The sequence below is a fragment of the Diadema antillarum genome, unplaced genomic scaffold, assembly GCF_040938485.1.
Source record: "Diadema antillarum isolate AM-2024a unplaced genomic scaffold, OU_Dant_1.0 scf00000023, whole genome shotgun sequence".
Taxonomy (NCBI): Eukaryota; Metazoa; Echinodermata; class Echinoidea; order Diadematoida; family Diadematidae; genus Diadema; species Diadema antillarum.
This window is the reverse complement of record NW_027270912.1, coordinates 676,154-748,242: the sequence shown is the minus strand read 5'-3', so window position 1 is coordinate 748,242 and position 72,089 is coordinate 676,154. Positions and strand designations below refer to the sequence as shown.

General features: G+C 39.0%; 5 protein-coding genes and 1 pseudogene across 5 annotated transcripts; 1 reads left to right on the top strand and 5 right to left on the bottom strand.

Annotated features, from left to right (window-relative positions):
• Positions 1 to 29,791: 29,791 nt before the first annotated feature.
• On the bottom strand, positions 29,792 to 36,304 carry LOC139732156 (uncharacterized). The gene is made up of 4 exons (XM_071643030.1): positions 35,742 to 36,304; positions 34,456 to 34,690; positions 30,632 to 31,647; positions 29,792 to 29,948 (listed from the first exon to the last, which is right to left on the bottom strand). Exons 1-4 carry the CDS (start codon positions 36,302 to 36,304, stop codon positions 29,792 to 29,794), a joined length of 1,971 nt encoding a protein of 656 aa, XP_071499131.1.
• Positions 36,305 to 39,438: 3,134 nt separating this feature from the next.
• LOC139732146 (photoreceptor outer segment membrane glycoprotein 2-like) lies at positions 39,439 to 40,845 on the bottom strand. Its single transcript, XM_071643021.1, has 3 exons — positions 40,281 to 40,845; positions 40,144 to 40,156; positions 39,439 to 39,736 (listed from the first exon to the last, which is right to left on the bottom strand). Exons 1-3 carry the CDS (start codon positions 40,843 to 40,845, stop codon positions 39,439 to 39,441), a joined length of 876 nt encoding a protein of 291 aa, XP_071499122.1.
• Positions 40,846 to 49,368: 8,523 nt separating this feature from the next.
• Positions 49,369 to 50,427, bottom strand: LOC139732136 (tubulin-specific chaperone C-like). The gene has a single exon (XM_071643012.1). It carries the CDS (start codon positions 50,425 to 50,427, stop codon positions 49,369 to 49,371), a length of 1,059 nt encoding a protein of 352 aa, XP_071499113.1.
• A 2,254-nt stretch (positions 50,428 to 52,681) lies between these two features.
• On the top strand, positions 52,682 to 65,745 carry LOC139732127 (arylsulfatase-like). The gene is made up of 7 exons (XM_071643002.1): positions 52,682 to 52,812; positions 53,520 to 53,659; positions 54,147 to 54,296; positions 55,195 to 55,307; positions 56,212 to 56,434; positions 57,346 to 57,510; positions 65,045 to 65,745. Exons 1-7 carry the CDS (start codon positions 52,682 to 52,684, stop codon positions 65,692 to 65,694), a joined length of 1,572 nt encoding a protein of 523 aa, XP_071499103.1. The 3' UTR covers positions 65,695 to 65,745.
• LOC139731896 (integrase/recombinase xerD homolog) lies at positions 60,703 to 61,629 on the bottom strand. The gene has a single exon (XM_071642774.1). It carries the CDS (start codon positions 61,627 to 61,629, stop codon positions 60,703 to 60,705), a length of 927 nt encoding a protein of 308 aa, XP_071498875.1.
• Positions 61,707 to 64,485, bottom strand: LOC139732050 (uncharacterized; annotated as a pseudogene).
• Positions 65,746 to 72,089: the final 6,344 nt, after the last annotated feature.

The following is a 72,089-nucleotide window of genomic DNA, read 5'->3' as shown; positions in this document are numbered from 1 at the left end:
ATGTGGTTAACCATTGCATTTGCTTGTGTCGCAGTCGCCACTTGTACAGGTCAAATAGTGCGCTACCGCACCGTCGCATGGGGGGCAGAAAAGGGATAAGCTGGTAGTAAAGAGATTCTACCAAGAAGATGCACAATCTTCCCAGTTAAGCCTCTCGCTACCATCAGCAGTTGTGCTGCATTCAAAGTCAATTTGAAGTTCACTGATGGTGCTGAGAGGGGTCAACGAATGTCGCTTTGCTCAAAGAGTGATTAAGAAATTTGGTGTAGTAGGCAGAGTGGAGAACAGGAACGCGTTTTGAACACTTCACATCAGCACCTGATGTTCTCGACGAATGCTTTAAGAGAACAGAGGTAATCAATCACACACGAGGATACGATCCGCCTCCTGTAAAAAGAATTGCTCGTACGTATGAAGCTTGCCGCGTTGTCTGCAATTTTGTCGAATCCCTCGCCGTATCTTCTTTAACACGGTGACTGTTACCGCTGTTTTTTAGAGACCATCTTGCCTTAGCAGCTGCTTAAATCCAACTGTTTGCTCGACAAAGATTGCTTTGAGTTTTCTCCTCGCTCTGGAGGTACAATTCTGTCGTTCACACTAAACAATTTGTCAAATTATTCTGATAAACTATACCCATCTGACAAACTATATCTGTCAAAGTAAAGGTTGTTAGTTGTTTTTTACGTTCATCTTCCAGCGCAGAGGATTCCTTTATCACGCTTCCACCCGTCATATCACATTACGTGACTTTGTCTCCCCGCCTCCTCTCTCCCTATATTGATATGTCTACATTTACAAAGATAGATAGAAAGACAACAAGAACGATAGATAGATTAATATATATCTGCAAATGGATCTATCTCTATCTCTTCTCTCTCTCTATCTCTATCTCCATCTCCATCTCCATCTCTATCTCTATCTCTATCTCTATTTCTATCTCTATCTCTATCTCTATCTCTATCTCTATCTCTATCTCTATCTCTATCTCTATCTCTATGTCTATGTCTATCTCTATCTCTATGTCTATCTCTATCTCTATCTCTATCTCTATCTCTATCTCTATCTCTATCTCTATCTCTATCTCTATCTCTATCTCTATCTCTATCTCTATCTCTATCTCTATCTCCCTCTCTATCTCTATCTCTATCTCTATCTCTATCTCTATCTCTATCTCTATCTCTATCTCTATCTCTATCTCTATCTCTATCTCTATCTCTATCTCTATCTCTATCTCTATCTCTATCTCTATCTCTATCTCTATCTCTATCTCTATCTCTATCTCTATCTCTATCTCTATCTCTATCTCTATCTCTATCTCTATCTCTATCTCTATCTCTATCTCTATCTCTATCTCTATCTCTATCTCTATCTCTATCTCTATCTCTATCTCTATCTCTATCTCTATCTCTATCTCTATCTCTATCTCTATCTCTATCTCTATCTCTATCTCTATCTCTATCTCTATCTCGATCTCGATCTCTATCTCTATCTCTACCTCTCTATCTGGAATAAACAGGTATGACTGATTACCAGCATCTCTCTGCCCTCACCATAGAGAAGTATACTCTCTATTCACTTTAACTCCGTCTCTCCACCTAGTCCTACTCATCCGGGCCAGGGGGCAATAGCGAGTGAAAACTGTGCTTGTTCTCAGAGGCTGCTCTTAAAGGGAAACCCCTTATCGTCTATAAGTTCAACTATGTGGATTATGAGGTCACTCAACGTGAACATGAGAGGGTCTATTGCAATCGTAATGAAAAAAAAAATTCTAGTTGTTTCGGATCGAATGGACATATCTGCCTTTTGCAAAAATATTGATATCTGTCACAATAAAACGGCAAATCGGAGAAATTAGAATGTTTCGTCGACTCAAACGTCTCCCGTGTGCATGTAGAGACATAATCATAAGCCTTTTAGTCAACCTGCACAAGAACTGATCTACTGCAATAGTAATGAAAAGAAAAAAATTAGTTGTTTAAAATCGAATAGACACATTTGCATTTTCTAAAAATATTGGTATCTGTCACAATAACACGGCAAATCACAGAAATAAGTATAATAGTTTTCGTCGACTTAAACGTCTTCCGTATAGGCAAGCAGAGACCTATTCATAAACCTTTCACTCAACCTGAACATGAGATGGTCTACTGCAATAGTAATTAATAGAAAAAAAATAGTTGTTTAAGATCAAATAGACACATCTGCCTTTTGCAAATATATCAGTAACTGCCACCATAACACGGCATATCAGAGAAATTAGTGTGTTTCGCCGACTCAAACGTCTCCCGTAGGAATGTAGAGATCTATTCATAAGCCTTCACTGTCTTATTTCATTACAGAATAATTCATAGACTAAAATAGGTATATTTCGCGCATTCGAATGATTATGAGCATAGAATGGCTTTTCACTTTAGATTAATCAATAAGATAAATCAAATTAATCGTGGGGGAGAGAGATTGGTCGTAGAGGCGACAGGGAAAGCAGCCAGTGGGTAAACTGGAAGTGTCTGTGGCATTGACTTACGATAATCTACCGGCTGAAAAATTAATGGTGACGTACATGTATCAACATTATTCACGCTGGTTGGCTCGCTCGCCGTAGTTGGCCTAACGTGTCTCTCCTCCATCACCTCCTTCGTCTTCTCTTCCCTCGCTTCATCCTCCTCCTCCTCCTCCTCCTCTTCGTCCTCCTCTTTTTCTTCTTCCTTTTGTTCTTCCTCTTCCATCACCTCCTTCCTGTCAACAGTATCGTTCTCCTTCTTCTCCTCCTCCTCCTCTTCCTCCTCCTCTTCCTCTTCCATCTCCTTCCTCATCCTCCTCGTCGTTATTCTTCTTCATCCTGCTCCTTCTCTTATCCAATCAATCAATTCAATTCAATCATAGTTTATTTCCAATCATCGAAAATCAAAAAAAATAGTACAAAGTATACATGTGATGAAATAAGGTTCAAACGTTTGCAAAAGATTCATGTAATATATATACGAGACAAATTATAGAACAACATATAACATGTACAATATTTAGGAAAAACACTGTATAAATTCTTCGTGGGCGAGCGGAAAATAAATTCGATTATGGAAAATAGTGATCCACTAAAAAGCAAAGCTTGTCGGACGTGGATCGCTAGATAAATAATGAGTTAATTATATACTATTCTATAATAATATACATGTAATTATTTTGAGATACACCGGTTGGAAAAAAATATATAGAATACCAATGCTAGTGCCCGGACACTGCTCACTGAACCACGTGTACCGGGAAAATATGACAAGGACAACACGTTCGTACACACATTCGATTACCCACACGTATATACACTGTAAGACGCGAGACAGTACCGAGAGGAGAGAAGACGGTAACAATACAAGTCTACGAAGAACAAAAGACAGGAAAGGAAGAGGAGAGAAGAAAGAAGAGAAGTCTGCACACAGAACACGCCAAGTGCTGCGACATCAGGACAGGTGAAGGCTCAAGCATGAATCAAAACAATTTAAATTATCTAAGATTATAAGTAGAAAGTAAATATTTTCTGAGTTTGTATTTAAATGTAACAAATTTGGGGGAATCTTTTAAACTATTATCTAAATTATTCCAAAGTCTGGGTCCGGTATAAAGAAATGTATTTTGGGCATGTGCGGTTCTCATTAATGGAAGATGAAATTCGTCGGATCGTCGCGTAGGATAGTTATGAACATGACTGTTTCGATAGGATAGTTATGAACATGACTGTTTCGACCTCCTCTCTTTCTTCTTCTTCCTCTTGTTCGTCCTCTTCCACCGCTTTCTTCCTTTCATCAGTATCGTTCTCCTTCTCCTCCCCCTCATCCTTCTCCTCCTCCTGCTCCTCCTCCTCCTCTTTCAGCTCCTCTTCCCTCTCTTCTTCTGCCTACCCCTTTTCCTTTCCATACCTTTATGTCTATTCATCTCATTCTCCCTGCCTGCTCTCCCTCTCCGGGGCCATGAGAAACCTCTGACATTTCAATGATGATGGCAAGCAAAATATTATGAGATGATACCGTGTCAACACTACAGCCATATCTATTTGGAATAAGTCTACGATTCAATGAGGGTGTCTAAAACCTTGTGTGTGCTCTTGTTCTTGTTTTCATTTTGCTGACGTCACTGAAGGAATAGGCGCGATCTCTTCTAGGCACCCTCCTAGTTGAATCTCAGAAGGGAACAGATATTGAAATTATTATGTTCCCGATTAAATGTCACAGATTTTGATCGAATGATTGAATATATTACAGTGGTGTGCAATCATGTTGTAAGACTAGCGACCTTCAAGAAACGGATGGAGAAAGTGTGAGGTTTAAGACCTTTACAAGGACAACGAAATTATGCATTTTGAAACCAACTTTGGTATATTTTCATGCTCTTTCTTGGGGGGCATTTCATGAAGCATTTTTGTCCGACAACTTGTCGGACAAGTTTGCTCTCAGCCAATCAGATGCAAGGATTTCAGTAGTTTTTAACAGTTTGTCGGACGAAATGTCTGACAAAAAGCTTCATGAAATGCCCCCCAGATTTTCAGATGGTATGAGAGATTGTTTCATATGTTTTCAAATTAAAGTAATTAATTAGATGGTGTATCATTCCTATAACTTTGCCGTATTCTCATGGTCGGACATCCGGGTATTTTGCGTGTCACGGGGTCATGGATAGCGTTGGAATGAAAACAAACCACTCGCGTGAGCCTGGAGTGAACGCTGTACGTGTTTTCTGCCGGGGCGCCCCGCGAGCATAGCGCTAGCGCAAGCTGGTACTGTAGCTGTGCGGGCGGCAGGATTAGGCCCTAGGCCTACTCTAAATTAGGCCCTACCCTAAGTACTACAGTACTAACGTTAGACCTACCTGAAGTTTCTATGAGGTACTAAGTAAGCGTAGGTATCGGGGTAGGGCCTACTCAAAGAGGTTCTACTGCACATCTGGCCATTTTGTCGGGTCGTTGATCCAGAGTCCTGCCGCGATTTCATACGGGCACAGGTCCAGTCCGGCCGCCTTAAACTTGGCAAAATACCGGGACCGATCGATCGACAGGATCCAGATTTTTAGAATATTGCTGGCAAGACATGATGCATGTATCTCATGAATGATGGCACAAATGACAAAATGAATAATGAAAAACAGTCCCCATGTCTGAGCTGCTTAGAGTTGCACATAAATTATACGCGTCGCACATGCACAGCATGCAGTACGCGCATTATGCAGGCTTAGCGCTTGCAAGCTGTTTGTTTTCACTCCAGTCGACCGGAAGTGACGTGTAGCCGACCGCAAGAATTGGAAGGGTCTGAAAATGTAACAAAGTCCGTCACGAAAATTGAGAGGTGCTCCCATAATTCCCAAATTCTCAATTTGTGAAAAAAATTGAACATTACAACGGAAGAGTCATGCTTCTTCCTTAAGAAAGAAAGAACAAAAGCCAAAAACGTTTTACAAAAAGGGAAATATCAAACAAACAAAATGATGGAAATTTCACAAAAATTGGATAGGATAACGAATAGGACAAATTGTTCTGGAATTCTTCAGATCCCTATACGAAACTGTCATATGTTCACAACAGCATTGCATTGTATATTGCATGAGTTGGTGACTTTATAAACCATTAGTCTCCTAAAAATCAATTCACACTCTAGTTTTCAAATTTAACAAATTTCCTGATCTTTATGATGTTCTTCTTTTTTTCAGTACAAACAAGTTGGAGAGAATTGAGGAAATTTTGCCCAGTCCCAATCTTATTTGCATACCGGTATGTGCATTGTATCTCTGATCATGAGAAACTTCAGAATTTCATAATATACGTTATGAAGCTTATCCATGATAGATTACTATTATATGTGTTGCGGCCAACTTGAAAGAAAAGGAAGCATAAGTAACAGCATGAAAATAGGACGCAGTAGGGACCTAACTACTAAGAAAGCAAATTAACAAACATCGGGTTCATAAATTGTCATTTCAAATGAAAGATGGGCATGCTGAGCTGAGCTTGAATGCAAATCTCGTCGAGCTTGAGTCATGCATTACGCGTTGGCGGAATGAGAAAGAAATCCCTTCATCATCATCGACTCAAATTGGAATTTTCTCACATCCCCCCCCCCCCCCCACCCCCATCCCCTATTCTTCCACTCTTCCTGATGCGATGCGAGAGCTCGGTTGGCTTCGTGTATTATAGCCGTCTACTCGTTCCATCTTGGCCTGAGTTTCCCAGCCACGAACTAGACAGAGCCCCCCGATCTCTCCCGGACGTGCGAAGCTTTGCCCAACGGGTAAGTGCACTTCGAGAGCCCCTGATGGCCTACAGAAACAGACCGCCCAATTTCGGACATGACCAGCCAACAGATCGGGAAACATAATTATAACTCCCTAAAGTGCAAGTACTTTGCAAAAAGAAATTTGCTTGAACGAGGTCTATATAGGAATATCTACATGTTGAATATGAATTATTTGAGAGTGGAACACAAAACCTTAGACCGTGATTGTCAGGAATCATAATATATAATAAACCTTGTGTCAAACGTCCTGAATTTCTTTTCTTCTTTTTTTTTTTCATTGAGAGCAGGCGTAATAGTTGAAATGAAAAAAAAAAATACCACCATGATATTTCGTCTTTGTATTTTCATTCTAATCGACATAATGTACACGTGAAAAGTTCTAAAGTTATAGGTCTCATAATTGCTTCTTCAAACATTCAAACATGATAAGTCAGTTCGTAGTTCCATTTTGCGCTTGAGCGGAAAAATGTGATTTGTACCGACAGGCATGTTGGTTCTTAAATTCACTGAGATAAGCATCTGTGATGTAATATTCATTCATGTTGGTCCTAATCCTTATCTATGGTGCGTGCCATCACATCCACCCAACAGAAAGCCTTGTATTTGGTAATATCAATAGGAAAAAAAATATTCAATTCAAACCAATGAAATTGACCTGGTCACCTGGTCTACGCAAGTTTATTCTTTATTTGAACATGAATTCCATAAATTGTCACGTCAGGCAAGCTGATGCATTACGTCACTTTGAAAGTGAGTGAATTGCCCAAGTGACAAAAATAGAAATGTCATTAATCTTTGTACCAATGTGCTCATGAGGTAAGTAGGAACTGGTTTATTAATGTCTGTGGATTGTCGTCAATCGTCTCATGATAAAGTAAAAAAATTAAGTTATTCTTTGCCTCATGAATATGAACGGCATGCAGTGAGCGGGCAGTCTTGATGTGCCTGCAGGATCATGAGTACGCATTTTCAACCATTAGCAATCGATTCATATCAATGAGAAAAACGATTGACATAATAGGTTACCCATCAATTTTGATTCTTTCAGTTTCTTAGTTTGTAGGAACAAGCGCACACACACTTGAAGCGTTGTACTTCGACGAGATAAATGCTATACTTTATACGACTTATAATAAATTGGCTGAATTGTCTCTCAAATTCAGTTGTCAAATTGTGCCTCCCGTCTTTTCTAATAATTGACATTCATTCTGTTTTCTCAGAAAACTATGGGCAGAACAGTTTGAGTTGTTCCTCCGTGGTCAGATTATGCTGGGATGTTCTCACATGGACAGAACATTCAAGGGTGTTCTCCCGTGTGCAGAACATTTGAGATGTCTCCCATGGGCTTAATCTGTGATGTTGTTCTATGGCAAGAATGTTCTAGGATATTTTCCCGCTGGCATGAAATTCGGGAATGTTCTCCAATTACCAGAAGATTCTGGGATGTTCTCACATGGGCGGAACGTTCTGGAAGATTCTCCCCCTAAGGACAGAACGATTTCGAATGTTATCCCAAGAGAAATATGTTGGGGTTAACAAAACTATGGTCAAAGAAAATAACAAGACTGCTGAGTTTTAGTGGAACCGATAAAATAAATGTTTGAATTCTGTGTTACAATGATATACAAAGATGGGTATTTTTTTTTTCTTTGTGCAGAAATAACAGAATGTTCTAACCTCAGAGTTTATTGTAATGCCTCTTTGGGGAAGTTATAAGTTCGTAAACTTAGTCTAGAGATATAATCTTCCACAAGACAGCATTGTAAACCCTTTGCAGTGAAACATTAGGGACGTTTCTTCCTATGCCACTGATCATCTTCATAATGTATGCATGAACACATTGTTGTACGTGGGTTTTTTTAAAATCTATACGTACACAGGAATAACGATAAATAGATAGATATGCAAGGAAAAGAAAGGTGGCGAGATGAATAGATGTAGATCGGTCGATAGACGGAGAGTTATAGAGATATAGACAGATAGATAGATAGAGATATAGATAGATACAAACGCAGATTTATACATAGGTAGATAGATAGATAGATGAGATAGAGATAGAGATAGATAGATAGATAGAGAGAGAGAGAGAGAGATAGATAGATAGATAGATAGATAGATAGATATAGATAGATAGAAATGTAGAGAGGTAGATATATAGATAGATAGACAGATAGAGATAAATAGATAGATAGATAGATAGATAGATAGATAGATAGATAGAAAGATATAGACAGATAGATGGCTGGATAGAAAATTGATATAGATAGATATACGCATATTTTATAGATATAGATGCGCGCATATGCTAAATTTTGCTGGCATGTCGTGCTGTTCACGAAATGAATTTCAACCAAGACACGTAATTGACCTACTTAGTTTTTAATGAGGGTATTTTTGTTAAAACCTTCAAGTTCTGGTTGCCTTCGGTAATAGAGAGGGGGTTTTTTGTGTTTTGTTTTTTTTTTGTTTGGTTGGTTGGTTGTTTTTTTATTGATGTCGCATATAGAGTTGCAAAGTTATGGAAATTTGAATGTTTCAAGTGTTGATATCGAACAGTGAGTTTGGATGGCAATCATTGTCTCATCGTTACACAACGCTCCAATCTATCAACACAATTATCTTGACGAAATGTCCTTATTTGACCTGAAATCCAAATAGATAATATAACTTAGTCAGGATGACGTTAATGTGGTAGAGGTTGAAGTTGCTATATCCTATGAAAGAATAGACTTGATTACCATCAATATTTGCCGGAAGAGAAAAGTCATATCGAGAAGAGAGAGAGAGAGAGAAAGAAAGAGAAAGAGATGGTAACGAAAACATGGAGGGGAAATAAAAACGGCAACATTATTTTAGAAAAAAAAAACCTGAAAGAAGAGCAAAAAAAAAAAAGAGAAAGACAAGATAATAGATTGTCGCTCGTAACTTCGTGTTTGCGCTTTTCTTACATAGCTAAATTTGATTGTTAGAATAAGATGCAAATCGCCGCAATTTGGGCCCAGCGTCTACCAAGCATCCTCCAACTTATTGGGGCCACTCCCTTCCCCTCGCGCAGGTGCTATACAGGTGTACTACGAATGAGGGACGGTCTTCGTGTTCCTGCTGCTGTTCGCTGTCAGACAACTTAAAGGGGCATTCCAGACGATTTCCGTAATATCACATCATGTAGCACATAAATCGACAGCTCCATGTATAGATTTGTGGAATTTATTGTGGTCCTTGAGCAGAGAAACCAATAATCTTATACAAATTACACTGAACAGTTTTGATGACATAGACCCTCACATATTTCAGAAATGTAGCAGTGTAATTCCATTACAATACCGCTTGCTTAACAAATCCACCTGTGATGTAGAATCTGTGCATGCTGTCTTCTTTTATTCTGCTTCCTTGAGCCCCAACTCATTCATTCTTGTAGTGAGGCTGCCATGTCATCATCCCTGTTCATTGCATTTCATTTGTTATGAATTTTGAAAACACTCTAATTCCTCATCCCAATCACTATAAATTCTGAAACTCTGCACTCAGTATAACTAATTTATAGTTGTTCAAAATCAAAGGCCTGAAAATCATCCGGAGGTCTCCTTTTTAACTAGTCCTGAACTGAATGAATACGGGGTGATGGAGGATGACTCGGAGAGTGGGTGCGGAGAAGTCGGGCGGTCTCCATGACGTCATCGTAATGACAGGATCCGGAGGATGTTGTCAGCCTCCTTGACCTGTCACGTGGATACAACCTCGAGAAGAAAAAAAAACAAGAAGAAAAAGAAAGCATTGACTGCAATGACCTCACCCAAGCACGTGTTACCTATAATTATAGAGGCACGTAATTAGGATTGTGCAGTGGGACTGCATGTGAAATGATGAGGGTAGGCTTGATGGATAAAGATAAGATTGCAGGTCAACCTTTCGTAACCAAAGACGATTTGACAACTGCTTTCCCCTTCTAATACATCCCCTACATTTCTGTTCTTTGCCAGACCAAGGTGGTTTAAGAGTTGGAGTTCCAACTGGCTGTAATTATTCAAACAGTTGTCACATTTCTATTGATGTACAAAAGAATTTCACAGGTGCATTTGTGCCTTTGATGATCGATGTTCGACGCCGCCGTTTTGCTGAGCAATCTGAAGATTCATTTTGAACGTTAACATAATATTGGCCATATTTGCTTACTTATTTATTTTGCTTACTTATTTATTAAATGAAATGAAATTTCACTTAATGATGAAGCATGTAAAACCAAAGTCAATCCCGTGCAGAAATTTGTGCAAAAGTGTAAATCAGAGCTGTATCATGTGAAAATGTTTAAAACTGTACCATCCTGGAAAGCCGGTTTTATCACTTTTCCACTTAATTTCCACAAATAAAACTAACATGGAATAATCTTCAAGTATAATTCTTTATTGATAGATATATCAGATAAGTGCCCGGGTATGCCAAGTTGAGTAATTTACATCTTTATTTCAGCATTTTTTTTTTGCGCAATTTCTATTCGCACATCCTAGTGTCTGTACCACCCACCTTTTATAAGAAGGGATAGCGAAAAGTAATTACTATCACAAAGACATATCTTCCATAGAAAGTGGCTGGCGATTATGCAATGAGACACGAGTCAATTGTCTTCCTATTTGCGTGGCAGATCCTGTTTGGCACATGCTTCAAATATTTTGGAGCGGCGGCATCAAACATCTAGCAAAGGAAATAAGACGGTTGTGACTCCATTCTCTTGAACCCCCTTGGCCAGACCAAGAAAAGAAATGTTCTGTCACCCACCCACCTCCCACCCCTCTCCAATACCCAAGGCTCCAATATTGCGGGTGACACGTGAATTATTTTGTTTTCTATACATTGTCGTTGAATTTTCTCACTGCGCTTGTGATTACACGATGGAAAATGTTCAACAAAGTTCTACAAAGCAGCTGTGTTCACTAGTCAGTGAGTTACAAGTCTTGATAAGCATTTTGTTCGTGATGGCGTTCCGCAAAACATTGAGAAACATCTTGACGTACAGTTAGGCCTTAAATAATCACAGACATGAGGTCAAAAATTGTGCCCAAGTACGAACGCTAGCGCACGTCGAACACGAGAGCCCGTATATATGAAAAGCACTTGAATGAATAATCAAGTCTGGGATGTGTTGATTTTCTGCTTTGCTGAATAGTTATGGCCAGAGTATTGTATTTGCACAGCTTGCCTGCTTTACATGCATATTATTGTCAACAAGGGAGACACACTCAAACATGCTTAACATGCATGGATGTGTATGTTGAATTCGGATATACCCGGTGTGAAAAGACCCGCACGTGTCAGCTATCATCTATCGACATAGAATCTCATGACATTGTAACGCGATGTAAAAGAGAAGTATTATGCACTTTAAGGAAAATATGACGTCACACACTTTTTATGAATACTTTCAGGGACTCTACGAGGGATATGATATCGATCACAAATTTTTATTACAGGAGGATGCCGAGAGTCATGAACTGAACAGATCTCCACATAACCGTGTTGATTGTTGAATGTTGAGAGAGAGAGAGATTCCGTGTCGTGGTCATGTCGATCCGAGACACTGTAATTTGTTCTGTAAACGGACAGAAAGCAAAATCGAAATCGACGAAATTTGATTTCTTCTGAATGTCTCTATTTCTTATCCTCTTTTCCTATCTCTTCTTAGAAAGCGGAACTTCCTCTTTAGTTGCTTTTTTATTTAAGCCATTTGGGTATACACTTTGTTATGTGTTTAATTTTCGGCGGCCTAAGTAATATAAGATGTGTTTTGAATTTACATCTCCCCCCCCCCCCCCCACTTTGGTTCGTATTTTGTATTACCATTAATTGTTCCAAAAGTTATAGTCGTTTTCAGAGTATGCTTTTCGAATATCTTTGTATACGTCAAAAAAAGACAAGATCTTATTGTATAGTAATAATCAATGTTACTATGTTATGTTTGTTTATTTGCTTTTGTGAACACGAAGTGGAAACCAATTCAAATCTAATTAAAAAATAAAATCAAGTCAAATGAGGAGATATTCGTCGTTTGCTTTTTCCACGTAAATAACACATTTAAAAAAGCTGCACAGAAATATAAAAAGGAGATGTTTTGTTTTCAAATAGACCATTTTGATAGCACCTTAAAATTTCATGCATTTTCTTTTTGCACAAGGTAATAGTTCCTCATAACCAGAAAGCTCGCCTAAGGCTTGCCCGACATAGCAACAACTCATGTACGCAGGCTGGATTCCAAGTATTGAAGTTCACTCATCAGGAGCAGGTTAATGGAAAAGCTATTTAAGTAGGACCTCAGGAAAGGAACATTCATAAATTTGACAACATTCACGACATTGGTAAATCGGTCTATTGGCATACGTCATGAGCGAGAAGCCTTCAAGGTCCAGTTTACCTTTGGGAGCAGTGATTTAAAAAATTTTTCAAGATATCACATTTGATGTATATGTGTAGGTCTTTTGTATCCCAAAACATCTTACCATATAAAATCTTCGCAAGAAAGCCTAAAATATAAGGAGATATCAGTATTTTTCTTAATAAACCATAACTGTAGACGGTTTAGTCTGGAAACATTTTCATTATAACTATTGTTCACATTTTGTGTATTTAACAATGCTTAACATCAATAATACAGATTCAAATTTTTACAGTGGTAGTTTCTATCCCTAACTCAATTTTAGAACTATTTAAAAGAACTAATGCTGGGTTTTTGTTTCATCTGCAAATGGTAAATTATGCCTTTAATCATTATGCACACTCCTCATTAATGTATGTTACTGTGAATGTACAGCGGAAGGAATGATGATCAGTGAGTCAAATGATCAATTCCGACAGTCTAGCAAGGCCAAAATACATAGCACTTTTAATTGTTTATGGCACCACATGGAGGGCACGGATTATGCAGACTTTCAGCAGGTGCAGCGCGTGGTTATTCATGACCAGTACCAGGGCCAAGTTCTTCGTACTTTTGATCTGAAAACTCCCGGAAATGCTCCACTTGTATCCGTTTTCCATGAAAAACGCGATGAGACCTAGACTGGGTATTGCAATGAACTAAACGTGTGAATCATGATTGGCTGTTTTCTGCACTCGAGTGCTCATTTCCTTTCCTACAGATGACTTGTCGAAGTTTGCACGTGACGCAGCGTGAGGGCGACTTGTACAGCACGAGAAGGCGAGAAGGCGACTTGTTGGGGCACAGATATCAGGGCGAAAAGTCAAGATGTAAGACCCCGCCATTGCGGCCCTGCTGATGAGGACAACGTGGCAAGACAACTATTTAAAAACCGGCGAAAGTGCTTGGGTGCCTTCTCGTCCTAAATGAGGCACTCAACCGAGGTGAAACAAATTGGCTTTCACCACGCGCTGAAGCTTCTAAATACGAATAAAGATTATTTTTCCTTCCACATACACTGACATAATAGGCGTACCAACGCGCGAAGAAGGGAAGGAATTTCATATTTTTATGCAGTTGTTGTTGGGTTTTTTTTATATTCTAGAATTAGAACAAATTGCTACCATGTTCGTTTTTCTAGTCTTTGCGACAAAAAGTGTTTCTTCTTTGATTATGTATTCTGCCTGACTTTGACCACAGGCACAAAATTAACTGTGGATTCCATTCATTGAAATAATATGTTTGACAGCTGAACAGGTGAGCTGAATAAGTCGTTCTTCGGTCAGCATCTCAAAGATGATAAAATCTTTCACAAATTTGAATACATCAACAAGCAGCTCCCCAATATGTATGTCGTTTTAAAATGCTACAGATTTACCTGTGTCAATTTTATGAATATGCAGTTTTGGTGTTGTCAGGTTTCTTTGAGAAATGGTATAAAATGGCAGGGCTTACGTTAAAAAACCCTCCATCAACTCTTTTTGGTCTGAACTCCTATTTCAGACGAGCCACAAATGCACTTGGATTGCAAATATTGAAAACGTGTCATTTGATATTCGTCAAAGGCGTGATCTGAAATGGAGGGACTTGACACAATCCACGTCAAACAAGGTATGAATTATTCTTTGTAATCCATCACATCAGTCATTGAAACTCCTCCTCCTCCTCCTCTTCCGCTTCCTCTTCTTCTCATCATCCCCTCTTCTCCCTCCTTCCCTTCTTCCCCTCCTCCTCCTCCTCCCCCTCCTCCTCTTCCTAACCGCTTGTCCACCTCCCCTCCTCTTCTTCCTCCTCCTCCCCTAATCCCTTTCTCGATCCCTCCTCCTCCTATCGTAAGGAAATAGTTAAAAGAAAGAGACCCGACCTAATTTGCCTACGTGTTTCAATACGGGGTTGGCAGGAAATAACAGGTCTTACGGAGGTCGCTGAAATTGGACCAGTTCATCCACTTCCCCAACTCCTCGCCTGATGTTATAGTAGGAGTACATTGTACAAGGAATTCTAACATAAGTGTTTGATTTGGGTTTTTTCTGTCATGTTTGTCTGAAAGTTATGCAGTTGAAGGAAGGGAATAGATTATATTTGTTTTCAGCGTTTTCATTCGATGTTTGGGTTGTTTGATTGTTTGTTTGCTTTTGCATATAGCGTGCTTGTTTCTGTGTGTGCAGTTTGTCGATCGAGGATGGTTGATCAGATTTTCTTCACATTATATCAACCCTTTCCCCTTCGATAACAAAGAATAATTGAGCATGAGAACGAAGGAGTTTCGTTTGTTTGAGAGGAGGCAGCGGTTAAAACTCAAAGACAGGCGAAGGAATAGGAGTAGGCCTAATACGCATCCGACAGGTTGTCAATTTATGCGACTAACAAGGCAGACTGGACGCCAGGTGTTTCCGCTAGCATTGCGTTAAGACCGAAAACAATCAAACAAACGAACAAACAAAACATGAATTTGAGTGAAAAAAAAAACCCCAAAATTTGTAATTCATTTAGAGGCTGGCTGCGATGGCTACGTAATAACTTGCTACAATGCAGAGTGCTATGTTTCATCCCTAATTATAATAGATCCTATGGAAAATGGGATTTAAATGGGAGGGGCAGGGGAAAGGGGGGGGGGAGCGGGATACAAAATTCGAACGTGACGGACATCGTGCGTAAATGGATTTCGCTTTGCGATGACTTCGCTGCTCCGCTTTGTCACGCACGTACTTCAAACTTATCCAGGTTTACCCAGTCTCGCCCAAGTCGCCCTGTCACACGCGAATGATACCTGGATGAATTGTTTGTCAACGTGCATCTGTCGACATGCGGGTTGCTAGGTAACGATGGTCGTCGGACGAAGAAGTATCTTCCTGTCAGTCACACCTGACTCTTTGCCTTGAAATAATATATGTTATGTATACAATCAATATATACATGTATATATATATATATATATATATATATATATATATATATATTCTATATACATATAATATACACAGATGGATAATAATATGTGTGTGTACGTGCGTGTTAATTGAATGACCACTATATATCTAGATCTTCAAGTTTCATCAGGTTTCAAATTCATCACTCCATCTCATCATATTCAATTTTATTCCACATCATTACTTGAGGAACATTTTCATGCTCTGCAGCAAAACCAAATAAAGACTTCATTCACAGAAACAATACACAGGATTGGAAAATTGAGACACGTTCTCGATAAAGCAACTACAGAAAAACTGGTCCATGCGTTTATTTTTAGTCATTTGGATAAAATAATGGTTTGCTCATTGGAGTTTGTTTGATAGATACTTTATTTTCTGCAAATCAATATACATTGTACATAAACTGAATAATCGTGAACATGGGAAATATACAAAGTATATTTGAAACAGAGTTGTTTGACTTGCATAAACAATGATATAAAAGGAAATTAATGATATTACAGTATGCATGTCTATGCAGCTGGGATTACAATAACAATATTATATTTAGGAAATGATAATGCAGAGGGCCGCCATTGTAAGCATTGCTTGAAAAGATGGCCGGCCCGAGGAAAAGGTAGGTAGGTAAATTGGTAAACAATACAAATTCTGCTGCGAGGATAGCAGGGGAAAATAAACTCTGATGTGTGAAGGTGGTGAATGTGCGTGCGAGTGCTTGAGAGTGCACAGGGGCAGATAGGCTGGGATTTGGAATGATAAAATTGGTTTGCTGGAAGAGGGAATGACTTACGATGTTGCTACTATCGGGAGACCAACATAAGTCATATAAATTATTCGGGCTTAATTCGTATTTGAAGTATACTGTGATAATGTATGCTTCTTTAAGTTTGCTTTGAATGAAAACAAGGAGGCACACTGTTTCAACTCTTCAGGAAGAGTGTTCCATGTATCCGGACCGTGATGTCTAATCGACTTTTGAGCAAGTAAAAGCTTTGGATTACTTAAATGAAAATCATGGGAACGACGGGTAGGGTATGAGTGAATATGATCATTAGTAACTAGGGCATTATGGAAAAATGGTAATAAATTTCGAATGTGTTTGTACATAAATATAGCAGTTAAATATAAATGTATATCATGGGCCTTTAGGGTTTTTAGGCGATAAAATATGGGATCAGTGTGAGCCAAAAAAAATTGAATGTGTGCATATACGAAGAGCCTTTTTCTGAAGAAGAAAAATTGTGTTCAATTTGGTTTTGCTACAGTTGCCCCATACAATATTACAGTACATTACATATGGTAGAAATAAGGTGTTGTATAACATCATTAAAGTTTGATCATTAATTAAGTATTTTATTCTCCTTAACACACCAGTTGCCTTAGATATTGCTGTTATAATATTCTGGACATGAGTATTCCAAGTTAGATTGTTATCTAGGGTCACTCCTAGGAACTTGGTTGAATGTTTCTCAGCAATGTTTATATCATCAATAGAAATACTTTGAGGAAGGGTGGGTTGAGATTGAAGCGTATGAAAATGTATAAAACATGTTTTATCAATATTCAATGAAAGCTTATTACTTCTAAACCATTTCGAAATATTACTTAATTCCATGTTAAATGTATCCACCAATGTTACAATATCCTTGTGGGAATAAAAAACATTGGTGTCGTCTGCAAATAAAATGAAGTTTAAACGAGGAGAGGAATTAATGATATCATTAATATAAATCAAAAAAAGTAGGGGCCCGAGGATAGATCCCTGAGGGACACCACATGACACGTTCAAATGGAACGAATGACTGGATTTAAATGCAACATATTGTTTTCGATGACTTAGATAACTTCTAAACCATGACAAAGTAATCCCTCTCACGCCATAATTATGTAATTTTTCAAATAAAATGTCATGATCAATAGTGTCGAATGCTTTACTAAGATCCATAAAAACTCCAATTATGTGCTCCTTTTTAATAAGCGCATCAATAATATTATCAACAGATTTAATTATAGCATAATCGGTAGAAAATCCTTTCCTAAAGCCAAACTGATTCACATTTAATATTTCATTTTCAATCATAAACGAGGAGAGACGCTTATAAACTAATTTTTCTAAAATTTTCGATATTGCAGGTAACAATGAGATGGGTCTATAATTTTTCACCAGTGATGGATCTTCTCTTTTATAAATGGGGATAACTTTGGCGATTTTAAAAGAGTCTGGAAACTCACCGTTAAGTAAGGATAAATTAAATATATGGGTGAGAGGGGCTGCTAAGGGGTAGATTATTTTTTTCAAAAAATTCACCCTTAATTTGTCAGGCCCACAGGAATTACTACATTTCAGAGATCGAACAATATCAATAATTTCTGATTCATTTATTGGAGTAAAAAACAATGAGTTTTGATTACTTTCAGGTAAGTAATCTTTATAATTTTTGATATCATTTATGGGAATAGATGCAGCTAAAGAAGGACCAACATTAACAAAAAAATTGTTAAAAATATTTGCAACTTGATCAGAATTAGTAATAACTTTATCATTATGGGTAATGCTATCAGGATTCCAGACTCTCAGCTGAAAGGACTCCAACGGATACAAAATTCAGCCGCAAGGCTGTAACACGCAAAAGGAAATTTGATCATAAACTCCCATTCTTCGTAGTCTTCATTGGTTGTCCATAAGAGCTCGTATCAGGTTTAAGATTTTGACCCTTGTATTCAAATGTTTTCATGGAAATGCTCCTGCATATCTCAGTGAACTCATCAAGCCATATCATCCTGGTCGTAATCTGCGCTAAAAATCAAAAAATCTCCTTTCTGAAATAAGTGTCAAATCTAAGACATTTGGTGATAGGGCTTTTGGAAAAATGGCACCCTCATAATGGAATAACCTCCCTCTCAGTATTAGATCCATTACAGATTTTGATAAGTTCAATACGTTCAATCTGTGTTAAAAACTCACCTTTTTGATAATTGTTGATTACATGTTTGCATAGAGAAATATGTGATAAATTTTGTTTTCATTAATTATGATATTATGCGTTCTAAGAACTGACTATTATTATTATTATTATTACAATGAATCAACCAATAAGATCACAGTGTCCACAAAGTTTGCAGTTACAATGTACGTGAACTCACTTCGAACACGCATTTAAAATAATGTGAGAAGTTTGCGAACTTGACGCATTAATCAAAGCATAATGACGTTGACAGATCTCATGATCATCTCTATTCAACAGATGATAACTATGGAAACGTCAGCTCATCCTTGAAGCTTCGTAAAGTTACCAACAATTCCTTTCCGAAACAGCTTTCTCTCTATCATCCTGTATGTTTGCCATTGACACCGACAATTTCTTCAAAGCCTTGTTTAGCCTTTCTGTGCGAGGGACTTTGGACAGTATGTAGGACCTACAATGTTCTCTGTACCAATCGGTACTCACAGCACACAATTAATAGTTAAACATTGTGATGGCTCAATTTCAAAGATTGTCGAACTGACTTTGATAGCTACATGCGTGATGATGTTCCAGTGTATGAAGAGAAAAACATTCTAACGTTCTACAGTTTTGATAATAATCATATGCTGTCAGTATCAAGATATCTGAACAGATATCACTGTTGCTTATACTGTAGTATGGTTTATTTTAACCATACTGTCTATGGGTAATACTGAGTATGGTAAATTCTGTCAATCAGATTTTCATTTTTTAAAGTAAATAGCATAGATTTTCAACGATATAACTTTTTCATAGCATCATATTCAGACAATATCAAAGACTGTGGAAGCATGTACATAATGATTTTTTTTTTCAAATTGGAAACTAATAAAGATATCATTATGAAATTCTACAGCTTTGATTAATTGAGACCAATTTAGGCCATTTATTCGGCATAAGAAACACTGGCATTTGTAATGACAGCCAGGCAGCCTTGAAATCATCCCGTGCACGTATTAGGTTTGAGCTAACATAAATTGTTGTGACTGTTCAGCCTGGATGTTCAAATACAAAATAATCAATTGCCTAAACGGTAAAACAAAGTAGGTTCCAAATGCTATCGTCCTAAGATGTAAAAGAGTAATGTTTTATTCATTCCACACATGCATGCTCAAAATAACGGACCGGTATTTCTGATGGAGGAACAAAATGTGTTATCGTAGCTCTTCTCGTCAGAATTTGGTGTGGAACAAAATCTCGCAATCTTGCGTGTGTGCACGTCTCAAAATATGTTTGTATATAATATTCTTTGAGGGAAACGATATTCGCCCTGGGGTAAGAGCTCAGATGTTCAGCGTTTAACGATTTACAGCTCGCAAGCTAATAGACCAGGTGTCGATTTAATGAGGTTCATTGTCCAGCTGGCAGTAAGAAAGGCATGCTCATTCCACGTCCACCATTCTTTCTTCCACGAGGCCTCCCTGTAAAGTAGGGCAGTAACGACGCGCGTGTGTGATATACGACCTATTTCGATTTCAGGCAGTAGAATGAGTTTCTTTTCTGTATCCCCGTGCAAAGGGGAGGGTGTGTGTGTGGGGAGGGAGGGGGGTGAGTGAAGCTGGAAGAGAACGATAATAACAATGACATACATTATCGATGCAGATGTGTGCGTGCAGCATCAATGTTCATTAGATATAAATCTAATTTGTAAGTCATTGTACAGAATATGCCCTCAAATAGTTCGTACACATCGTGAATAGTTTAAGGTCATAGACATCTGTACCAGTTGGCGATTGATTGTCACTTTTCTAAACTGACCGTAAGAGTAACTGAAAATACTAGTCGAGCGGAGACTGGTCATTTTGAAAGCTGAAGTGGCTGCAGCCGTGGTAGTTGCCAACAATATTTCAGAAGTTGCAATTCCGACTTATCCAGCGGAAATCCCTTCGACCTTTCCTAAGATGAGAACAGTCCACGGTCCCGCGGTTGAAATAAATGTATTTCATTTCGCCAGACTCGATTTCAAATCTCCTTCGTATAATGCAAAAAGTGCTCGAGCTGGTTTATAACTATGAATTAAGATGTTGAGGGATGCCGAGATTTTCGTGGGGAATGATGGCATCATTGTTAATTCAATCTTCTTGCAGTCACTGTCATAGCGGTTGCTTAAAAAATAGTCCCGACGTGATCCGAGGTTTGGAGAGCCGCCTTGATAAAGACAGAAAGAAAGAGGGGGAGGGGGAGGGGGAGTAAGCAGATGGAGACGGAGGGATGGGGTGAGAGAGAGGGGACGGCAGATGAAACAGAGGAACGGAGTTAAATGGAGTGTGAGTGAAAATGGGCCAGCAGGGTTGTATACGCCCACACTCGGCATCTTCCGTAGATGTCGAAAACTCGCATAATGGCGCCAAGGCATAATGGCGCGTCTCATTGATGGTTAAAGCGCCCGCGTAGTTCTGCATGATGTGTCCTGACAGATTCGCTTTCCTGCTGTGAAACGGTAATGGTGCTTATAGTTATCCTTTTATCTATTTCTCCATCTGTGGATACTTCTTGATACCGTCGCTGTGTACGAATTTCCAAAGCAGAACGCAGAGGCCGCACCCCCAACTGTGATCCAAATTTCGTCGTACAATACACCCCCGCTGTGTAGGAATCTTTGCGCTTCGGTGATGAGTAGCTAAAACTTAAAGCGTACAAGTTAGTAAGGCCTCAACATATTACAGAGGGCCAATGCAACGTGATAACAACACACAGACTATGAGGCTGGTAGCAGTTTGTGTTTGGCTTGCATAATCATCAGACACACAACAGCACAAAAGGTAAATATATGCAAACACTATGCGTCTTTCTCTAAAGTGTCCTGTCATCTCAAAGTTTCAAATGAAAATAAACCACTCTCTCTTATTACGGCTCTGAGCAAAATCCGATACCTTGTTTTTCTGTAACTCACAGATTTGTCGGCACACATTTTCGTCCCCCTAGACGATAATAAACATACGTATATTTGGAACGTCTACTGCCCCTTCCCACTCCCTCCCCTCCCCCCCCCCCCTTCCTCCTGCCAAACCTCGACAGTCAAGCCGACTGAAGTGACAAACTACCCCAAATATTTGTCAACGTATGGCTTCGCTTCTCCTTTGCCGTCTTCCGTGTTTGCCGACCAGATCGAATCGTGCCTCGGAAAGCGTTTCTGAGGTGTATAATGGATGACGGCTGGCATCTAGGGAGGGCAATCCGCTCGAGAATCACATACGCCGGTCTTATAGCGTCAACCATGGCGGGAATTTCCGACACAGCACAGATTCGCCACAAAACGGTTCTCGCACCTACATAACTATGTCAACTCAAAACAGGCGTTAATCTCTGTTTCCTCCTAAAATCTCAGATCTGTTCAGATTCAATTTGTTACTTGTTTGTTATCCCATACTCTCCAAGTTGTTTCACCCTCATGCGGTTAGCGATTTGATTCCAATTTTTAGGCATGATTGCCAATCGATATCGATTTTTTTTTCATTTATTTCTGGTGACGCTAAAGGAAAATTCCGGATGATTGTCAGGCTTAAACATTGGACATCTATAGATAGTTATAATGGGTAAAGGGTTTCAGAGTTAATAGTAATTGCGATGAGGAATGAGGATGTTTTCAATTTCATTAAAAAATCACAATGAAAGAGGATGATGACATACCAGCTCCACAAAAGAATGCATGGTTAGATTCTCAAAGAAGTATGGATAAATTCTTCACAGGTGAATTTGTTAAGCGAGTGGTAAGGTAATGGAATTACATTGCTACATTACTAGAATATAGATTATATGAGCCCCCTATGTCATCATCCTTGTTCAGTGCAATTGTTTTGAGCTTTTCAGAGTACTGCATTATCTGCTCAAGGACCACAATAAATTCCACAAAACTATTCACGGAGCTGTCAATTTATGTACTACATAATGTGAAATTATGAAAATCCTGGGGCTTATTTTCATCTTCATCATCATCATAGATAGATCAAAATAGATATGAATTCGTAATGACGTAACAATACCAGTCACAGAATCAGGGCAGATAATGATTTTTTCTTCGTTTCGTCGAATATCCCTATAAGATATGCTGGCTAGAAGCACACGAGATGAACATTGGATGTTAATCAAAATGAGGTAAAGAATCTGGAAATTGCATCTTCTGATGGTTGGTTTCAAGAAGAAGAAAAAAAAAAGGTCATTACCAAATGCTCTCTTTTTTTACCATACTTTATATGCCCCTCTAACATTTTAGATGAATGACAATTTAAGATACGAATCAAGCAATGTAGATAAACACGTAATAATATACCTCAGGTCATGTGAGTCACTGTGTTTGTGATTTGATTCCCAGTGGGTAAAAAGATGATGGTTTTATCTATCAGAGGTAGCCTCATCAGCGCTTTCAAGGGGGTCCTACCATGATGATATCTTCAGCATTGTCATCACAGCACTCCAGGGTATGAGGAGAGGCTAGTGAATGAATCACCATCTCAAGAGGACGAACGCACAGAGGTTAATCAAACTCGGGGGGGGGGGGGGGATTCTTGTTTAACGTGTCTATAGTTTAGGGGGCCTACAGGTCATTCGAGACCCCATATGCATAAAGATGAGGTTAATATTGTTGAGACAATTCCTGCTTAACACCATGTCAACGAAATCAACTAGACTCATTTCATGACTTCGGCGTAGGATATGATCATAATCTACTTGATTTGTTAATCGCGAACAAGTAAACAAAATTAAATAGTACAACACTTTTGAAACTTAGCATTATTATGTATTTGATATCACTCATCATTGTAAGTGTTTATTACTCACAGTCTAGATAGATGTGACCTTTTGTGGAAGTATCGTAGCATGAGATATAGTAAACAGAATGATATAAACTGAAACTTCAAATCCAAGTTTTTACAATTAAGATCTGACCTCCATTTTAAGCAATATGGGCCCAGTTATTTTCGACGTAAATGCGTAAACGGGTTCCATGTCTGCTCTCCAGGGCAGAATTGACTTTGCATGGAACATGTTCCTTCAAAGAAAAAGGGAACAGAAAAACAAAACGATAGAAAGAAAACGTGTTGAGGGGAGCATGATATTGTTTCCGCTGAATGTTTTTTTCGGAGAGTGCCGAACGTGACATCGGGCCGTCACGGGAATTCCATCTCTAGCGCGTTAATTAACATAATGAGCGCAGCGCGGCCCCCAATCCGTAGTATAGAGAGGGAGTTGGTTAATGTTCTCAAGAGGCCCTGGCAGCCGCGCGGGAGACCTGGGCAATACATAGATGTAAAAACCGGGTATAGGAGACTCCAATTTCATCGTTAGCTCTTCGCCGCAGAGTCGTTCCAGAGGTAATAATAAAAAACGACCGTTTACTGGATGTGGCACATCCGAGACGGATTTATAGGCTCACTATGATAATAATGTGACGCACCATCATTTCGTTTGCCAACTCCGCGTTAAAGACAGGATTAAAAAATGCCCCCCCCCCCCCCATCTCGTTCTTACATTTCTTTCTTTCTTTTACCCCTCTCCGCTTCCCTAATTCTGAGTTGTTCACTCCTGTGTGATCATATAGTATCTTCACATCAATCAATAGAAATAAGTTCTAATTTCTTTCAGGCTATCATTTTGTTTTAGCTGTCATTTTGTCCAGCAACACAACCATAATATATATATTTTTTTCTATTCCCCTCCTTTTTAAATAGTTTTCTTTCTGTGAATCTCTCAGTTAGTTTTGCCCCGTATTGTGTTCTAGTGAATGCTAGTGACGCAGAACAAAAGAAAAACATGCATAAATTATACACAGGTGAAGTTGTTAAGTGCATTGTAACGGATTTACAATGCTTGCTTCATTATACTAGAATAGATGAACATCATACAGTATGTCATCATCCTTGTTCATGATGTAGTATGTGTTGGGTTTTCAGAGTATTGGTTTATCAGCTGAAGGACCACATCAATTAGATCCCATGGTGCTATCGATTTATGCACTACACGATGTTGAAATTATAAGAATCGCCTGGAATTTCCCTTTAAGTTAGTTTATTGCCTTGCTCAACGTAAAGTTAACTTGATGAAATTTCCGCACGCACAGTGAATTTTTCAGTCACAAATTAATCTACTTTTAGCGTTCTGAATTCTATTCTCGATTCATTCCCAATTAAAAGTCATTTGGTTTTGAAGCAATATGGAGTGTTCTCATAGCAGTTTTCATTTAATTCTCGTGGTGAACGCTCAAGGACAAAAACATTAGTTTATATTGATGTTAATTTGTATATATATATATATATATATATATATATATATGTGTGTGTGTATATATATATATGTATATATATATATATATATATATATATATATATATGCACATGTGTATGTTTTTACTCTTTTATTACTCTTTGCTATCTACACAAACTTTTGCGCCATGTTGCACTATTCTTCATGATTATGTTTCCCCATTCGGAATCTGCTTGATGAGTGGTGACTGGATTATCTTTGATTGTATGTGTATGAGGCCATTACCCTCGTCATGCATGTGCTTACGATTAAAGGCATTATTTACCATTTGCAGATGAAACAAAAACAGGTATAATGCTTCAAAATAGTTCTGAAATGTGAGTTAGGGATAGAAACAACCAATGTAAAAGTATTAATCTGTACAATCAATGTTAAACATTGTTAAATAATAATACATAATGTGAACAACAGTTATAATAAAATTGTTGACTAAACCGTCTACAGTTATGGTTTGATGAGAAAACTAGTGATACCTCCTTATATTTCAGGTTTTATTGCAAAACTTTTATTTGGTAGCATGTTTTGTGCTACAACTGACCTACATAATATATGCATCAAATGTTATAGCTCGAACATTTTTTAAAATCACTGCTCCCAATGGTAAACAGTACCTTTAAATGGTTTCCTACATTTCTATTAAACTTAGATTTGTTCATATTCATCTTTTGAAAAGCAGGTACGTAAAATGTTATTTTCATTTAATGCGTAAAAGACACCTGCTATTAATGATTTTGTATTATTAAGAAAAACAGTGTTTCTCATATGTTAACCATCAACCCGTATCCGTGACAGTTCACTTTTCAAACATTACTCAATAAGTTTGTTCAATTGGCTTTCTGTTATATTCTTATATGAAAAAGGAATGCAGAAATAAGATCAAATCAAATTACTACTGTTTTACAAAACAGGCACATTTAGGCATAAAATTTGATGTTTGAATTCGATACAGTATACAGTCGAAACCATGATTCTTCTATTGTTATTCCTTCCGAACATAATGATGTATAAACTGAAGAACATGCACATTACGTTTCGACTTAAAGTAACTGAACACATTATTACATCCCATATTTCAGTTGACTTTGTGTCATAATCGTGAAAGCATGATCTGTTACCAAAGAAGAATAAAGAGTAAAGCTACAAGTTCATAATTATGTACCGAGAGGGAATTCCTCCGTCGATATTTGCAAAGAGAAAAGAAAAATCACACATGCACTTAACACCTGCATGTACAGCAGCTAAGTGACGAGTGCCGAGGAAGAGAGGGTTTTGATCGCTAGTATTGAATAAACTTTACACGTTTAAATTCTCGTCTTTGTGATTCTATTCGGCCACGTTGGTTAATGTTGTTGTTGTTGCTGTGGAAGTTGATGACAATGATGAGGATATTATTGTTGTTGTTGTTGTTGTTGTTGTTGTGATGATGTATCATATGATGTCTAGCATTAATGCTAAATGGGAAAGTGCAGTGGAATAGTCGTCACACGTGAATGACAAAGTGTTAACATTAACAGCAGCAGGCTTTATAGAACTATTATGGAAGAAACTGAAAACACAATATTCCTCTCAGCGCACGTAGTTTACCACAGGATGCAAACTATTAGATTTTTATTTCCACCGAGAGAAATCGAAACACCAATCGAGAAGTAGAGGAAAAGGATATTGACCTCCTGAGCACCTCCAACGTGACCGTTCCAACAGTGCAAAGAGTCCGATCTGCTCAACATTGGTGGTTAAATACCCTGCTCTTTGCGATGAATAAGTGAAGCGGGATCTTTTACGTGCATAAATTGTGGCTCTCTCACACACGGGACCTCCATTTAATGTCCTATCCGAGGGACGGAGTGTTTTGCCTCTTATTTGAGGGGTCCCGCCTAACATCCACCTAGACCCCATGCACGGAAGACCAGCCATTGCAGCTGAATATGGGCTATCCAGCCATTTTCTCAGATGGAAATGAAACAAACAAACAAACAAACAAACAAACACACACACAAACAAACAAACCTCTCAGCTAATAACTGTGCATTTAAAGTGAAGGCGCCTTTCATACTTTATACATAGGCCTCTCACTCAGGCAAGTCGTCTGCTTCCATTCTGCAAACCTCAATTATTGTCCCTACTTTTAACAGAGTCCGATGTTGGCTATTTTTTCTGCCTTCTCGTTAAACGTAAAGTTTGTCAGTGTGCAGATGATCATGATAATATCATATCCATGAATCTTCTCTGAATCCGCGTAATATAGATTCAGACTGAACTTTTTTCTTTGCCCCTCTCCCTCTCCCCCTCCCCTCCCCCCCCCCCCTCTCTCTCTCTCTCTCTCTCTCTCTCCTATTGAAAAGAGGGAGGAGGCATGTCTTCAGAGCTCTTTTCAAAATGTACAAGATCATTTTTCCTGTGTGATTATATATGACCAATTTGCCGAGGATAGGGTAAAGAAATTTTAATTACCTAGTCTACTTCCAACAACACTGACATCGCCCTTTGCTTCGCTTTTTTTTTTTTTGGCATCTCCCCCCCCCCCCCATACTAGTTGCATGATATTAAGGTCTGTGGTTGATATTTTGTGTTGGCATGTGAAATATTCCGTTTGCTTGTCTATGGGTGTTTTGTGTTGTTGTTGTTGTTGTTGTTGTTGTCGTTGTCGTTGCGATGGTCAGTTGGAGCAACGAATGATAGCACTGTTCCAATTATTGCTAGAATTTTCCCCATTTGAAGGTGTTTTTCATATATACTTTAAATACAAAAATTCAATTCAATGCGAATTGAACTGAGTTGAATTGAATTGAATTGAAATGAATTAAACTTTATCTTCTGTATCGAGAAATGGATGTTGTCATTTTGTGACTAAGGACTGTATTTTGCGATGTGGTGGCACCGACATGCTACTTGTATTAGATGGTTTGGAAAGATGCATGAATTGCATAGTAGGGCATCATCAGCCCAGTGAAATACATGGGTGTCATCACTGCGCGTTTGTCCCGTGACTTGGAATGTCACGTCTGTCTACGAATGAGTCACACTACCACAGGGGCCAAGGGCGAACTCACTGCTGGAAGGCGGCTATTACTCGCCCAGGTCAGAAACAATCAGGGGTTCATCGGGATGAGTTCCATTTAAACAAGAAAATGAAGAGTTTGTTTGCAAAAACCGATAAGTCCATATTTGTCAAATGGAGATATTTGCGATTAAAGGTCAAGAAAAATAAAGAGAATAATAAGAAAATTGTTGCTTCTTTTGACCATAACTTCAAAAATATACCTTTAAATGTAGTGACCAATATATCATTTGAAAGGTATTATTTTGTACTTTATGACAGAGACCGTACTTCAAAATCTTCAGAAATGGACTTATCGGTTTTTGCAAACAAACTCTTCAAATGTAAGTCGCATGCATGTCCCATGAGTGTCACCCTGATCTATCACCCACATCACAGCGGAAATAATTATTTTCGTACTTTTCCAAGTTTACAGGGAAAGCCCCATACCCAAGCCAGAAAAGAAAGCCGAAACTCTTTCATCAGATCAAGATTATTTTATTCGCGTGCGATATTGTGATACAGTGTATCACGCCTCGCTGGTCCACAATTGATTGCAAATACGGAAGAATGAACATAAAAGAAATCACAAGTTCGAAACAATCGATACCTTCTTACGAAGGCTAAGTTTCTTTATATTAAGATTCATTATATTAAAAAAAAAATGAGCGGTGTTTGATAAACGATACAAAGATTTGAATCTGGGAAAGATAGTGTGCTTATTACGATCTGGTAACAGCGACTTTATATCGGTAATTGACAACGCGCCGATAGTGATTATAATTATCATAGACGTGATCACGACGGAGGCCGTAGACATGTATGATAATTTACAGAAAAAATGTCAAAATAACAAAACAAAACCCTAAGGCTTTGTAATTCTAAGCGCCATATATTTTTGTCGGTTTTTTTAACGGAAAAAGATATTTTGGTCATGCTCACTGTTGTGAAGGTGATAACGTAGACATCAATGGACTTAATGTCCCATTGACCCAAGTATCAATCTTGATTAAACTGTCGTCTTTTGAAATTAATCGAATGATAATTATGACATCTTTGATATCATTTTGCAGTTGTGACAGCTTAAGATTGATAAGTCGTTGACAGGAAAAGTATTACAGTTGCAAAGTTGTTTTTAAAACGACATCAACATAGAGTGCTCATGGAATGACAGATGTTTTGTTCTACTCTATTTCTTGAGGCCAGTTTGGACATGGATTGGAATTGCGCTTTATATTGACCCATAAACGGAAAAAGTTCCCCTTTAATAACTGGACATGCACAAAAGTATTCAGTCATTCAAGTGATTTAAAAAAAAAAAGGAAAATATTTCCAAAGAAGAGCCATCGTGTGTTAAATTCATCAATACTGAAAGAGCATGAAAATGTGGGACAGTGAACAACTAAAATCATGACAGCGCTTCCCCACTTGGAACCAGTCTTCATAATAGCAGTCTTGTACGTGGTGATGTAAAGACTTCAAAAATAGAATTTCATTTCTGAACCTGGAATACATTCCCTGTGTCTGAACTTCAACACAACATGATCCTATCGCAATTATAGGACTACCGATTTCTTTTTCTTGACCAGACAGTAGACAGGGTTCAATAATACATGTTTGATCATGACAAAAACAAGAACGCCCACCAATAATCAAACAAGAGAAGACAGAGCGAATTCAAAAAAGAAGCAAAATTAGACATCACTAAATACTTGATACGGCTTGGTCAGCATGGCCTAGCTGATACAGAGGAACTTGTTCGAACCAAAGGAAGTCAACGTTGATGGCGCATATCAGACAAACAAGTCTCTCGACACAGCGCGTCCTCTCCACACTCAATGTTCATGACGATTTTAATGAGCCAATGGGTGTTCCGATCACGTCCCGGGAGAAATATCGATCGTTCTCCGCGATGGCTGGACACCGCCCAAAGAGCTTCTCGATTGCAGGCCTCTAATCGTCTGCGCGTAAATGAGTTGTAGGGCATTGACCCCCACTCGATTGCCCTCTTTCTCAATATCGACAACAGTTCGCCTGAAGAGGATAGTGTAGGTGTTAGATAATGTCTTAGATCAAACACATATTATATTATCTGCTGTTGAGCAGTGAACCATAATGTGAATGTCGGTATGATCCTTTTTTAATTCTTACAATGATTTTGTTTAGAAATCATTTATGGAAATGTACTCTCAGCTCACAGAACTTCAGTGTCAAAATGCTTTAGTGTACAGGTATACATTTCTCAAAATATAGACTTACTTCTTTTCTATGTCTTTTCGAAATACCAAAGATGCTCTGAATATTAGCCAGTATTGCCGGACGAACCTCAGTTTTCTTGTTCAGATAGAATTGGTATCTCGTGCAGGTTAACATCTGGAAGACGAACTTCAAGATCACCGCATATGGGCCACAAGTTTACACACTTTCGCGTTGCCTCTAGGCAACCTGAAATGTCTCCAGCAAACCAACCAAAAATGAAAGATATTTCAGACACCGTAATTCTTTGACCTATCACGGCCACAATCATGAGTATTTTGAAATACGGATTTGGTATAGGCTACTTCTCATAGCGATGAAGTTGTCCAAACACAAAACTTTTGAGGAAATGAGGGAATGGGGGTATTGCTTTTGTCCCTAAACTTTGAGATGGTGGTCGAAGTCATTGCAATAATGGCGTTTCACTCGAAGGATCCGACTCATCGGAACTAGAGCCTGACTCGAGATCGTAGGTGCTGGCGTCAGTTGCACTGCTCGAGTCCTCGCTGCTCTCAGTGGCCGAGTCTGTCCCGCTCGAGACGAAACTCTCGCTCGAATCAGGTGAAATGTTGTTGTTCCTGTTTTTCGATCTCCGTTTCTTTGATTGTTTACCGCTGCTTCTTTTCGGGCTCCGTTTGACGCTCTTGGTTTTCGGGGACTTCGTCATTTTTTTGGAGGCCTTCGCTGGCTTGGACTTACTTGAAGATCGTACTTTTTGCTTCCCTGCTCTCGGTTTGGTTGTCTTTGCTCGTTTGGTCGAACCTCTAGCTCCGGGTGACTTCGATTTTGTACTTGCTTTCTGAGGACTTTTCGCTTTGTCTGAGCCTAAACTTTTGTCCCGCTTGGATGGGGAGCCTCCTTTAGTCCCTTTGACAGACTTTTGTGGTGGAGTCTTTTTCGGTGTACTAGTCTTTGGCTGCGCTCCTTTATTTCTTTGGGGTGGAGGATTGCTCGGTCTCTTTGGAGGATTGTTGGGTCTCTGTGGGGGCTTATTGGGTCTCTGTGACGGAACTTCCGGTGGTTTCGCTTTTGGAGGCGCGCTGGGCCGCTGAGGCGGTGTCATCTGCTGCTTATTGGCTATATTGTCAGCTGTGCCGATGATATTTGCGTATATAGGTTCTTCCTTATTCGCGGAAACGTCTTGAATATTCGCGTATATTGGTTCGTCCCTAAACTCCTGAATATTCGCGTAAATCGGTTCGTCCTTAATCTCCTGAATATTCGCGTACACCGGTTCCTCAAAGTTCTCTTCATCGAACGTCGAATCGTCGATAAAGGTGTCGTCGTCATCTTCGAAGTCCAAGTCGTGAGCTTTGAAATCGTCCAGGGATCCTCTCACAACCTTGCCCCCTCCAGCCCCTGACTCTGCCGCTCCTCCTGGGCACAGGAAACCGGGTGATGTCATCTCGGGGTCACCTCCTTCTATGGCTGTCGTGATCGATGTCTGTAGGTATCGGACCAGGAGAGAAGCCACCGTCTGGCAGGTAAAAAACAGACAAGCAAACAAACAAAAACATAAGAATGTATGCAAACCCTAGTCTTCACATTACGTAAGTTGAAGATGTTGATGTATTTATGCTTATACACAATTTTAATGTGCAACGTATGACGCGTATCGTATTTCACGCCGAATATACACTCATTGTATATAGGAGCTGTTTGTGCCTATATTTGTTTCTTTTCTCAATGAGGGAAGCGTAAGGAATAATTTTCCCCCAAGAAAATGTTGTGGAGTTTTTTGTTGTTTTTTTTAAATACCATAGCATATGCCTTGAAGACAAAAAGCAGGGAACACTAAGTGAAGTTATACGGCTGATGCAAAAAGTCGCTATCATCCAATAGGTCATGCATGAACCATGGAGCTACGCATGAGCCATTGTTAAAGATAATCGTACATGGATGATCCATGAGCAAGAATCGAAATATGACGTGCAAAAAGAAAGTGCTAAAGATGCAACACCTTGAATATGCAGCAATAGCCTAGCTCGTTATAGCACATTTTTCTTTTTATCTTTTATGATATGAGGCTCACATAATGAGCTGGTCCCAGATGTTCCATTCACTTTACGATATTGTTACGACAACGAAAATTAGATTGGGGAGCTGCAATCTAATGGGAAGAAAAAAATGATCAATTGCACAACAGGAATCGAAACTGTGTTCTGTGGGCGTTGCCTATATATACTCAAGTGTTGATGTCACGCCTATACACCGTTAGAAGACCAGTGATGGCTTCTAAACATCTCCTTCATGCAAAACTCTCGTTTGGCGGAAGACGTGACAAACCCAGTTTTCGACAGGGCATTGGAGAATGTCAAATCGCGCAATTTGTCGACAGAAGAAGAGATTATTATCATCATTATGATCACAGTGTTATTTCTCTACCAAAGGTGCATATAATATTTAAAAACAACAACAACAACATGATAACAATATCCTTCCTAAAAAACCACGTGACTGAATTCTATTGCATATTTTAACAGCTGTATAAACACTTATTTTCTACACCGCGAAGTTTACTTTTCGTCATTTCAGAACAGATGTGAATACAGTGTTGGCGCTTACGGAGACTCGTGATGTCATATTGATTTCAATTTCACATAGACTTATTTGAATTGTGTACTTTGGTTTCCAAACGGATTACAATGTACTATGTCTTCTGCAAACAACAAGGGGACTCCAGTGGAATTTACAGACAAATGCAATGCAGCATGATAGCATTCAACCGTGAACTTAAGGGTGTGTACAGTTCTGGTCGAGGTGAGGATTTAGCTTTTAATGTTTTGCGAGATATTCAGAAACCACTCTATGAGATGTCAAAGAGCATGCAATTCTAAGTGGTATCAAAAGTTTATTTGATGAAAATCGGTTTTGAAATGGCTGAGATATCCAAAAACAAGGTGAAACAAAGAGATCCTGATAAAGTTGTGGCCTGTCGCCTTTTATTATTATCACTTTTTGGGATATCTCAATCATTTGAAAACCAATTTTCATCAAATAAACGTTGAATCCTTCTTAAAATTACATGCTCTTTCATATTTCATAAGAGGTTTCTCATTATCTCACTTAGGAATGTTCAAAACAAGAATCCCCATCTCAACCAGTACTGTACAGTCGCTGAATACATTGAATACATTCCGCACTCATGTTAACTCTCCCTATAGTAGGGCCTATACAGGTATACGTAACAAATACAGAATAGCGAAAATTTCATTAAAAGATCACAGACAGAATTGAGAGTCATTGAATCGTGACGTTTCACCGTTTTCCCTTATTATTCATATCGCTTAAAAATACCATCATTGAAATTAAAATTGAAATTGAAATTTGAAATTGAAATTAAAATTGATCAGGTTTATTGCCATCAAAAAAAACACACAGACGGGTGAAAAGTCCGAAGACTTATAATTCCCGTTTACAAAGCCTCTTAAGCAAATTAGATGACAACATAAATAAAGAAATGATGTCTTGATCTCACAGGTCTCCACTTGCACACACAAGCCTTCAGTAAAGTTCCTTTTTGACGTGAGCTAAAATAGAAAACAATATAATAGCCCTCACGTCAAGCTGGTTTAGTTTTAACAATGGTGTTTTGCAATGAATGATCTATAAAAAGAATGTTTTTATTAAAAATTCTGACGTGCGTATTAATGGATGATTGAAAGAGATGAGGACAGTGTTGCTTCTGTCTAATTTTACATCTGGTTGGGTATTGGGGTGGGGGAAATATGATTTCACATCTTCCTTGATTTCGATTATTATAAAAAGCTATTTGAGTAAAAAAAAAAGAGACATGACTCTGTATAAGTTTGAATTTTATGCTCATTGAGTGATATGATTTATAAAGGTATACATTGTGAGTTGTTTTTTGTTCTTCGATAATTGAGTTAAACAATGAAGTGTTTTCCAGTATTATATTCTGTATCTTTTTTTCTTTTTTTTTGGTTGTTTCTGTTTTGTTTTACACAATTCAGTCATTCTGTTTATTGTGAAGGTATTATCATTTTGTGTATTGTGAATGTATAGAAAGAGGGAAAAAATAGAATATCACTTTTAAACAAAGATCTATAGTGGTCGGGATGGATATAACTGTTTCTTTTAAAACAGTCAAAACATTCATACTCCATAATTTCCATGAACGCTCTTATTTGTGTCAGGTTTTAACGAACCCATAAAATGACTGATTGTTTTATCAGCCAAACTTCTCACTATAAGCGAGCGCAGGATGGAGTTTCCCGTTTAAAAAAAAGAGAGAGAAAAAAAAACAACGACAACCCGCACGTACCTGTAACCCAAGCAATGCCATGGTGACCGCGCCCATGCTGGCGAGTCGCGATCCGAAGTACTCCATGAGGCTGGTCTTGCATCCCGTCCGATGGAGAGTCAGGTCGATGCCGTAGTCGTACCGGTAGTGGATGTCATTATCGTGCACGAAGTGGTGGACGCATGGCCTCGACGACGATGGCCGACAGCATGAGAATGGGACGTCATCGTTGAGATACTGTCCACTCGTCATCTTGCTGCAGAAAATGAAAACATGAAAAGAGAGAGAATTAGAACAAAAAAAAAACCGAGGTGAAAGGAATACTAACTTTTGGAGTCTAAAAAGGTTACAGTTCTTGACGGAATAAATTTGTCTTTACCGAAAATCTACTCAGTGACATAACTGGCAGAATTACAAACAGACTCGATTTTACGTTTACGTGACTGTATTCTTGATCACATTTAATTGCAAAGAACAACATAAAACGGAAGGCAGAATGTACGTAATAAATCGTACAGAGATACTACAATTTGGTCGCATATTATAAACTGTAAGGCATATGGGAATAATGCAACATTAACACACTTCATAGGAATAGTTTGCAGTCATTGTAGGGATTGTGTAAGACTCCGCTTCATCCCCCTGGGATTCTTCCTACAGCAGAGCAGCGAACCCCCGGTCACCCCCCCCCCCCCCCCCGTGTATGTATGGTTATGTGTATGGTTATGTGTGAAAGAACATGACACGTGTATGCCTGAATTGGAAGGAGAAACTTTCTCATCAAGATTGTAAAATATAGAGTGGTTACATGATGAAATGTAAAACAAAAGGACTAATACCATTGATGAAAATGATTCGCAGGATGAATAGGTTTCCATTGAGGCTATGCATAGGGAGACTGTCAAGAGAATGATGTCGATCTATACATTCTGTAATTAATAAGCTTTATACTATCATAGGCTTTTTATGAACAAACAAAAAATATAGAACTAGAAACCTTGGGTACGGATGTCCGAATCTGGTCTAAAAACAAATATCATTTTCAAATAGAATGACAGAGAGAGAAAAAAAAAATTATACATTTGTTATAGAAGCAGAGTGGGGTGGCCGGGGAGCTATATGGATACGATAATTGTTTTCTTTCTTGACTCGTTAGTTATCATAACAGTGAACACTTTTTGGGTGTCTCCCATTAGACCTGACATGGTTCAGATGTGCAGCCTGGCGACGGTTAGGAGAGTATTCAGTTTTAGGCTATGCAAGAAAATGACAAGTCACGTTCGTGTTGGGAGACCTCAGAAACTTACCTCTGAATGTTTGGGTTTTGAAGATCCAGGAAGTCGTTGCTGACCCACTGTATGTCAAACCAGTCTTCGTAGCCGCCGTTACCGCAACATCGGAAATCCATCTGGAGCTTGTGGATGTCATACCGGATTTTGTGGTCGTTCTGAAACTTTTCCATGGCTTTGATGAGTCCGTTGTGGAAAGACTTTGCCAGATGACGGCGATGGGCGAAGCACATGATGCCCGCTGTGAGCAGGGCGATTTTGACAACGAGCAGGAGAACGAGGAGGGCGACCAGCAGACACCGCAGTCGTTTCCTGCGCAGCGGTTTGCCGATGTCGAAAGCCATTCTGCTTCCGACGAGGTTGGTGAGACCCGTGAATCCGCCCACGGCCATGAGGACGACGGGCAGAACGTCGCCATCGTAGCCCTCGATGAGGTTGACCTTGGCCGCGAGACTGACACGGAGAAAAAACCCAACAGCACATAGAGCGGCGCTGCAAAAGAAGCAGATGATGTGTATCATCAGGAGAACGATGGCGAGAGTTTGACGACAACCCTCACTCAGGTCACAGGCCAAAAACATTTTTCCCTCGACTTTGGGAGATATTCATCCTGTTTCCAGTTTGATCTTGTGCACCCATGGGTCAGATAAACAAACAAACAAACTGGAATTCAAAGCCTCCACGATGAGAGATAATAAAAAATGCGATGCCATCAAGGCTAATGCAGAAAGTATGCGCGCTTTTTTAAGTGAATGCGCGCTTGACAATGGTGATTACGCTTAACGCATACCAACAAATAGCGCGTAAGAGCGTTATTCTGATTCAGCTTGTCAATTCAGTGTGTCATGGACCTGACACACCCTACTCCACAGACTGTAACTTGGCTACAACAATAATTGAGGGACATTACTTAGCTGCTGCTGCCTCATAAGCAAGAAGAAGCTTGTCAATCTTCCGTTGTGAGTGATACCAAAAACATTGTAATGATCATGAGTGGTACAATACCAAAGAGCTTTTCCCGGTAAGAGGAGAAAATCTCTTCGGAGTGGTATCAGTAGTGAGAAAATTTCAGGAGGCCAAACTGAAATTATTGATTGAGGATGTCATTGAGGAACAGGGGACATGTATGGTCATGATAAGAGCCGATGTTCAAAACAAAATATTCCGTATGATACATGGTTTTTCCTCTGATTTGATTTTAAAGCCCAATTTTATTTTTCCTTACCTTGTATTTGTTCTTCAGTGACTGCTATGAAGTGACAAAGATCTATGAGGGTAAGTGGTGTCCTAGTTAGACGGCTTATTCACGGAGAACATCCCCTTTTCTTTACTCAACTTTTCAAAGGAAGAATCATTAATACTGTGCTCATAGAGCGTGAAAAGGAAATCGTGTTCTTCCTCTTCATATTTCGATCTTTCCCTCTCGTTTACTTCTCATCTCTCCCCCTCCACCCCCCCCCCCCCCCCCGCCAACACACACACTCTCTCTCTCGGGACTTCCTCTCTTTCTTCACAATGTTCATCAATATTACGTACGACTAACACAATTTTTACGTAAACTATAAACTTCACCATTGACAACCATCTTGCACACGATTATCATTTCAAACGATGCAAGACAACATCAATATGATTCCCATAATTCTGATTTATTAACGTCATGCTTAAACCTATAAATCATGCTGACAATAGTTGAAGAATAGAATGCAACTGCATGGAATACTTCCTTTCACGGACACATTCAAAATGTCCTTGCAAGGAAAAAAACAACAACAAGCAAATTTAAGAATTATACTGTCAACAATGGAAAGAAAGTATGGCCTACGTAAGCCCTCAAGATAATATAGCTGATTATTGAAACAATTTTGTTGATTACATGACTTTGTATACCAACCGTGATCATAACTTAGAACTGAGCGTATAAGCCGCGCGTTAAAATAATGACTTACGAGTATTGCTACAACTCTTACAATGAAAATATCTAAAGAACCGTAACCAAGATATATATAATATTATTACATAGTTCTTTCAATGGACTCCAAGCACCCAGCGAGTTAGACAGAAACTGAGAAACATCGGGAAATAGAGAACTCATTGAGAAAGGAAGAAAGAAAGAAGGAAGGAATGAAAGAAAGAAAGAAGAATGTAAGAGAGACACCGTGAAGAAAGAGAACGGAAGAGGGGAAAGGGGAAAGAAGAGGGAGCTCCCAACACATCCAATATATTGCTTATCCATATTCGTCTCCTATACCCTCGACATCCGTGCAACATAAACGCATAATCGTGAGGATATTCGTGTTCACACAACGTTATTATCAATATTCTTGTCTCCCATGTATCCCGATTAAGATGCCCATTTTACAAACTCTCAGATGAGCATACATACTATAATCATACCCCCGATCACAAACCGAACATTAATTTTTGAAACATCGCTCTGGCTCAAATCAAGCAAGGGCCATGAAAATGAGATTGTACAGTGATCATCATGCATGATATAAATCATTGTCGGGAACATCTAACTCTTCATATTCGTTTTAAATGTTGAGCATACACGTCATCATCAATATTACAGTCATAGTAACAGAAAAATAAAATGCCAGAAAGTAATATACACCAATCAGTATAGTCTCTTCCTGTGAATCCTCAACCTGGGATTTTGATCAACCACTATTTCACTGCGATTATAATTTGTTATCAATCATGAAATGACAATTTTACAGCCGAGGTTAAGGCAGGCACTATTCTCTCATATAACTATGTATTCAAGGAAATTCTGTCAATTCATAATCTGCTAATATCCTTGTTCCATCATCGATGACGAACATTATCATGCAATAGTTCTCGTTTCTATTCCTCTCGTGTCCCTTAGTTCACCTGTCGTCTCTAAACGAAATTCCCCGCGATGGCTTTGAAGAGAGTAATAAGAGGGCACTCTTCAAATATCCACCCCTTGGCAGTTCGCTCCGGATCGCCTCGATCCAAGGCATTGCAGATCGACGAGTTGAGGTACTGGGCTGACAGGAGCGCGATAAACTAGATACATAGAAATAAAGTAAATCAGTGACATCAAATCGTCAAAATCTTTGCTTTAATCACCTTTTTATAGGACCCAGTGCCGATCGACAATAAACAGAAAGATAGCTTTGTGTTTTTGTATGTTTGTTTGCTTGTTTATTATTGGGCTTTTTTATTTTTTAAATTGTATTCGTGCTTTTGTTGGGTTGATGCCGATTTGACGTGGCAATGATGAATGAATGATTTTTCGATTCTTAGCAATATTTTGTTTTAATGATAATGGCAAAAAGAAAGGTTGTCCACATCAAGTATCTGCTCCCAGTAGAAATTGTCAGCTATATAATTGGAGCTTTAAAAACAAATGGTATTCACTTATACGCCACTATGCAGAACATACAATAGATTGCTAATTAATGTTATTCCTGTGAAACATTGTGCCTCCATGAATTACGTTGGTAACTTTGCACGACCAAAGGAATGACTGAAAAGTCATTCATGAAATATTTGTCCAAAGTAATATAATATTATAGTAATGCAGTACAGGCTGGTTCTGACTTTGATGTTGCTTGCTCCAATGCAAAATAAAAGTAGGCAAGTTCAGATGGAATTTCATGGCCAATGAGGACTCCAATTACGTTAATTTCCTTATACAAGTGGCCACTATTGTTATTATCTATTATCATTATTCAAGAGGAAACTATGCGCTAAGAGAGATGAGAAGGGAGGGGGAGGGGAGGGGGTGGGGAGAAAGCAAGCGAACCTGGAGAGAAAACAAGCCCATGACGCCGGACCCGATGTTACTGAGCCTCGCGTTGTAGTACTCCATCAGCCTCTGCTTGCATCCCGTGCGGTGGATCGTGTAGCTCAACTCGTAGTCGTACCGGTAGTGGGCGGCGTTGTCGTGCACGTTATGGTGGATGCAGGGTCTCACCGACCTCGGATGGCAGCAGGAAAACGGGGTGTCGTCATTCGTGAATTCGCCAGATTCCATGTCTCTATAATGAGACAAAGAAAGAGTTAACACGAAACATGTTTGAATGATCGACATCCAGATTTGCAATACTTCATGTTCAACAGCATTAGTGGTCTCTGTTCTATACAGTTTCTTATCAAGGCCACTGCATTTGCCATCGCAACCCATACATCAATGACATTGAAGAGGAATTTAGGAGATACTCGACAAGAAGATACAACTACTCTTTTTAAGTTTAATCAGGAGTCTAATTATCACAGTCATTTGAAATGAATTTCTCCCTTTCAAATTTGAAAAGGGGGCAAGTATGAAACAACTCGTGACTCTTGAAAAATGGTTTTATATTTTGCCTGATCTGACATGCAAGTATTGACATAATTATTTGATATTATTTTGCTGTCAATAATTTCTGACGTTTGCACTTTCTACGGTTTTTGGGAGTCTTCTTCTTGCTATCGAATGGCTATAGGCTCTAGGGACTTCCATAAGAGATGAAAAATCTTCATTTAAAAAAAAAAATGAAATTCTGTGTATAAAAAGAAATCTCTCCCACCTCCCAATTCTACCCATGCTCTGTCTGTTGAGGTAGTTGTCACTGATCCATTGAATCTCAAACCAATCTTCGTAGCCGTTATTACCGCAGCATCCAAATTCCATCTGGACAAGGTCCATCTCTACTTTCAGTTTGATGTCATTCTTATACTCCCTCATGGCCGTGATGAGTCCGTTGTTGAGCGACTTGGTGAGGAGACTACGCTGGATGAAGGCCATGCAGCCACCGACGAGGAGTCCGGTGTCGGCCAGGGATAGGCTGACCACCATTCCGAGCATGACGTAGCGCAGTTTCTCCCTGCGCGACGAGTCCGATATGTCGGAAGCGATCTTGGCGGCGATCAAGTCGAACAGCACTGTCACGCCGCCTACGCTGAGAAGGGTGATGGGCAGCTGGTCGAAGTCATAGCCCTCGATGAGACTGGCCTTCGATCGAATACGAATTCGTATGTAGAGAGCAAGACCTATGAGCGCCACGCCTCCGAGGACACCGAGAGCGAGCAGGACGATGAGGAAGGAGCTGAGACGCTGTCGACACTCCTCGGTCACCCGGCATGGTAAAACAGCCTGCTTCGGCATAAAGGTGACGACTTGGGATATACTATTGATAAAATACCAAAAAGGCTTCAAAGTTAGGTCATTTGGCACGCTCTGAACGTAATAATTTGATCGTTCTACAGTCCCGAGCATACAATAAAGCAGTTTGAGTTCGTTGTTTGTGTGAGTAAAGTAGCGCGTCATGGCGCATAAGATTCTCGCGTATAATGCAAGATTCAACGCAGTGATTTACAATCGTGCATCCAAAGACCCCAAAGCGTGCGCTATTGGTATCAACACAGAGATTATATAAAATCTCTTTGCACAGTCATCTACTTCTTCTTTGGCAGTGCAGTGCTGACTTCCCCAGGCTATTTGTTGAAGATTTTCTCATTTCTATCAAGAGTTCAATTTGAGTCTGACTCATCTGAATATTTCCTCAGCGCATATACCCCGAAGTTTGTTGGTAGGTATACGTTCAGTACAGTTTTTCCTAAATAGTTTAAGTACAAATGTAGCAATACATGTGCTATCTTTGCATCATCTTTTTGCCAAGGGTAACAAAATATCTCGCTGTTCCGATTGTTGTAGTGGCGGTGCTAGTGATGAGGATGTTGGTGATGATGATCACGATCATGCTGGAAGGTAAGAACTATACTATATAAAGACATAAAATCAGTGGACTATTATGATAGGTTGATAAACAATGATCTCTTCATCCCCAGGATAGGGTCTCACCACAGTATGTATTTCTAGAAATATAGGGATAATTTCCAAGCTGAAGTTCTTTCTTCCTCGTTCAACTTTATTTCTATTATATAATTCCTTAATTCTCCCATATATAAGTTATTGCAATGTTGTATTGGGTACTTGCGGCTCTACCAAAATAAATTCTATATTCAAATTACAAAAGAAAGTTATACGTATTTGTACAGGATCGCATTTTCTGGCATTTTCTTTATTACATAAGCTTAAAACATTGAAGGTTTTTTATTTGAATATTATTCAAGTAGCAGTAATTATGTTTAAATATATACATGATCAACTTCCATCATCGTTTGATAACATGTTTAGGTTCAAAACTTCTGTCCATTCGTACCCTACTCGTATATGTAGAAATTTCCACCTTTTGAATCCCATATTATTAGTGACACATAAATCTATAAGACATTCGGGTCCGGACATTTGGAATAATCTCCCGGATAATATAAAGTCTTGTTCAAGTATTTATTCTTTGAAAGCTTCACTAAAACGATATTTGATACAATCATATTATCCAAATCAATTGAGCTAACAAATATTTATGGTATAGATTGTCATCTTATTGTCAATCTCTATTTTCTTCCTTCAACTGTATCTTGCACACTCACCTGCAACTGCACTGCACTCACCTAATCACCTTCCTCCAAGAGAGTTATGTCGTTGAATAGTCATTAGAGGCCTCCATCTATTTCAAGCTTAATCGCTTCAGCTGGTATCTCACTGAGCGGCGAACGTTTGCGAACGTAGCGAATTTGGGAATTCGCCAGGGTTCGTAAACGGTTGCAAAAGGTTCGTCAACGTTCGCAAACGGTTTTTATTGTCGCAAACAGTTTTTCTTGTCGCTGTTCAAAATTTCTTTGCGAACCTTTGCGAATTTGTATTTTCGCTAACAGTTGCAAACATTCGCAAACATTCGCAAAACACTCGTAAGAATTCGCAAACGGTCGTAATACGGTGTCGCTAACGTTTTTATAGGATTCGCCACTGCTAGCGAACAAGTAACCACATGGTTCCTATATAAAAGCTTCTGAAACAGACAAGGTTCCTCTCTAAGAAAGTTCTTGAAGCTCTTGACATCTCCATCATGATTGTAATTGCTTCAAAAGCTTTTCATATTGACTTAAGTCTGTCCTCTGCAACAAGCACTCTCTGACTCTCTTTCTTTTCTTCTTCCTTTCTTGTTTTTCTTTATTTTATTTCTCTTATGCTGCACAACTCTCTAAAAAAGAAAGAGTGAAAATGTTCACTCTTGAAGGAGTGAATTACAGAAAAGAGTGAGTTTTGAGTGAAATTGGAGTGAATTTTGAGTGAAAATATCTATTTTCACTCATTTTGGAGTGACCTCAGGGATCACTCGAAAATCTTGGAGTGATCCCTGAAGTCACTCCAAAATGAGTGAAAATGAACATTTTCAGTCCTAAATCACTCTAATTTCACTTGAAACTCACTCTTTTCTGTTATTCACTTCTTCAAGAGTGAACATTTTCACTCTTCTTTTTTAGAGAGAATAGCTGTAGCAGCAGCCTGACAAAGCAGCTCTTCAAGGATAGCAACACCTTGAGCCTCTTCTTGGCAGAAATTTATTTCCATATCCTGGAAATCCATCTTGAACGGTTGTCACAAGAGATCTGAATTCAGTGGAAGGTTTTATGTCGTTTTATGGGTCTTACTATACACAATCGCCTGGTTCTTTTCTAGGTCCAAGAACATTCGCAAAATTGTCGCAAAGGATTTGCAAACAGTTGCTAATATTTGCAAAACTGTCGCTAACATTTGCAAAATTGTCGCTAACGTTTGCAAAATTGTCGCTAACATTTGCTAACATTCGCTAATAGTCGCCACCTGTGTTCGCAAACACTTTCGCAAACATTCGCTAAAGTGTTGCTAATTGTCGCTAAACATCGCTAAAAGTCGCTAACTGTCGCTAATGGCAGAAGCGAACTTTGATTTTTCGCAAACATTCGTCAGAAAAGTTGGCGAATCTCAAATTCGCTACGTTCGCAAACGTTCGCCGCTCAGTGAGATACCAGCTTGTATGATGGTGGTCTCCTGCATTCAATGATCTCTGTTGTTTACTGAAAAATACTGTATGCTGCTATTTTATGTTTCTGTGTATCTATACATTGCTCAATGCAATCACCTGTGTGTATCTATTTATGTACTGTTATCGATTTATTTCACTGCACTTGTTATTCTTTGTCTTTGTACTTTTTGAAGTTTGCATTCAAATTGCATCTGATTGAATGCAGAAATAAAAGCAAACAAACAAACAAACAGTACCAGTATGAGCCATTTCCCGTGTTATTTTTGTTACAGTTATTTTTCAAACCGATTCGTCAGTCATATCTGGTATCATATCTGATATACTGGTCGTTTGTTTTTCACGACTTTGTTATGTGCATAGAGATAGGGGACCTATAAAACTACACCTAAGGCGCTAAACGAAGTCATTAGTATACAATGTTATGATTGCTCATGAGCTGTGTAAGGGGCCTACGTCACCAAACAGCTGAGGTTGCAAAGTTTTTATTCTGAAGAAAAAAAAAAGAGAGAACGTAGTAGATTATTCTTTGTTACAAATAATTTGTTCACAAGGAAGGCATTGAATGATTTCTCGTATCCATGATGGGACCTAAAATGAGGGAGTTATCGGATATTAAACTTTCATATGTTTTGATTAATAAAAGTGATATTGATCAATGTCATCATGGTCATGGTAATAGAGTGTGTCATCACTTCACAACACGCGGCTTGGTTTGGTTGTTTTGCTTGATTTATTCTTTTATCTATTCACGTTAACTTGAACATTAATTTCGTGGCAATATACACTTAAAATCGTTATAATCTTGCACATTATTTACATGAAAGAAATCAATACTGTTTTCTTATACAGTAACGTCCGCATTATCACTGTTTTTCTCTCTTATACGTCATTTTTAAATCAAATTGGTTGCTTTGCATCATGGAAAACAAAGATCTTCTTCCCATTTTAATCTGATGTAAATTTGCATGTCATTCTCATCGATTTAAGACGAGATTCCCTTATCTGACGAGGTGGACCAGCCGTGATGGGTGCTGTGGTCGGTCGAACACGACACTCCACCAAACGTGCCGGCGTCGAAGCCTTCGACGATGACTTCATCTCGGCAGACAAATTCATTGCCGCAGAAGACGCATCGACGTCCAACATGTCACTTTCAGACGATCATTCCGGGGACTCGGCTGCGGGTAGATCAGCGGGAGACGGTGATGTTATTATGGCGCCAGTTTTCGCACCGTCCACACCCCGCGTTCATCCCCACAGGCCCCTCAACGAAGGCTTCGATGACCACCAACACCTTGCGACGTCGGACTCGTCGACGACACGAGAACAAGTATCTGGAACCCGCTCCTCTGCAGAACGTCGAACCGTAAAAGAAGCAAAAAAGCGTCATTTACAGACCCCTGATTTCTGGGACATCAGCCAGGATCCAGAGACGGATATGATGGATATGTCTTCACCTGAAAGAGTTTCAAGTCTAACGACCGAAGAGGGCGCTGGTGGAACTTACTCAGTTGGAGAAGTTGTCGAGAATGACGCGGTGACTGAACCGATGAGTGAGCGTTCGCCCCGTGTTTTCTGGATGAACGATGAAAAAGTGTTGATGGACTTCATGGATCTCTAGTTCTCTTTTTTTTTTTGGGGGGGGGGTGGTGGGTGGAGGGGGTAGAAAGAGGAATACATGTATCATTGGTCACCGAAGATTTCCATTTTCAGCATGGTCAGTTCAAGTGTTGTAATCATTGCCTGCTGAATCCGCGAAGACATATTAGGAGGCATGTGGTACAGTTTCAAAAAGAGATAACCGGATGACAGGAGTGTTAAATAAGAGTTAAGCTCAAAGAATGTCAGCCGAAGACCAAAAAAATGACGTCGCCCTAATCGTCTGAGACGACGTTAACGCCGCAAATAGTCTAATTCCAGTTGCTATGACACCACGTGAATCTGATTGATGGCTAGGCATTATTTGTGTTTCTGTATGCTTAATTTATCACCTTCAAATCATGTTTGCAGTTGATAACTAAGCGACTGCCACTTCCTTCTTTTAAGAGCAATCATTGCAAAGAACAAAAAAAAAAAAAAAAAAACACCATAGAATCAATTCATACTTTGATACCAAGGAAACAATTTCTTTTACATTTCATTAACAACAACAAAAAATGGTTACGATTTCAGGGGAAGTTCTGAAAAATAGCTGTGAAATTTGAAAATCACTTGCTTTCTCATTCTTCAATGACTTGGCCAAGTTTCATGAATGACGTCCCCTTCCGCAATAACCCCGCAACGAGCTCTCCAAACGTCTTTGATCATTGTCTAGAAATGTTTAGATACAATTATTACTGTCATCCATTTTGTGTGGGGATGGGGGTGGACAAGCTCTTAAGAAATCACAATTCAGAACCTCCGCTTTAGCGAGTCTTGGAAAGAGGAAATCAAGTTTTACCAGGCCATCAGGTTACTTAAGGAAAGGTATATTCTTATAGTCCCCATTTTTTTTTCTTCTTTCAAGATTGTTTTTAAAAAAAGAAATATATTAAGTTCCATGATATATCAAATGTTTTATTTTCGTTATGTCAGTACTTTCAGCTTGATAACTCCTTTGAAAATAATCTGAGCTGTGAACAATACTATTCATCACACACACACACACACACACGCACACGCACACACACACACACACACACACACACACACACACACACACACATGTACAGCTAACAACAAAATTATCCATACCCCTGAGAAATAATTAGTTTTGAACAGATTTCTTACAAATGTAGGATGGAGTGATGGTGATTTGGTGTTTACTTTTTACTCTTATTTGTCCTCTATAAAATGACATGAATTCCTGTTTCACCTCATTTGCATAACAATAGAAAAGTTGAGATATAACACCCAATCACCATCACTCCTTCCTTTACTTGTAAGGTATCTGCTCAAAACTAAAAATTTTCTAGGGGTATGAATAATCTTGTTAACTGTACATATATATAAATGATGTATCAATAGCTAGGACCCTATATAAAGATGGATATGATAGATAACATAGATAGATAGATCAATATAGATCGATCGATAGAGAGATAGGTAGATAGATAGATAGATGCATGGATGGATGGATAGATAGGTAGATAGATAGATCAATATGTTTGTATCTTTGTGTGTGTATTTATAACCATGTCTAGTTGCATAACTTGGCTAATATCATGATACCAATGAAGAAAGAGAAGAGAATTATGAGGAACAAAGAAGGGAAAACATTGTCTTCTGTGGGGGGAAGGGGAGCATTTCAAGTGTTCTCTTTCAACATGTTAACTTCACACTCTGAAGAATACAATCTATACAATTATTATGTAACAAACCCCACTCATTATGCATACTGCTTTATTTAGGGGGAAAGCTTTATTGAAATACATTATAGTACACCCACCCACTGTTCAATCAGTCATAAAGAATAGGCCTACTTTGAACATGTACATTGTATGTCGTGAGGTCTACATTTGTTTTCATTTTGAAGTTTGACCTCTGTCACAATGCAATCAAACCCATACACAATCAAAGTAACACAACCTTGTGTACACTCCTATATGCAAATAATGAACACCATATTGATTTTTTCAACTTTTATTCAGATACACGATGATAATATTGATGAATCACATCTTTTTTTACACCAAAGTATGGTAAGTACAACCACAACTTGCAAGTGACAAATGTTGGCATGTGCTTGTGCCCAGCAAGACAGTGTAATGTACATGGAGAAGAAACATTTTTTCATTTATTTTTCATAATTACAAATGGGAAATGACCAGCTGCTAGCTTCACTCATGGAAATGGATGAGAAGTCTTACAAATATCACAAGGGCTTCCTCTACTGTGACATCACATCAATGTATACCTCAGTTATAATGGCATTGCAGCTCTGCAAGCAATGTGTACATATGTATGTACACAATTGTTTTGTTCTGTAGTACTATTATTGAAGTGTAATTATCATAAAGGAAATGGGCATAGAGAAGAGATAACAGAATGAGCAAATTCAAATCAAACAATAATCAATTTTTAACCAATTAAAAGATGTATCAACATTGCAGATGATCCCACGACTATATACACAAATATGGATTGTCGTTGCATTTGCATCATACCACATTAAAAATTGATTTGGACAATTCCAGAACATTTACCATTTTATGGGGAGTACCTGTATGTATGTTCGTGCGCTATAAGATTTCTGTATACACTCCATTACATTCACACAATGACGAGGAGTAGGTATACACACTTGCAAAGGGCAACTGCTAAGGGAAAAAATTCTAGAACACCTAAACTGAACATACACACAATATACAGCATACATAACCATACGGTGTATACTTTCCGAAGTGAAGTGTTGATGGTTCATGGTCTGTACAATGTAAGCATGTACAGTGTACCTGGTATCATTATTTTGTTTGAACACATCATCTTCGTCACTTCCATGTTGCCTAAAACCCTGAAAATTCTGTCTTCTCATATGATAATCAATGATGGAAATTCCATACACACTGTATGCATTCATGAGGAAGATGTATAATGTAGATAACATGGCATACTGCAATAACTACTGATGTTACTATGTTGAAAGTACAAACTTGTACTTCTTGTGTGAAACTGAGACATGTCAATAAGTTCCTTACTCATAGAAGGCGAGCTCATTCGAAAGACCATCGTCATGCAGGCCAACATCCTTCACAAAAAATAATGGTGTTACTAGTTTTGTGAATGCTGCAAAATAATTAAACCATAAGAGGTAGAATTTAAAGAATTTCACAGTATCATGAACTCTTGGCCAGGTATAAAGGACCATAAATATCCATGAATTTGAATACTATCAGTAGTCGGTCTATTCTGGTTACTACAGTGTACAATGTACTCATATACAGTGCCAAATGGTATACCTCTCATGCAATTACAGCCAAGTTAATAATATGGTAAATGACCATCTGTTTACAAGAAGGCAAAAGATGCTAAACAGGCATACACTTTACAACAAACAAGGCGAATCCATGAACATCATGCACTTTCTTAAACACTAAATCAAAGTTCCCTTGCTATGCATGTATTGGAGAGAGACTTGTTACAGTGTCACCATTCAGCATTCTACACTTTTTTTACCTTCATGTGGCTTTTTTCTGTTGAACAAAATGAATGTTCACTACAAGCTTTAAACCAGGATACCAAGAAATTGATTGCAATATAGATACATTGGTAAACATAGTAATTTTTGTCTTGTGTGTTCGGCAAAAAGTGAATGGAGGGGATACTATGCTTCTTGTATGAAACTCAGCTTTTGCAATTTCTCATCTACTTTACAACTCTCTGGTATGCAATTGACGAAGCCTGAAAGACGTTAATCAGAAATTGTAATCCAAGAAACAACTGCCGAAGCTGACTGACTTAATTCTGATCATTGGTGGAATGCTACATGCATTAGCTACCACATGGCATTATAGACTGTGTCATCTTACAATAAATGCTGAATTTGTGTAGATTATCATTATTGACTGAAAATGCTGCTCATGCCATGTTGAGACCTTTTCACACTCATGGTTTTGCCAAGAGCAGAGATTGTTTTATCTCACATGTAGTTATAACAAATGATAGAGCTACTTTTCTCTGATGTCACACAATTTGTACTGTCATCGCTGATTTGCAATATGAAAGGAACTGTTTGACCAACATGCAAAAACTGTAGTCAATATAACAATCAAACGTGAGCACTACCAGTCCCATTTCTGTACTCTGTCTGCCTCTGGAATCAGGTCCCAATGGGGCGAGCGCTTGTTATGCGCCAACCAGTTGAAATCGTCGATGTCATTCCAAGCATTTTTACTTCTGTCAAGACCACTGCGCTCATAGTCCTGCTCTAGGCCATCGTACTTCCAGTTGAAAGGCGCAAACGACACCGTGAAGGTATCCTCGATGATGGCTCTGCTCGTAACATGGATGTAAAACCTTGTGTCGCTCGTGTTGTGCACCCGCAGCTGTTGGCAGGCGAGAACCAGTGTGCTGTTGAGACACCTGTCGACAAACACCGAACCTGGGATGGGCCCGCAGAAGATCTTGCAGTCGGTGATGTTGCTGATGTGCAGAGCACTGGGACAGCCCTGCAACTTGACGACGCAGGAAGTGAGGTTGGAGAGACCGACATCCTTCGCGTGCATTTCCTCTGCATTAAGACATAGCGTCTCAGCGGTGCGATTGGAGAATCCGCAGGCATTAGCCGTCATCACATTCAGCGGTTTCGCAGCATCGACATCATCCGTTCCAATCTTCCTCGGCAGTTGAATCGTTTGCTCTTCTCCCCTCTTTCTCGCCTTGAATGCAAACTTCTTCTTTGGCATCAACACATCTCTCTTTTCATTGATATCTTTTATCAGCTTTGATAACTGTTCTTGGGAATTGCGTATATCGTAGGAAGGTAGGAAAGGAGAGGTGTCTGTCACATACTTCTGTAATTTCTGTGCCAACTCTGTCAAATCGTCAAAGAAATCGTTCAAACTGGACTTATCCACGTTCTCTGCAGTTGCCAAGCGCTCCTCGATCACAGCCTTCTCTGCGTTGAATGTCTTGCTGAAGAACTCGGCACTCTCCGTTTTGACAGTAGAATTTTCGCGTTCCTCCTTCTGTTTTTCCAGTCTTGCTAACCTTGCTTCATGACGTTTGACGAGTGCCTCAGGAATCTTGTCCTTTTTCTCCATCTTTCCGTTCGAAACTGAGTGACTGGGCGCCGTGGGTTGGCACTTGATCGTGTCCGTTACTTCCACGTAGGTCGCCATGATGACATGACTCATCGCATACGATCTTACGATCACTCCTGTTGTCTTGTGTCGGGATCGCGTCTGGATCCAATAAACTTGCACACCGTTTTGCGCGTACTGATACGACTTGCTCGGATTGTGGAGGACATGGATCGTTGTCATTTGTAATCGTTCACGATCGCTCGTGTCGACTCGCTGGGGCAGAGATCGATGGCTAGACTTTTTTCAGTCACGGCAAAAATAATTTTACCTAATGATATCAAAATCATTACATGACATGAATTTAATCTACTAATTATAATTAAAAAACAGATATTAAAAAGTCAATGCAATATATTTTTGCACAATTATGCAATTTAATTTGTAAACTATGGTATAAAATATTGCATTCGACTTTTGATACGTCTAGGAATGTAAACAGAGTTCATATAGAAAAGAGATACGAGGTACAGATCGAGATCGGCAGAGCTTGGTTATGCAATCACAACGGGGAACGTAACGATAAGGTTGATATTAATTCTCTGTCAATTTCATGCTCATGAAGTGAAATGATTGCTATGCGCTGTTTTCGACGAATTTGCATTGATTGAATGATTAATTGTTGTGAGCAACTGCAGTAATAATGCACGCACCGAACTCGCGAAAGACGTGCTTGCTAATATGTCAGTCCCATATATAGATTATTCTGTACTGAACTGTGGCTAGTGGGTTACCTTGTATAAAATTAATTTTTATTATAAAGTTGTTTTGTGGGGATGCCTATGCCTGATGCAGCCCGACCAGACGCCACGCTGTGCAAAGCACGGCGTGGAACAGCGAACAGTGTTGTATAGAGACAGTACTGCTGTGTTTAGTTATTCAACCTAGCCTACTAGACCTAGTCTAGACAGACCTAGACTAGAGACAGACTATATCCCAATATAAAATGCAATGTGGCGATGGTCAGTGGTATTGTGACTATTGATACGATGCATGGTATATTTGCTTTCACACAAAGTCAAAGTCAATGAAACTGCCTTTTTCTTTTTATTCTAAATGAATCTTTATCCATATTGGGATGTGCTGTGTCAAAAACCTCAGAAGAGTACACTTACACAAACTGTTATTGGTGAGACTGCTATAAGTAGTGAGAAATAATCTATAGAAAGGTGGGTACTTCTCAAGGCACAAAAGGGTAATTTAAATTTGGTTTGTATGGGTTGAAGCATTGTAAATCATTCCCTTGCCCTTGGACTTATTTAAACTAGAGAGCACTGATTTGAAGGCATCCAGTTCAAAGAATGGTGGGTTGACCTCATCTATCATGGTGTAGGCTGTTTTAGAGACCAAGTTATGTCCTTTTAATCAGTTCATCATTTAGGGGACAGTGTTTTGTCATCTGATAGTACAGGGCTGTACACTAGCCAATTTTTTCTGCTGGTCCAACCTATCTGTCAGACGAGGGCCCCATTTCATAAAAGATGTTAGGATGACAACTCTTGCTGGAATGGCAACTTCCCATAGAAACAGCCAATCAGGAAGCTAGATTCTTTTCGTTACTATGACAATTTCCATTCCAGCAAGAGTTGTTATCATTTCAACTTTTTATGAAATGGGGCCCAGAAGGTACCCAATTTTTCAGATTTTTGACTGTTCCATTCCTGAAAAAGTTACTGGGCCAACAGTGGCTTTTACTGGTCCTGGACTGTCAGACCAGTGCCAGTGTGCAGCGTTAGATGGTAGTATATCTACTATATGCACCGTTTTAGATTTCTACATCATGTGCACTTTGATACAATTTGTACAGCACATCATGTACAACCCCACACAGTGCATCTCATGACAGAAGTCATGGTGTTGCCAAATCACTTCACTTTGAGCAAACTTCAATAAACTTTGCATTTTGTTCAAATATGTTTCTTCGGTATTTATACCAAAAAAGGGATAATTACCAAATACAGGCATTTTCAAAACACGCAGATTGAATTGCCTACTTTTGTAATTTATGTGATATTAGCCCTCCCTTTTGGTGATAGGGTGCACTATATCTTTAGTAGTGTTTGCATGGTAGGCATATTGATTTTAACACATTTTATTGAGTAGAAAAGGATAATGAATTTCTGTGCATCTGGCCCTATACATTAGACTGTATGTTTGTGAACAAAAACCATCCTATTTTCTGTAGGTACCGATACACATGTGGCAATAGCTTTTCCCCCTGTTTAATAATTTCTTCTTCTTCTTTTTGTTTTGTTTTGTTTTGTTTTGTTTTTTGACAGTGTCATGAAGCAAGATGGCAGTGATGAGCAGTGGCATCATAGCAGTTGCATCTTTTGTTCTCCTACTTGGAAATTACTGCCTGGCTCTGACAAGAGACCCACATGACAGACCTAATGTCATCCTTTTCGTTGCAGATGACATGGGGTAAAATTTCTGCCTTCGTCTTTCTCTCTCTCTTGTACTTAGTCATCATGCTGAGTAAGAAGGGTTATAAAACTGAAGGAATCTTCAAAGTTTTCCCTTGTTTCTTAGTCAATGTGTGACATTCTGATATTTCAAGACACCTCTCTCGCTTTGAATAGACAAAAACTATCGTGCTGTAAATGTTCTCACAATGAAGTAGATTCATTTCGCTTACATTCGTAGTGAAAGAACAAACTACAGTACCAATGCAAAATACCAGTATGTTTATACCTTTATTGTATGTTTTCTTTTGTTTTGTTTTGTTTTGTTTTGTTATGTTATGTTTTGTTTTTCTTTCTTTTCTTTGCAAAATTGAACTTACACTGTATGTTTACTAATGTATGCAAATATGTGCTTCTTGTCTATTATGCTGCTCATGTTGTCAAGTTTTATCATGTGCAACAAAGTGTACATAAGAGGAGTTACACACTTACACAATTGCCCCCCAAAGGAGTAATTGACCCGTAGAACAGAAGGCTATTAATCTGTTTAAATCATAAGTATAAAGAACAGCCAATGTAATCAACGTTCAAACCATTTCACAATGTGCATTATTGCACACATGCTGTTGACAAAAGAAGTGTGTTATGGCTTAGGACATCTTGCTTTGATTTTGAGGTGATCTGCTCTGTCATTGTAACAGATGTAATTGTCAACTGTCTTTTTAGATATGGTGATCTAGCTTTATACGGTCACCCAAGCCAAGAGCATGGCCCCATTGACCAGATGGCCAGTGAGGGAATGAAATTTAGCCGATGGTATAGCCCAGATGTCCTGTGCAGTCCAAGCAGGGGAGCCATGTTAACAGGTGCTTTACTTTGTATAAATTTGTTTCAATGTAATATTTCCATTTTTGTGTAGATGTATAAGGTGCTTCAAAGTTTTGATGTCTGTCTGATTACCACGTGGCAACAAGCATGCCAGTAAACCTGATACAATATTTCATTTTTTCCAGGTAGGATGCAGGTTGCATTCTCTAGGCATTGCTGTATTACAAAGGCCCTGTACAATCCTATGAACTGTCAAATTTCCTTTAAAACTGTCAAAGTTTGTGTAGGAATTTTGTTTGAGTTTGGAATCCCCCTTTTCTCCATAATTATGAGATAAAAAAAAAAAAAGATAATGGCGAGATCACAGAGAGATCCGAATAAAGGGAGGCCAGATAAGAGAGGTGGGACTGTAGGGGTAAATCAAGTCGAGAAAAGACATATTTCAGTATGAAAGAGGAAACAATATAAAGGACCTTGGAGCTACACTTTATGTACTTATCCACTTTAGTCTGCATAAATCTGCAGGGCGGCTACCTGTCCGTGTCGGCCTTCATGGGCCAGTGAGAGTGTTTGAGATGACCAGCAGCCGTGGCCTGCCCAAGTCAGAAATTACCATAGCCGAGATGCTGAGGGATGTGGGATACAGCACTGGGATAGTGGGCAAGTGGCATCTTGGTAAGTATTGAAGGCAAACAGACAAATGACAATGGCTTTAACAGAGAGAAACACAAGTGAATTCCTGTGGCATTGCTGACTTTTCTATTTCAGGCAATTCAAGTTATTGATCAACAAATCTAAGAGGTGGCACAATTTTGTGAAGACATACTAAGTTATATGTCTTCTATACTTTCATTAAATCCTATCTGTTTCCTTGTTTATTGAAGGAGCTTAAATTCTGAGGTGATCCCCCAATAATTAGTCAATAGATTTGGAGTTAAAGTGTGGTGACCCTCCTCCCCTCTTTCTTCTGTGCTTGCTATTGTCTGAGGTGCATAATTTCACCATCATGAATATTCAGTGGTTGCATGCAGTACTCGGTGCAAGCTGGGTCCAGTGTGTCACTGGATTTTATCATATTTTATTCATATTTGAATTGGCATTGAGTAATTATTGGCAGTAGCCATAAAAGTGAGGGGAAGCAGAGAATGGGAGGTGATCAGATAATTGTGTGATGGATTTTGATTTGGTGGGAAGAAAGTTGTGAAATAGAGAAGAAGAGTGAGGAGGTTGTGACTGATCAAGAAGGTAAACTGTAATGATCTGCTTGATATTTAAAGACAATGTGGAGTAGGAGTATTTTATTTTTACGTAATATATATATATTTTTTCCCCCCGGATTGATGCGCTTAGAAACATCAGTATTAAGCGCTATATAAATGTTATTCATTATCATTATCATTATCATTAGGCCATAGAAATAACACATCTGGGATTTGGATCAGTGTAGAAAACTAAAGGCAAGGAAATATCAGTCGAAATCACCAGTAGGGGGAAAAATGGAATTACTCAAGCAAAGTATGTCACAAATTGCAATTTCATGAAGATTTTGGTGTCAACCCTTGGTATGTAACAGGAATAAACGAATTCAAATGCGATGATGGCAACCATCTACCTCACCACCACGGCTTTGACTTCGTGGGTCACCTCATGCCCTTCACCAATCACTGGACATGTGATGAGACCAAGGTGAACAAATTTCATCTGTGATAAGAAGAAAAGAAAAGATAGATATCTTATGAGGTAATTTTGAAACATGTGATATGTCCAGCCTCTTAAGAATTTGTAGTCTCTGACTCGCACCTGCACACACTTTTCACCACCCCATGTCCATCTTAAAGCTCCTTGACACAAACATCAAGTTGAAAGCATGTGTGATATCCCCATCATAAATGACAAAGAGGGAGAAATGCACAGTTGAGATAAGGCATCCTTGTCCATGGGTATGAATGCAGGTTTTGAAACTTAACTAGAAGTTGTGAGACTTGATACATCATGCCACGCACTCTTATTGTGATGCCGCAGTGCTTTTGATGAATATGCTACAAAGCATCACAACCAAGCATTAAAAAAACCTTGCCAAAACTAATTTTGGTTATGTTCTTTTTTTAAAGTCGGTTTGCAGATAGCTCATGTGCACAGGGGAACAAATAACCTTACTTCTTTTTTTTTCATTTGGTTGGACACTTCACTTGTTTGCAATGCGACATAATGTTAAGGCTTGTCCAACGTAACAATTTATTAATTCATCAGTCATGTTCAAACAAAGGCTGAACTTGTGTCGACCAGTTGACCAGGATAGACCATCAATTAATACTTTTGAAAGCACCCATTTCATTATTTTGTACCGGTACTGAGTGTATTAGCAGTCTTTTTCAGTTGGTACTGCCAAATTCTACTTTTGCTGTCAGGTGGATGTGCTTGCAAGTACCATTTATAAGGATTACCTGAATAAACATTACATCACATATGCAGTGAATTTAGATACCAAGATGCCCTGTTAGTTCAAATGACCTTTTTCTGCTCATGTGCATAGTGGAACCCCAAACTGGCTAATTCTATGTTTGTCTCCCCCCCCCCCCCCCCCCCACAGCTATACATGTCGGCACCGGACAGATACTACTGCCTGCTCTACTACAATGACTCCATCGTCCAGCAGCCGGTCAGGCACCACGACCTGACCAGGAGACTGGTGGACGATGCCAAGGCCTTCATCCACAACCATCGGGAAGAGCCCTTCTTCTTCTACTTCTCCTTCCCGCAGCTCCACACCGACATGTTCAGCAGCCCCTGGTTTAGCGGGACATCCAAAAGAGGTCAGGATGTCAGAAGGTCAATGCCATTGGCCCTATATAGCATTAGACATGTATAGAGAGCTATTCAAGTTGCAATTTTTTTTTTCCCCCAAGTATGATGTATATTGCGTAGATCGGAAATGGAAGCCGTACAGTTGGAAAAGAGCTTCTTTATTTTTATCATCACCACTTTCAGGAGTGTATTCATACCTTTCCAGGGTTTCAAAATGTGTGATATTGTCATTGTTTTTTGTGTGTATGTGTGTATGAATTTACTTTTTTTTCTGTTAAAAATGAATATTGCTTTGTAATCTAAAACAAAGTGAAGGAAAAAAAGTTGGATCTTAATTCTGTAAAGGGCTTGGTTAGAGAGCATGGAACACCTTGATGTTTACCCCTGTGAAAATTTTGATTTTAGCACAATTATCAGAGAGAATATGTAATTGCCTGCATTCAAGAGTGCAATATCTCCAGAATATTCTTTCTACCCATCCCAAAACTTGCAGAATTGCTAAGGAAGTCTCACTCTGAAACAAACAAAAAGGAAAAAGTTATGTAGGCATACAGGATACAAGAATGGTGTGATTGTGTCTATGGTAAAATTACAATAACCATTAATTTTATGTGCTAATATTATGTTTTCTCTCCACTTCCATTTGTGATGCTCAGAAGTTATGCATCAATGAAATGTGTTGTTACAGCATATACTATCTGACGTGAATTGATAAGAAGTTTATTCATCTGGTTGATTTACAAACTTTTGGTAGTCCCGTCCAGGTCCATGGTCAGGCAGTGTTTTCCTTCAGAGGTCTGTGTATATAAATATGCAGAAATAGCATAGTAAAACAAAGCAGAGATGGAAAAAAAAAAAAGATATATCATGATTATAGAATTAGTTCATGTTTGTAGTCACCACATTCTTCCATTTTAAGGTCGCTATGGTGACTCATTGAACGAAATGGCCTGGGCAGTCGGGGAAACCCTTGCAACAGTCAGGGAGGCTGGTTTAGACAACAACACACTGGCTATCTTCCTATCTGACCATGGTCCACATGTTGAGATGTGTAGAGAAGGAGGGTCACCAGGTATTCTCAAAGGTAAGGAAGCAATGGCAGTGAAATGCAGTACGGGTGACTGTCATTATGACAAAGTCTTTGGGACCAGCAGTTTTCATTTGTTATGTCAACAGTTCATTATAGCCTAACAATAAAGTATACAAGTATATGTAAGGCAATAATTTTAGGACCTGAAATTTAGTTGTTGTAATGAGAATTTCATTATAACACTGTACATTAAACTGGAGTGCATTGAAATCACACCATTTAAAGTATACTGACATTATATATATATATGTTTTTTTTTTATGCCTCCGCCATGAAGTGGTGCTGGAGGCATTATGTTTTTGGGTTGTCCATCCGTCCGTCCTTCTGTCCGTCTGTAATGAATTTTGTGGACAGCGTAACTAAAAAACCTTTTGAGGTATCCTAATGAAACTTGGCATGTATGTGTATTAGGGAGTGAAGTTGTGCCTATCAACTTTTGGGTGCACATGCCCAAGGTCAAAGGTCAAATGGTAATGGTCAAATACCTGAAATTTCACTATTTCCACCATATCTATGCAATGCCTGAAGATATTTTCTTGAAACTTAGTGTATACATGTATTACCCAATTAAGATTCTCTGGTGAAAGTTTGGGGTCATGAGGTCAAAGGTCAAAAGGTCAAGTAAAATGTTAAAATTTCACTTTTTTCTCCGTATCTTGATAATTGTTCAAGGTATCTTCATGGAACATAGTATATATGCATGTACTGACTGGCAGTGATTATCTAGGGAATTTGGGGTTCATGGGTTCAAAGGTCAGGGGCCAAAGGTCAAGGGCAATACATGTACTTGAAAATTTTACTATTTCCCTTATATTTATGCAATGCCAGCAGGATTATTATTATTATTTCTTTTAACTTGATGTATGCATGTATAACCCAATAAAGATTCTCTTAGATTTTTTTTTTTTGCCGAGAAGGTCAAAGGTCAAAAGGTCAAAGATCAAGTGAAAGTGCAGAAATCACTTCTTTCTCCATATCTCAGAAGTGGCTCAAGTTATCTTGAAACTTAGTACATATTTATGTATGTTCTGCCTGACACTGATTCTCTTATAAATCTTAGGGTCAAAGGCCAGATGAGAATGATAACAATTTACTTTTCAATACAGAAATTGCACTTTTTCTCCATACCTTGAAAATTACTCAGTGCATAAACTTATGAATGGGTCAAAGTCAAGTTAAAGTCCTTAAATCTCCAAATACATATTCTCCTACTCATCCAATTAAACTTAGGTCAAGGAAGGTGAACATTTAACACATTTGTGACAAACATTGTCATGTTAATATTTTGCCAATTTTGTGAAAATGTAATCACACATTGTCCACATGTACTATAGACCTATTAGGAGAATCATGCATTATGGCGGAGGCATACCAGTCGCCATAGCGACATTTCTAGTTAATTTCTAAAGAGCCCTTCTTGTTCAGCATTGTGGGTAGGTAGAAGGTTACATGATGATCTATCGTGCCCTAACAATCATATGTTCATCACTCTATCGTTCAAAACACTGCCCACCCATCATCCACTTATTTTAACAGCCTTCACCCTGCTAGGTCACATAATGACACCACAAGATATACTCAATCCAATATTTTGGGATATAGCTTGCGGAGCTACTAGCACGAAGAACTGGCCTTTATTAAGAGATATCTTTTATTGTTAAGAGCAACATAATGAAATTAATTGCATATGTATAATATGTCTTGACATACTTCATATGCATATCGATCTTCTGACACGGATCCCGATTTCTTTAGAAATAGATATAACAAGATATAACAGGACTAATTAGCGAAATAGCCCGGGGTGAAAAACCAGAGATAAAACTTAATAAGCGCAAAACTCTGGAAAAACCCTATGGCTATGGCTGAGACCACAGTCGTAAGCATAAACATCAATTTGGTATGTTTCTAATGAATTTATAAATTCGAACGTGCTAGCAATGGAGTGCAAGGCTAGAATGCCTCTTCTTCCTCACCGCTCCCTACACAGGCATCTATCCTCTTTCATATTCAAATTTCCCTCCACTCGCATGACGGATACAATGCATTGCGTCATGCATGCCTGAAAACAATTAAAGGACAAGTTCACCTTCATAGACATAAGGATTGAGAGAATGCAACAATATTAGTAGAACACATCAGTGAAAGTTTGAGGAAAATTGGACAATCGATGCAAAAGTTATGAATTTTTAAAATTTTTGTGTTGGAACCGCTGGATGAGGAGACTACTACAGCTTGTGAGTCATATGCGTACAACAATATAAAGAAAATGTAAAAGAAAATTCAACATATCTTCTTTTTTTTTCGCATAATAAAAGAGCACTTGACTTGCCTTTTTCTAAAGGCAAGGGGAATAATATTACCAATAACATTTGTCGGTAACGAGTCAGGGGTATGTGTACTTTTTTCAAAAGATGGAATTTTGTGAAATTCTCTTTATATTTTCCTTATATTGTTGTACGCATGTGACATCTAAGTTATTCATACACTGCAGTAGTCTTCTCATCCATCGGTTACTGCACAAAAACTTCAAAAATTCATAACTTTTGAACGGATTGTCTGATTTTCCTCAAACTTTCAATGATGTGTTCTACTAATATTGCTACATTCTCTCAATCCTTATGTTTATGAAGGTGAACTTGTCCTTTAAGTGTTCACACTTATGCCGTCTAAACAATATTTGCCAGCTATACTGCGTAACGCAGGCAAATTCATGTTCATCACTCTATCGTTCAAAACACTGCCCACCCATCATCAACTCATTTTAACAGCCTTCACCTTACTAGGTCACATAATGACACCACAAAATATACTCAATCCAATATTTTGGGATATAGCCTGCCGAGCTACTAGAATGACTACCACAAAGAAGGGCATTTTCCGGGTCATAATTTTCCAAAATGCCAAGATCCGATGCTATGAAACATGATCATTCCTCAAACAATTTCTAGTAATGTTTCATAAAACGTATCAAAAACGTATCAAGGGCGACAAAAATCGTATGAAAGTTCACATTATGTCTCCAATAAACAATCTTAATGCCCCCAGTTTTCAAATGAGCCAGAATATAAATATTTTACTTGTATTTTCTGAACAAGGTGAGAAATTTAAATCTCCTGCATAACTGTATGTTTATATCTCAATTACATAATGACCTATGCTCTGCCTCATACAACTACCGTTTATTTACAAATGTAACGCCTGAGTGACTGATAGTCTTTCTTCCAGACTATCCTCTATATAGCCGTCTTTGGCCCTGTCTCCTTTCCATCTACCGTGTCTTTTCCAAATTCTGTCCTTCACTTTGGCCCTGGCAGCAGCCGTGGCCCCACTGGCTCTCACTGAGTGAAGACCCAAATTCAAGCCTTCGCCGACCTCTTTCAGACGAGCTACAACCATCTCGCGTGTTCTTGTGTAACTCATGGACTTATTTTTATGTATCAAAAACACTTTGCCTTTATTGGCGTATGCAGGTTTGAACAGAAAATGACTCGACTTTGGGTCAATTTTTGCACACTCCATATAACGTTTCAAAATTCTCATGGGGCATGCATTTGTCAGACCTTTGCTGATGACTACTTCATCTCCCTTCCTGAATTGATCGGTCTTACTTTTCGAAACGTACACAGACATGTAATTATCATGAAAAGTAATATCGTTACACTTCAAGGAACGAGCTTCGTTGAACCTAGAAAATCCACTAAAACAAAGAACGATGAACGCTAAATCGCGAAGAATCAGAATGTCATGGGTGTCACTGTGATTGTCACAAAGGCGCACAAGTTGTTCATTTGACAAAATATCCTTCTTGGATACTTTTTTGTAATTCTTCCTTTTTGCTGCTTCGATCAAATTTAACACAAACCTATTGGTCGTAGGATCATCTAGACCCCTCATACTGTGGGCCCATTTGATGGCATACATGGCGCTTTGAACAACGCTAGGTGACTTTCCCTCGTCGATCAGACTCGTCAAGTACAGTGCAACGTGTATGGGCTCTGCAGGAATCGCTCTACTGCCCTCTGAGGTGATAAACGCTTCCCATTTACGAAAAGATGAGTAATACTTGTTTGAGGTGCCATCGCTCCTGGACTGCACTAAATGAGATGCCATGCTGCCGGCTAAATTTAGAAGATTCCTTGTCTGCGTTCCGGATGCCTTGATCTCATCTGTGATCGCAGCTGATAGTCCTAGACCTGTCGCGATGCGATAAACAAGATCAAAAACGTAATTTCAATGCGATGAAAGTAAAATCTGTTGTTCTCGAAGAACCAAAAATGCCATTGTTACCCTTTCCTTTCTTTACTTCCTTTGAGGAAAACATAAATGAATTCTCAATGAAAGATGCAAATTTGCCTCCTTTTGAAATTTTTGGCCAAAATGGAGCTGATTTCCACTGCGGCACAGCTAGGGTACCATTGGCACATTCTTGTACTGCCTTATCAATCACCCGGGCTGCCAGCCGCGGTGGCGGCACCCACCAATTAATATCGTCACTCCAGACCTGTTTAAATGCGTCTACCCCTTCTGAATTTGGACATCCCCATCTGGAATTAAACCTTCTACACTGTGAGTTATAATCACATGCAAATCTGTCTACTGTATGTGGCCCCCATCTGCAATCCAGGTATCCAAATACATTTGGACTTATATACCAATCGTCACTGTCTACAATTTTACTGAGGTTATCAGCTCGTGTATTCTGTTCTCTAGGAATCCAAACCGGAATTATGGTTAAACCAAACTTTTCACAAGTTTCATGAATTTCGAGGGCAATGCTCTGTAATTGCCGACTTCTACTTCCTTTCTGGACAGTTCTTGTGACATTTCTATTATCCGTAAACCAACGGATACTCTGCCCTTCCAGGCACAAACCAAACGATTTTAGTGCTCTGCTCAGAGCTTCAATTTCTCTCCACGAAGAGCTATACTCTTTTTCTTGTTCTTTCCAGAAACCAACCAATTCCAGATTGGGATCTTCACATACATAGGCGCCGTACCCAGTGGCCGACGCATCTGTAAACAAAGTAGCGTTACATGGTTTCACGAATGTCATAGGGATGCCATTCACCCGTTCTATGTTCTTATACCAAAACATAAACTCTGATACCGCCTCATCAGAAACCAGCACTGGGGCATTCCACGAAGCCCTGCTGTTAATGCACTTAAATATTTCTCTCGTTTTCAACTGAATTACCAACCCGACTGCGGGTTGAGTGGAAATGATTTGCCCAGCAACACTTGCTAGTTCGCGTACCAAAACCAGCCTGTTACCTATGTTCACTTTGGTCAAAATACTTTCGACTGACTTTTTCAATTTTTGTATCCTGCGGTCCGTTACATGAACTACTCCAGATCTAAAGTTCCAATCCAATCCTAGCCAGGTTGCGTTACTGCTAGGTTCCCACTCGCACTTTTCGTCGGCTAAAAGGAAATCCAATTCGTTCAATTCTGATTTGATTGACCCACTCATCTTTATCGCCTCTGTCTTATCACTGCATCCCGCAATCCCGTCGTCTAGAAACATAACAATCTTTTTCACTTGTGCTCTCCAGTAGGTAACTGGAACCCGTGTTATTTTTGTGAAAACATAACCCGCTGTGGAAATTCCAAATGGTAACACATTAAACACGATATACCTTGTTTAACCTTCAAAACACCACGAAAATCCTAAGTACTCTCTGTGTGGTTCAAAAATCTCTACGTGATGGTATGCAGATTTAAGATCAAATGTGAACACATGATCCCCTTCTTCGAACACATCCTTCGCCACTGATGTATCTTCATATTTAAACTTTTGCTTGAACAAATGTGGATTAATGTGTCTGCAGTCCAAGACAAGCCTACATTTGTCCTTATTCTCAGAAACTGTCAAAGGATTCACAACAGTGGGCCTTGATTTAACTTCTGTCACACAACCCTTCTCCAATAACCTTCCAATCTCCTCTTCCACAAACATGCCATGATTTAAGGCGGATCTATTATTACGAAGCTCTTTACTATCAGGCAATGTGTGCAAAGGCAATTTGTAGCCATTCTCAATAATATCCAAGATTTCCCTACTGGCCCCAAAATCGGCCCACTTATTCACATTTTGTTTCAATCTCACAACAGGGGACACATTGATCTTGTTGCCACTATTTTTGGGCAGTGACTTCAAATCAGTTGTACTATCTAATTGATCCCTTTCTATCGATTCTAACTTAGACTCTGTGTCATTCTCTTTATCTACGTAAATAAATTCTGATCCACTTATCTGGTCGGATTTGTTGCCTCTTGCTTGACAGTCAGCCTTCCAGTGACCGGGTTTACCGCAGGCGAAACAAAGCCCCGGCCTCTTGCGTTCATCTACTCCTCCGCGGCTGGTTGAAGCGTGAAATTCTTGGTCTTTGGCGCTAGTCTGAATCGGCCTCCATGGTGATCGGTTCATGGCGTATGGTTGGAATCGCCTTGGTTCCCACTGCTTTTTGACTTTTTTCGCTTTCCTCTCGGCTCTAGCCTCTGCTTTGAACATCCGCTTTTCGTCATCGGAATTGTCGGCTAAAGAGTTCTTCTCATACTCTGCTACCATCTTCCACCCCAAGGGTGAACTATCGGCCATTTTGATTAGCTTTTGCCGTTTGTCTATAATGTCAATACCTTCCGCGATTTTTGCTTTCGCGTCGCAACGGATGTTGTAATGTCGGTTTCTTCTTTCAGAATCTGTTCTGCTTCCCTCAACTTCCTCTGAACTTTGATGTTGATTTTGAATTGCTCCTCGTTGCCCTTGCGTTGAAATTTGTAGTTGTCAGTATGCATTTCTTCAATTTTGGCTACTTGCGCGTCACTGAGAGCTTTCTGGGATTCATTCAAAGATTGCTGAAAATTGCTCAGTCTGTTTGAAATTAAATTATCGAGGTCTGATAAAAGACGGTTTTGGCTCTGATTGACTTTAGAGTCAATCATGTCGGCTATCCTGGCTGCATCCATATTGGGAAATCACGTAAAACGAAGGTACATTGTGAGAGGCCTAAAATTCGAACGTGCTAGCAATGGAGTGCAAGGCTAGAATGCCTCTTCTTCCTCACCGCTCCCTACACAGGCATCTATCCTCTTTCATATTCAAATTTCCCTCCACTCGCATGATGGATACAATGCATTCCGTCATGCATGCCTGAAAACAATTAAGTGTTCACACTTATGCCGTCTAAACAATATTTGCCAGCTATACTGCGTAATGCAGGCAAATACATTTCCCAACAAGCTGCATGCGAGTCACTCTTGCACATAAGATCAATGAATTCTGCTATGGTGCGATTTGGCAATAATTGATTATAAACCATTGCATAGCAAACATGATTAGATATGTTCTCACATAGCAATAGGGCCTGCTGTCACCGTACACACTTTTGTCATCACCCAAGTAGAATTGTGTTGTCACAGCCCTATTTCACACACTTCTTATACATATGTACCTATTTCAGAGCAAAAAATGAACAGTTTCTGCAGGCATATGGAAACTATGTTTTACCTTTGATTATCTCTCCAGGAGGCAAGATAACAACCTGGGAGGGTGGTGTGCGTGTGCCAGCCATTGCCAGATGGCCAGGCACCATACCTCCAGGCGTCCACTCTGGTACCTTGATGAGCAGCATGGACCTCTATGCCACGCTGGCAGAGCTTGCCGGTGGGAAGGTCCCGGACGATCGCATCATGGACTCGCAGAGCGCGTTGTCCGTATTGACCAATGGGTCTGACTCGCCGCGGTCAGTCCTCTTCCACTACTGCAACGACAGGCTCATGGCAGTCACCCTGGGGGATTTCAAGGCCCACTTTTTCACCAAGCCAATGCCGACGCCGCAGGGCTTTGCAGACGTTTGCCTGGAGGAGTGGACTCCCAAGGGTGGACACCACCACACAGGCTTGAGCTGCGACCCTCCCTTTTCCAAGGCCCATGATCCTCCCCTGTTGTACAACATCGGAGTCGACCCAGCAGAACTCGCTCCCCTTCCAGCACGCAAGTATGCCAAGATGCTGGAAGAGATCGCCAAGATCGTAGCAGAGCATCAGAGGAGCCTGGTGAAAGGGGAGCCCCAGTTTGTGAGAGACTTGAGCAAGACCCTCACGCCTTGTTGCAACCCTCCGTACTGCATGTGTAATTACGAGAGAAATAGTTATCTCCATGAATTGGGCCTATAGCCAGTACCATTTGTGTGTGTGTGTGTGTGTGTGTGTGTGTGTGTGTGTGTGTGTGTGTGTTGTTCATGAACCATGCACCCTGTGATCATTTTGATATATGTCTGAAATATAAACAGGTTTTGGAAGTCATGGAAATGAGGAACAGATCTGCACAGGATAACATTGTGACAAAGTCCTAAATTTACTGCTGAATTCCTTGGAATGCAGGTTTTAGTTATTCATTATACTGAGCTTTCCGAGCAAATAACAGTCTATTAGGGACTTTGTTTTGTTTTGTTAATTCTATTTTTTTGTGGTTATGGGACACTTATATAATCATTTTCTGGCTAAACTTGATCAGATGTACTGGTAACAGTAACAACAAACAAGCTACAGGTACAACCTGATTGGTGCTATGCAGTATTGCATTTTCCATTGTCAAAAGAGTGGAGTGAGTTTTTAACTTTTTCAATGTACAAGAGAGGGAGCCAGTATGTAGATAGTGATCGGTCATGAGTGCAGTGGTACAATGATTCGTATGGGGTGAGAGATGAGGCACTGTGTTCAAGAGGTGAAGCCGAGTTGATTAGAGCATCTCATATCTCTCAGAGAGCAAAATCTTGTTTTATATATATATTTGTGTTTTACAACACGCAAGACGTCAAGGCATGTGGTCCAGGCGGATTTCTACCTCTACCAAGGGAGGAGGAGAAGGAGGTTCTGTTTTCATCAGTGTAGCATTGTTTGTTTGTTTGTCTGTGTGCAAAGTAACTCAAAAAAGTTATGAACACTTTTAGATGACACTTACAGGAAAGGTTGTGAATGACACAAGAAACAGATGATTAAATTTTGGTAGTGATCCTGGAATTTTTAGAGATTTTATGAAGGATTTTTGATATTTTGGCAGGTAGGTCAATGAACTTGGGAGTTCAAGCTACGCATTTTTTGAGGTTTGCATACGCGTGCTGAAGTGCGAGTTCTAGTTTCTGCTAGGGCAAGTTGCCGCACACCTGGAAGTTGATGACACAACAAAATGCTTCTGTATTGGAAAATCGGGAGATTTCCAGCATGCGTACATATGGGTGGAAATCACTGATCTGTATGGAAGAACAAATCAGTAGTGGAGATGAGCTGCTTGGCAGAGGTCTGATCTGCACTCTCAGAGTGCTTCTCTAATTAAATATGCTACAGAATGGCAGCCAAGTTTTAGGAAAGGCAAAAGGTTGTACACTCCTGTACACTAAGCGAGCTATTGCAATTTTTGACAGTAAATGAATGACTGAGTGCGCATGAAAAAGTATAGTTGTTGAGACCTCAAAGGTGTGCATTGGTGCCAAACTGTGAGTTTATTAATTGTGAGCCCATCCTGTGAATGAATTTAAAAGGGTGACATCATCGTGCAATATCCAAAATTGATTGACAAAAATTGCACCCTCGATAATGTCAGCACGCAATGATACTTTGACTGCATGTCATGTGATGAGCAGTTGCCGATTGGATAGCAGAAGTTTGTAGATGTTATGTAATTATCTTTATCACACTGAGTATCGGAGAAGTTCCTTCGCACAAAACACCTACGAGCTGAGATAGATGTAGAGTGAGTGCTCTCTAATGAATCGTGATATTCACTTTTTAAATGGATGTATATGGCATGCCACAGGATTGTGCAGAATGCGAAAGAGCCTAAGAATGGGACATGTAAAATTTAGGAGAATTGGAAAATATGAATGACTCAGTATTACAGCAGAAGTAAAGAAGCCATGGTTGGCATTCACCCTCAGAAGTCACTACCTCATCTTAAACTGCCATTACAGGTACTATGGGAAAATTAGGCCCAACAGGTAGGAAGAATGGTATGCTCCCTCTACTCCCTGAATTTTTAATGGATTTTTGAAGGATTTTTTATCTTTTGGCAGGTTCAATGAACTTGGGAGTTCAAGCTGCGTGTATTTGAGGTTTCCATATGCGCACTATAAAGCGCATGCTCTGCTCAGGGAAGGCACTTCGTAGCTGGAAGTTGATGACGTAAGCAAAAGGCTTTCTACATTGGGCGAAATAAATTGGGTGATTTTCAGCATGCGTGTATAATGGGTGGAAGTGAGCTACTTGGCAGAGGTCTGCGCCCGAGTGCTTTTCTAGTTGATATTGAGTTAGTCTGTGGAATTATGGAAACTGTTATCCTAAATGATAGGTGGTTATCAGTAATATTGAATGAGTCTATAGAATTTTGGGAATTCTGTAACCCTAAATAATCATTGTAAAGCAATATTGAGTGAATCTATGGAATTATGGAAATCCTCTGATCCCAAATAATTACTGGTTATAAATATTGATTGAGTCTATTGAATTGTGGAAATCTCAGTACTACATAGTAGTTTTTCTATTTTTTTGCATTGTTCAAAATCTTGTTCATATGTAGTAAATTACCGGTATCTAATCTGTGGAAGAGAGCAGAAAATATGGGAACCCAGAACAGTTTTGATCGTATAAAAATGATTTAATTTTTGAAGTGAAAGTACTTGCACCTTCTTTGTGTACTTGTATAATGATGCATAATGCTGTATAATGATGTATAATGATGTGCACATGATTAAAGTATTGGTGCAGTGCTTCCAATACAGGTAACAGTGCAAGGTGTGCAGCATTGGAGTAGTACACTTGACTATAGGGTATGGTTTTTGCAAGTATTGGAAATAATCTATTTTAGTTACAAGGTTATGATTTGAAAAAAAAAATGGTCCACTAGGCAACTTTGTACTCTTGAATAGGCTTGCCCGCTCGATTATGTTGTCTTTTCTGTGATTGTAAAGGAAGAGCTAAGCTTCAGAATGCTGCTTTTTTATTTTTTGTTGCATTTTGTCTGTCAAATTCAAATCAGTTCAAGGACGTCTATTTTCTTTAATATATAGAACATGGAGAGAAAAAAAAAAATATGTAGCTTGAGGAGGCATACCGGTATGAACAATTCTGTGTATCACTATACTTGCCAAATGACTTCACATGGTATTCTGTATATGTTTGGGATACTGTAAAAGTTACAACAAAAAAATCATCATGTGGAGATTTTTGCACATTTCCCATGACCAGAAATTAGTGCCAATATATGACACACAAATGTTTTTTGTTGTTGTTGTTTCGTTTTGTTTGTTTGATATATGTGACATTTTATGTTTTGATTCCACAGAATTAGAAACACATGAAATTCATCTTACCAGGCCAAACGTGAAAAATTTCCACTTTTACAGTATATTGCAACTTGTGTGCATATGTATGTGTGTCATATTTCCATGTTTTACTACCAATGAATGGACGAGATGATGAAAAATAAAAATGTTTAAAAAATACCTTTGTGCATCTCATTTTGTTGGTTTCGCTCTTTTTGCAGATTTCCGTTAATATGCAATTCCACTTCATATGAAGGTAGCTGTAAAGGACAATTATTGTGGACCAGAAATAACTTGATTCTCAAAAAAAAAAAAAAAAAGACAAACCACTTAATACAAGCACGGCAATGAAAATAGCACTTACCAGGTACACAGATTATGCAAGAAATGCTGAGCACGCTCCATTAGACACTTGTGACAAACACATGATAGCTAGATAACACACAATAATCACACACCTGTACTACCTGATATATTAAATGCACAATGCCTGTTCAGTGTACATAATAACATATGGCCAGGGCTAGAGGTCAGGAGCAGTGCCTGTAGAATATACTATGCTTTGGAGATGCATCTGTGGTAGTGTGTGTATGTATGAAGTTAGGATTTTTTTTTAACCCTTGTCTTTGGCATCTCTCTCACGCCTATCACCATAGTTATCTAACAATAATAATACCCTACTGCTGGTACATACTACAGACTTTTCATACCTGAAAATTAGAAACTGAACAATTTCACACTTGTGGTACACAGAAAGAAAATTACGGTAACGAGTGTCGGATACTCACAAAAAGTGTATCGCTCTATACTTAGAGCACACTTTCCATCGCTTCAGAAAGATAAGGGCATTGATGCCATAGGGTTAGTGAAACCGTAATGCCCTTATCTTTCTCAACAGACGATTTTACTTGCAGTCCAATCTTGCTTAATGGCCATGTCGGGACTGGTGACCATCCTGATAAGTGATATAACTATATAAACGAGATACACTCCAGCACAACTAGTCTTAAAGGCAAGTTTTGATACATGTGGTATTGTCAATTCACTATTCACTACAATGATGTGCATAATATTTGCACATGTCAGAATTCATATACTATGACAATAAAATCGTCGGCTGAGAATAAGTAAGGGTGTTAAGTTGTCATGAAAGCCATAGTATTCGAGGCACCTGAATGCCCTTCTCATTCACAGCCGATGAAATCAAATACTGCACGAGTGGAATTACACCTTCTTCTAGGTCTTATGTCCCTTTAAGTGAGCAATATTTTGGTTGGTGTAAATGTACATCATCTCAGTGATCAAAATTTAAGTCCCATTTTTTTTTTAGTTCCTTTTATTTGTAAGAGAACAAAAGTTGTTTTCCACTTTCAATAAAATTTCAAACTAAAAACACGAAGACAGTCGTGTGCGAGTCCATGACCAGATAGTAAAAAGATCAGGAAAAAAGATGACGGGACAAACAAAGTTGGCCTGTATACATAGTTTGTTCTCCTCTTCCTGTATAGCACTTGTCATCGAGTCTTCCAGGATATGTGTCTCCATATAAATAATTACTGGTGTAGATGTAGATATCTACTTTCACTTTCACTTTCCAATAAGGCACTTTGCATTGCACACCTTATGTAGAAGAAACAGAAACCAAAGTTTGCCTTTGAAACCAGGAAAAGTATTTGTACCTACGTCATGAGCTGAATGAGGTAAATAGACATATAAATGTTTGTTGTGTGGGGACAGGTATAATACACACTTTGCAATACGGAAAAGAAAATTGACTGGGCATTGTCAGAGTTGTGTCTCCTCATAATCGAAACCTAAACATATAACAGCAATTAATGAGCAAATGATCCTGTTTGTTTTCCAGTTTTTGTTTTGATCCTGAAATATGATTCTTCCTCATTTTTTTTTCTCTGAGAAAACATTCCTCACACAAAGGCTAACCTAATACACTGTATCATTCAAGTTAAGCATGTAGATGCACTTCTTGTCATTAAAAAACCCCCAAAAAACATGCAGCCATATTGTGCGTTTTGTATGATTGTATGCATGTACCATCTATGTGCAGCTGTGTTAGATGTATTCATCACTTGAATATTTTAGTTGTGTCATATGTACGCTGTGCTGCTAATGTTGTTTAACACCATTGAAGTCAACCTGCATTTGCTTTCAAGAAAGGAATCAACACATAATTGATTTATATTCCACATACTAAGAATCTTGTTATAGGATTGGTTAAAAGCTGATCACGTGATAAAGCGTAGTTTCGCCCATCACATCACCTGAGAAGAAAAGTTTGTTACACTCTATGTTGATAGTCCCTTTTGTTTCGCTGATCTCTTCAGTCCATACAGTCCTAACGTGAGATGAGTATGGGTGAAATAAAAGTGCGTTGCACTGTGGACTATCACTTAACTAGGTCACTTGATAGTCCACAGTGCAATGCACTTTTATTTCGGTGCGCGGAGCAAATTCATTGTTTTTTGTCATCTACGCGCATACGTCTACGTAGCCTAAGCCCTAAGGATACCTAAAGACAGCTAAAACAGTTTCTGATGTGGAATAAAATGGGAATATCTATGACCCTGGATGTGGAATATAAAACAAATAATCGCTTTTAGTTCAGGCAATGAGACAAACTGTCACTTCCTCAGCGATCTGAATGTGTACGCTATCTTTCCTCAGCTGCACTTAGGAAAGATAGCTACATCCAGATCACCCCGGAAGTGATAGTTTGTCCCATCACCTTCACCAACGTTGATTATTTGCTTACTATCCATTCATCTATCTATCAATCTACCTTCCTATCTATGTATCTTTTTATGCACCCTGCCTCTTGCAGTAACTGAATACAGGGGGGTCTGTAATATATGCTGTCATTTTAGGTGTGACACTATTAAAACCTGAATATCAAATTTTAATTTTTGGAGTGAACTGTGCCAATCTTTGGAAGATGATGACTTGCTAGCATGTACGCTAATGCTGTATTATGTTCAGGGGAACCACATTATAGTTACTTGGAACCACTGACATTTCCGGGTTATACCAGGTATCATGTTATATCAAGGATAAAACAAAATGTAAAAACAAATGTGACCAACAAAATTACCTTGTTATATATCAGATATCTCACTATATCAGACCTCATTATATAACAAGCTTTCCCTTTTTGTTTTTTTTTGTTTATTTGTTTGTTTGTTTTTTGTCACAGCATGCAAAAGTTTTTGGAGAGCTCACAATATGCACACAAGCTCA

Bases quoted from the DNA above. Each gene is read 5' to 3' on its own strand.
- LOC139732156 (XM_071643030.1), bottom strand. From the start codon at position 36,304: ATGTTTTTGGCCTGTGACCTGAGTGAGGGTTGTCGTCAAACTCTCGCC. The intron at 31,648-34,455 runs GTACGTGCGGGT...TTTACCTGCCAG, and splicing joins TGGCATTGCTTGGGTTACAG to ACGGTGGCTTCTCTCCTGGT. The intron at 29,949-30,631 runs GTCAGGCTCTAG...TATCCTCTTCAG, and splicing joins GCCAGCACCTACGATCTCGA to GCGAACTGTTGTCGATATTG.
- LOC139732146 (XM_071643021.1), bottom strand. From the start codon at position 40,845: ATGCCGAAGCAGGCTGTTTTACCATGCCGGGTGACCGAGGAGTGTCGA.
- LOC139732136 (XM_071643012.1), bottom strand. From the start codon at position 50,427: ATGGCGACCTACGTGGAAGTAACGGACACGATCAAGTGCCAACCCACG.
- LOC139732127 (XM_071643002.1), top strand. From the start codon at position 52,682: ATGGCAGTGATGAGCAGTGGCATCATAGCAGTTGCATCTTTTGTTCTC. The intron at 53,660-54,146 runs GTGCTTTACTTT...ATAAATCTGCAG, and splicing joins CAGGGGAGCCATGTTAACAG to GGCGGCTACCTGTCCGTGTC. The intron at 56,435-57,345 runs GTCAGGATGTCA...TTCCATTTTAAG, and splicing joins TAGCGGGACATCCAAAAGAG to GTCGCTATGGTGACTCATTG.
- LOC139731896 (XM_071642774.1), bottom strand. From the start codon at position 61,629: ATGGCATCTCATTTAGTGCAGTCCAGGAGCGATGGCACCTCAAACAAG.